We start from the raw sequence: 72,089 nt of genomic DNA on the forward strand, positions 1-72,089 counted from the left end.
ATGACCTTGAGAGTTTCACCGCCGTATGTAGTGTGAAAGGTTGTTCATGGAAGCTTCACGCAAGTGCCATTGGTAGTTCTATTAATATTTTTAAGATAAAGGAGTATGTGGGAAGGCACACCTGTGGCGGTGGTTATATGTTGAAGAATCCAAGAGTTACAAAAAAACTCATGAACAATCTAATTCATGAGATGGTCAGGCACAACCCTCGCATAACACCAGCAAAGATCATAGATTATCTTAAAGTTGATGGTGGCATTGAAATCCAGTATCACCACGCATATCATGCAATTGAGTTGTCGCATAAACAGATTTTTGGTAATGATGTGAAGTCGTACACTGATCTTGCTTGGTGGGTGAATGCTGTTAGGGAAACAAACCCTGGGTCATTTATTGATTTCGATTTCAATGATGCTACAAAAAGATTCAATAGACTTTTTGTTTTCTTTGGAGCTTGTATAGAGGGATATAAACTATGTCGTCCCATGATTTTCTGTGACTGTACATTTCTCAATGGAACTTTTAAAGGAGGTCTCATGGCAGCAACATGTCTTAATGGCAATCAAGGTAACCAGTTCTTTTTTTTTTTTTTCTGATATGTAGTGTCTGGTAGTTAGATCACTCATATGGACCTTACTTCACTATCTGACAATGAGTATTGACCATACTACATATTGACCTTACTGAGTATGAGATAAACCATACTGCATGTGAAAATTTAGTGCCAATCAGTTGCTTAACATGTCATTATGTAGTGTCAGGTTTTCACATATCAACAAAGAGGTAAACCATACTGCATGTCAATATGTAGTGTCAATATTAGTTGCTTAACATAACTAGTAATTCCTTTTTGCAGGATTTTATCCGCTTGCGTTTGCTTTAGTACCCGGTGAAGACAATATCAGCTGGGAATGGTTTTTCAAGAAACTGAAGGAGGCTTTGAATGATGATCGCCCAATAACTTTTATGACTGACCGAGGTGAAGGGTTGGTTAAATATATTCCCAAAGAGTTCCCTGATTCTCATCAAAGATATTGTTACTTCCATTTGGACAAAAACTTACCTATCGCAAAGTCTGACGAAAAGTGTAAGGAAGTGACTGATGCTTTCCGAAAGGCGACATATGCTCTTTCTCCTGCAACATACGAGGAAGGTCTTCAAGAAATGGTTAATTTGGGAAGGCCTTGGGTTGCTGACTACTGCCGCAACATTCCAAAAGAAAAGTGGTCCAGTGCTTTCTTCAAGGGATGTAGTTATGGTTACACTTCATCTAGCGTTGCTGAATCGTTCAATAGCTGGATTAACAAAGAGAAGAAATTACCTGCGTGTGCGTTCGTTGACTCGATCAGATTTGTATCAGTTTCCTTAGTCACAGTACAAGCTTATATTAGTTTTCTTTTTGTAGCAGTATTAGCATATATGTTCTGTTAATCTACGTATATTTTTAGTATAATAGACTTGTTATTCCCTTGTCGTGTAGGACACGTATGATGGAAATGATGTCAGAACGTCGTGAAGAGAGTCTCTTGATGGACCCAGAACTGCCAACCCCTACGTATCAAGCCTTGCTTGAACTACACATCCAAATTGTCCGTCCCTGAAAAGTTAGCCAGTCAGATGCTAATCGTTATGAAGTGCATTCTCCAAGGTTAGCGTTTACCCCTAATCTCTATCATCTGAATGTTATTTACTTCTCTTTCTTTTTTTTAAGTACCATGTTTCTGTGAGAACATATAAATATGTACTGTGTATATTAGGTGTACTGAAAAATAACACATGAATATGTACTGTGCAGATCTCATATGGTAGATCTAGAGAGAAAAACTTGTACTTGCCAACGATGGCGCGTTTATGGTTTTCCATGCTCGCACGCTACTGCAGCTATTACTAGATCTGGAGGAAGGATTCTTGATTACGTTGAAGATTATTTCAAAGTTACCACTTTTCGTAAGCTATATTCAATAGCTATTAGACCCGTTCCTAACCACGACAGGTATGTGTCTTTAATCAGTACATTTTCATATTTTGCATAACAATATGTAATGGTAGATACCACTTACACATGTAATAGCAATTGAAACTGTCAACATAAACCTACTTACATATGGATGTTACATACTGATATGTAATGGTAGATACCACTACATTTTTTGATATTTGTTTTTCAGGAACAATATACCGTGTACATATTCATATGTAGTTGTGGTTCATTCCATTTATATGATACTTTTTTTCTCACAGGCCCGATGAGTATCACGTAGACGATATCGTTCTCCCAGCAGAAGTAATTAGGTCTCCACCAGGCAGGAAAAAGGGGAAACGTATTAAGTCTGCATATGAGACTAGTAGAAAATCTGTCAAGTGTTCAAACTGTAATTTGAAGACTCATCACAACAAGGCAACATGCAATCTTATCCGACAGTATGAACTTTCTGAAGAATGATTTTGTGTCAGGTATGTATTTCAGTCAGATACATATTAATGTCTTAATTAAGTAAGTATGATACAATACAATGTACTTTTAAGCAAGTAGTGTTCTGATTTCTCTTTTTCTTTTATCACAGGCTTGAACGTGCAGCAGAATGTTATATCGATGATGTTGCCAGATTCCTTTTCCACAATTCTTTCCTCTAGCCCTTGTTCTATTCTACCGTTTTTCTTTTTGATTTTGTCAGTACCAACTGAATTTGGTTAATAAGTATTTCATTTACAGTACATACATTACAAGTGTACTGAAAATACTGTTTTTGTTGTTTCTTAGAACATCTTTTGGTTTTTGAAACATTATAAGTCTATCAAAATGTAGTTATTTAGTTTTTCGAATAATGAAATATGTTGTTAAGTCTATCAAAATGTCAGTATCTATCACCAGTAGTGAAGTATTTACATACTGAAATTACATGTCAGTATTGTAGTGTTTAACCATCTTCCACTAAGATTATTTAGAACATATCATAATTACAATTCCACAAAAACTTTTGTGGTTTCAATCAGGTTAGTACATATTAAAGAAAACAATCAGTACTTACTGATATGTAGTGGTTAGTTTAATTATGATATGTGGTTTTCCAGCTGATTCACCATCTTCACGGGGGTCGAGGGGGCAGCGCCCTCGTATCAACAACACAAAATCATGTTTAAGTAACACAATTGAAATATCACTACATTAAAGTTAAACCCAAATTCAAATTAAAAATCACTACATATTAGATATACCCAAAAAAAACATGTTTGGAAAAGCTATATGTTTTTGAACATTCTTGAACTCATGAAATGAAATGTAACCAAGAATAAAAAGAAAAGAAAATAGGTAAATAGTGATATGTACTGTCAGATTACTTTTAGCAAGTAAGACTATTTTTGTGTTATCTGCCAACTGATTTCTGGTGGAGATGCTTTCAGCAATTTGCATGCTAACGGGACCCTTTTGTTACGAATCTTCGCTTGCACTTCTTCATCATCTCCCAAAGGCACTCCCACATATTTTCTTTTTGACTTCATCTTCATAAAATGCATCACAAACAGTAGACAGTCTGGCGATCCCCCTTGTTGAGGTGCTTCACATTCATTCACTATTACATTCTTCATTGTTACTTTGTTCTTCTCCAGCAAGTACACGTTGATAGGTACGTACATGTAATCTGCCATTTTGCAGGCGTGTGGATAACAAATACCTCCCCATTCATCCTTAGAAGAATTGTAGTGGTTGAACACCATTTTTTCGCAGTCATACTCAAGTAGCATCCAATGAAGATTGTGGTGGCACATTGGTACAAGAATCTTCTTGATACTTTCATCCATCGCCAATATTGGTTTGTAAACAGAATCATGTGCTGCTCCTTTGGGGTTATCCGAGAACTCGACATTGTACTGAAACATGGATGTACTTGAAATAGTTTATATCTAATTTTGTTTTATGCAATATCGACATGTAGTGTACCTACCCCTACATACTTTTTAAATTTTTGAATATGTGCTGTAGTAAATATGCAGTGTAAGATAACAACTTACCCAAGCGGACGGATCCAGATGCAACACATGCAAGTATTTCCTGTATACTTCGTGCATCGATTGCTCATTCTGAAATTTGGTGTTAAGCTTGTATTGTGCGTAGTTGAGAAGATCTTGTTCTAATAAATCGTTCTGCACCAAGTCATCAACTGTAGTTCCACTTACACAAAGACCACCTTCTCCCACTCTCCAAACAATTGAGCTAGAAAATAAACGACGTAAAGGTTAGTATTCTTTGTGTATCAGTACATACTGATATGTCTTTCTCAGTATTTTTTATACAAATATGTATGTATATCAAAAGTACATACACAAACTAATAGTACATATCAATATAAAAGTGTCAATTGAGAACTCACCTAAGATTTTTTGCACTATTGATGTATGTGGAAAGAGTACTCTTTTGTTCATCGTTCATGTCATTATAGAATGGTGATTTAATCAGTTTCCGAAAATACTTGCGCAATTTAAGCTTTCTCTTTTTGTTTAGTGGTATTGCTTCTGATGCTGCAGCTTTCGGTCCTTTATATGATGGTGAGAACTTACTTCCACTCTCATATATATCATCTACCTTCTTTGCAGGATGGGAACGAGTAATAGGTGTGGTGGGTGTTGTTACTTGCTGCTTTTCGGGCTTTGTAGCGCGCTTTTTGTTCACTTTTACCATTTTTTGTTTCTGGCTTGGGCTAAACTGTTCCTGCATTTTTAATCAACATAAAAAAATATGTAAATATCTATATTGCATAAAACATAGTTACATCACCTAATCATTTTTGAAAGCATGTAGTGGTATATGATTGTATCGTATTGTGATTTCTAGTGCTACCATACTGATATACATATCAATATGTAGTGATTTGTAGTGTAATATTAACTACACAAAATGAGATTTTTAGTACATATCATTCACCTGTGATGGAACCTCCAAAACATCTTGCGAGGGGACATCCAGAACATCTTGTGATGAAACATCCAAAGGATCTTGTGATGCAACCTCCAAATGACTTTTTGAACTGGTTGTAGGTATGTATTCTTGTTGCTTACCTGTAACTTCACCTGCATCTTTCGGTTCAATGGGTTCTTGTTGCTCAGTTGTTTCTTGTGGAATTTGTAAAGGCCGCAAATCTTTTCCAAACAGATTATCAAATTGTTTTCTTAAGTTAATACCAAAAAGACCATCGTTGTTATCTGGAAGAAGGTCTGCAAACTCTTCGACATAAACACCAATGCCAGAGTTTGCCATTTCTATAAAATCTGGCATAGACAGCTTTTCAATGTGTTCCAAACTCGACATCATAGTAAACAAAGGTACATCCAGCAAATGAAACTCTTCCGCCGCCAATCCGGCGTTATACTCTGGAAATTTCTGCGAATTAACTACAACTGAAGACTTCGTTTCTAGCATAGTTGTAAGCAACTCCTTTGTTGCTTCCTGCCTAACTTCAAGTTGATCAACCTGCAAAAATCAATTGAAACTGTCAACAAAAATCTACTTAGCTTGAGTTTTTGCTATGTCTACCACCACAAGAATGTATTGTTAGTTCCACTACAAGAATGTACTGTTACATATCAATATGTAATGGTAGATACCATTACATATTGATAAGTAACAGATAGATATTGATATGTAACAGATAGATAGTGGTATACAAAAATGTACTGTTACATATCAATATGTAATGGTAGATACCACTACATATTGATATGTAACAGATAGATATTGATATGCTACTTAGACTACGTACTGATATGTTACTTACCTGTGTGTTTTCTTTGCCCTTTTTCTCTTGTATCTCTTTGACTTTTTGCTCCAAATTAGATTTAGCCCAATTTTTAACCTCAGAACGCGGAACTTCAACATCATGGAACTTCAATACTGAAGTTGTTGACAACTCAACCTCAGAGGTGGCATTATCATGAGTTTGATCTTTCGGTGTTGACAAACCAACTTCAGGAATGTTGACATTAGCATCTGTTTGATCTTCCGGAGAACCTTGTATTTCGTTCTCAACTATTTGGTCCACATTCAACTTTTCATTGGGGTTTCTTGGAGTAGGTGTACATCCCAAGCTAACATAATCTTCCTGGCTGGCTTCTCTCTGCAAAGGGAAAGCTTTCCGGTAAATATCATGCAACATGAACTCAAGCTTTGAAGCGTCAACCGGTTCGCCCTCTTGCTGCATTGTGTTGAATTCACTCCATTTGGCAGATATTGTATTCCTCAAATCATCGTATTTAATCTTCCAATCTTCTCCCCCCAATACTGAGTCCTCTTCTTCCTTCTCTTCTTCCTTCTCTTCTTCCTCTTCTTCTTTCTCTTCTTCCGATTCAGAATTGTCATCTAAACAAAAAGCATCATCATTTGCTTCCTGTTGAATCCTTCTTGAAATACGATTAAGGATTTGTCTTTCTTCGTGTGTGATCTCGTCTTTGAAATCAACATGGAACTGGTACAAATCAAATAAATGTAAAAAAGCAACTACATATTAGATATTACCAAAAAAAAAAAACATGTCGTAGTTCTTTCTCTATTAGATACACAGGGAGAACTACATATTGATATGCTAATAACTACATATCAATATGTATCACCACAAATTGATATGCTAATAACTACTACATATTGATATGCTAATATGTAGTAGCATATTGATATGCTAATAACTACTACATATTGATATGCTCATAACTACATATCAATATATCGAACTACATGTACTTATCAATATATATTTTTATTATGACAAAATATGTACGACAAGTTTACCTGATACTCAGAAAGATCAATATCCTTTAGGAACTCAACACATATCTTTGTATGATTCCACCTAGCCACTCTTGGCACATACATTCCTGCAGGTTCTGTCACTATATCCTCGGGCGCCACCAAATGGGTATGCTCCGCAAACCATGGCTGCAAAATATTGATATGCAGTATTAGATATACTATCAAAATGTAGAAAACACATAAAACAAAAACATTTTGAAGTAGAATAAACAAATAAATAGATTCTTACCAACAAATAAATAACAAAACCATTTGTGCGTTCTACGGATTCCACGTTTTCATTCAGCTCTTTCTCTAAATGAGAATGGATGAGGTCAGGCCATGAAATATTCTTAGCCTTCTCAAGATCAAGAATGAAACCAATATATTTTTCAGTCAAAGCGTTTGCATCACTTGTAGCGAAAAAAAAAGAAGTGCACATATACAGGCAGATAAGCCTAACAAGATCTTCGGCATCTTCCTCGTCTTCCTCGTCTTCTTCAAAATCTTCATTTGATTGATCACCCACGCTTTGCAGACACTCTTCATCAGACTTCTTCTTTTTCAGATTAATTGGTGTTCGTTTAAGGATTTTCAAGTCACAATCATTGGCCTAGTCACTTTATCACCAGCTATCATATCAGTAGGAAAAGTCCTTTTGAAAAATTCTGTTTCACGCCATCTACTTTTTTTATTGACTTGTGTAAGCCTATAATCAAGATATTCCCTATTTGGAATTCTCGGCATCCCATAAATAAGTGCCATTTCTTCTGGTGTGGATACTAGCTCATTCGGTTGGCCATGCCTTTTAAAGACAAATCTAAGCTTGTTTGGATCTTGACCCCTATCGTAACAGCGTAACATTTTCGTCATTGCATCTTCAATCTTCAACCAATGTTCCAACTCAAATCTTGTGCACCAGAACATTAGGAACAGGTTACCGAATGATGCTTCAGAAATCATCTTCAGCTGCAACTCACTCAACTCAAGGTTTTCAGTGGACTTCGCAATAGCCTTCTTAGTGGTCCTAATAGTCTTCGCAAGCCCCCACAAGCCCCTGAAACCGCCACGGTATAAACTTCGTGGTTTTCCATCTCCTTTCTTACGCTTATTAGCACCTACACAATAACAATAACCAAAAACTATTACAGTACATATCAATATGGTATATCAAATATGTAGTTACATCATCAATATGTAGTTGTAATATCTACCAAGTCTTGAAACTACATATTATTAACAGTACATACGAGAATATAAGTATCTACCTCTACATATTTATATGTAATATGTTATCAGAGTATAAGTATTTACCTATACATATTGATATGTAATATGTTATGAGAGTATAAGTATTTACCTCTACATATTGGTATATAATAGTAGATACCACTACGTATTATTTTAACTACATATCGATTTGTAATAGTACGTATGGCATATGTATCTGCTTTGATACATTAAAAATGTAAAAACACTTAATACCAAAAACAAGCACAACAATGCATCATTACATACTCATAAACATATGTTATTAAGGATACATATTATTCATACGCTTTGTTCTTATATGTAGTTGTACTATATACCTTCTACATTTGCTTTCCCCCCTTTTGCTTTTGGTGAAGGAGTAGCAGCTCTCAAGGCAAGTGCTTTCTTCCCCTTCTCTTCCCCTACACCATATCAAATATGTAGTTAATGTATCTACTATTAACATGAAACAACTACATATCAAATACCACAACATACTGGTAATTTTATAACTACATACTGATAACTACATATGAACCACAATTTAAGAATTATCTTCACTTTTAACATTACAAACCTTGTTTCAGGAGCGCTTTTGTTTTTCCCCTTTTTGCTTTTCCCTTTCCTTTTGGAGAAGGAGTAGCAGCTCTCAGGACAAGTGCTTTGTTCCCCTTTGCTGGTGGTGAAGGAGTAGCAGCCTTTGTCGTTGTTTTTCCTTTTGCTTTAGTAGTTGCCGCTGCTGTTTTTCTTTTGCTTTTTGCTTCAGGAGAAGCATCTGCTTTCTTTCCTTTGGTTTTTGCTGTTTTTGTAAACCAAAAGTTTTGTACACATTACATATTACAGGCAGATAATAATATGTAACACACATATCAATTTGAGATGCTATCATTACATATCAATAAGTACAAATTGCAGACAACATATTGATATGTAGTACAGATATAAAACATATGAATCACACACTGCATGTCAATATGTTGTGTCAAATTACATACACAACAGATGAAAACCATGTAAAACATATGACTCACAAAGATGTTATGTTTCTATTGAACAAAAAACATATGAATCACACACTGCATGTCAATATGTTGTCTCAAATTACATATACAACATATGAAAACATGTATACAAGACACTACATACAAATATGTAGTTATTCCATTGAGCATAGAAATCAAAAAGAAAAACGACAACAACTTACCTATTTTCTGATCGATATGTTTCTTCCTCTTTGTTGGTGAAGGAGTAACAACTTTACTCCTACTTCTTGTTATTGGTGAAGGAGTAACATCAGGGGGGGTTTCTTCGGGGTTTGTTGTTGGTGAATCATCATCGTTTTTTCTTCTTCTTTTTGCTGGAGAAGGGTTTTCTTCTGTAATTTCTTCTGTAATTGTCCTCTTAATTTTTCGATTCAATACCATTTTCTCTCTTCAATTGAATGAAATGAAAATTAGGTCTGAAAATTAAGTTTTCTGTAACTGTTGTTGATAGATTTTCGATTTCAAATTTCGGTAATTGTTGTTGATGACCTTTATCGATTTCGTTTTCCTGTAACTGATTTCAAATTTCGGTAACTGAATTTGAAAGAAGAGAGAGAACTGAGAGAGAAGAAACTGAAAACTTAGAAGAAGAAAAATGAAAAAGGAACTGACATAATCCCGTGTTATGGGTATAAAGGTAATTGCCGCTGTTTTTAAACATTTTTGGACCAGCGGATAATTTGTTTATCCCGCTGGACTACACAGTAATCACGGGTCGGGTTTTTGGACTAAACATGAAATTTCTCTTTTATAATCCAGATTGAAATTGGCTTAATTTTTAACTCGTGCATGGGTAGTATTGGGAATCTTTGAGTGTTTTTGATTGTGTTTACTATGTGGAAATGTTGGAGTTGGTGTTGGTGAACATAGGAAAATGTTTTTGTGGTTTTGTTGTTGCTTTACATTTTGCAGCATTCTTATTTTGTATATCAGAAACAATCGCATACATAATTTGGAATATCTTCCACAGTTCACTTCACAGTGGTTAGACATAATGTGACTTTTGCAAGTTAAAACACTAACGATTAAGCTCAAGTTTATACTTTTACTAACAAGTAAAGTAGTGATATTGATACAACTAGCCAAAACTTATTTTGACTTTGAGGTCATGGTGTTACTGTTTCATTCTGGAATTTCTTAAATTAATTTTCATGGATATTACGGTTAAACCAGTAATGCATATATAGTGTTTGTGGAAGTGTTGGAACTATGGTTCGGTTGAAGTTGTGTGTATGCGAACTAGCTCTTGGTGACTTGATTATGGTGGAGTTATCAAATGTCATGGAGCTAACAGCGGTATCGGTACGTGATTTCGATAATTTTGTTGCTGGCTAATTTGTATTGGCTTGACATGAAAGGTAAATCTAGGATTAGGACTATTTATACCTTACGTTACTGCAAGTGTTGATATGGTTAATGATAGTGATATACTGTGTGAACGTTTTACAATGGCTGGTACATTAAATATGTCGATGCTAGTAGCGGAAAATAAATGAGCTATGGTATGACGGGACCCTTGGCTAATCATATCTCAAATTATATGTTTACAGTACTTAAGCTATCTAGCACTTGGTATATATTAATGTATAATTCTTTGATCACTCTACTCTTACTACGTGGACGGCTGCGGGATGGTATGTAATTGTTGCATTTCGTCTCAGTTCACTTGTCGAGTAACAAAACTATTCTCATTTCCTTGTAATTTCGTATTGCTTATTATATAAGTTGGAGTTCCGTTGCATAATTCGTCCGGTCGTACCTTTTTAGTATTTTTAGTCGGAAGTACTGTTTGTGCCCATGTGGACTTTCGTACCAGAGCTTGAAAAATAATGAATGAGATGGTAAAAAAGCAACAACCACTTTATCTCATTTTTACTGTGTTTAGTATCCCATCCATTTATTTCGAAGAATTGCTGCATACGGGTACAAATTATGTTGCTAAAGATTGAGACTTGAGTTGTGTTAAACAGTTGATGCTTGTAACTTTATTTTCCATCGCGCGAGATTTTCCTGATTAAGACTGTGTGCTTTCTATTAAGATGTAATAGTTTTCTTCTTTTGGGGGGAATTCGAAATATACATTTTAGAGGAGTCTGGGTGTTGGATGGTTTGGTTCACATAAGCATTTTAGTATGCTATTAATAAATCTCATCTTCATGTAGGATTGGTTTGGTGTAAGTAAGTCTACTTGTTAAGAAACTAGGTGAGATTGATTTGTAAGATGCCGGTCTTTAATAATATTTGTTAAGCTTTTGTATTATTGCTGTGAACATTGCATTGTGAACTGAAACGTTGTGCCTAGTGATAATGATAGGTGTTAGGAATATACCTTAGTCCGCACTCTACAATTTTCGCCACGAAAATAGTGGTCCAGATGCTGACATTTAGTGGTTGTATAAGTCTCATTTCGGATGTGAAATAGCTATTTATTTAGTTTGATGCATTTCCGTTAGAAGGGCAAGTAGTACTGTTATGCAGTCCATCATTTTTATGTAAATTCATTAACATATTTATCATCTCTATCTTTTAGAGCAAGTCTTATGGTGGAATCCAAACTATTCCAAGTGTGGAAAAATCATGGAATGTCAAGTCTAGTGGCTTCCAAGTTGGGGTCTTCCACAGAAAATCCAAGTAAGGTTCCACGATTTCGTGGAATCCATCTGAACGCCAATAAGAATAGCGCTAAAAAAACGTCATTAAGAATTGCGTTTTTTTTTATCCGTAGATTTAAAATGAGTTGTTGAAATCTAACGGCTGAGGAAAAAGCTTCATTCTTAATAGCGTTTTTTTAGCTCCATTCTTAATTGCGTTTTTTTAGCTCCATTAAGAATAGCGTTTCTACTGTTCCACCGTTACACTTGCGCTTCCATCCACAATTCCAAATGCTGAGGTGGCGTGGAAGATGAAAGATGGATGGATTCCACTATAAGACTTGCTCTTAAAACCAGTTAATGTTTAATGATGCTTGAAGCCTGTGATTTTGTTTTCTGGCTTGAATATATCATTTTGGATTTGTACCTCGGGGATCTTTTTCCCATTTATTTTGTGTGTACTAGACTTGGTAACCTTATGCGCCGATAGCACCTTGGTTGGCATAAATTCTACTTGTTAAACAGTAAATGAAAATGGTTGACCTCGACATGGCTGTCTTTTATGGTTAGGGTAGTATTTTGGAAGAAAGGACGAAGGTCCTCTTTTTAGTACAAAGAAGTAGTAATAGTACTGGTACTGATAGATAACAGCTAAGAGCAACTGCAACGTGGAGGTTCTATATTGTCAAATTGTTATCTCATACTCCCTCCGTCTCACCATTAAGTGACCTATTTGGTTTTTAATTTTGTCCCATCATTAAGTGACCTATATCACTAAATAAGGAGATATTTCTAAAATTACCCTTTTAATTGATTATAAGAAATATGCATAATTTGATAGGCATGTTTATATTCGTTACGTAGATGTTTTAAAATGCTTTTCAATGGTATAAAGTTTGCGAACATCCGTGGTGTAGTTTGAGAGAAAATCATTTCAAAATTTCATTAATTATTATCCATAAGGATTTAATTATAAAAAATGATTAAAAATCTCTTTTTCTTTGCTTGCCTTAAAATTTGTGCAAACTTCAACTAGGTCACTTAATAGTGGGACGGAGTAAGTATATGGTATTAGATTTGGAAATTGTGTTGGGTGGCCTACTAGCAAACCCAATTCTCATAAACAACGTAGTTTTAAATCGCGTTTGAAGACAAACGAGATTTAAAAACCCGTCCAAGTTGGGAGAGACCTTTAGTTGGACTCAGTTTATAACTCCTTTCCACTTACAAGGTTTTATAAACTACGTTTCGAAATGTAAACGTAAATTAAAGCTGCGTTTGGTGTTGAACGGTATTTAAGGTTGCGTTTGGTGTTGAACGGACTTTATAACAACGTGGTGCTATATTTGAGAATTGCCAAATACAGTTCTCAAATATGAAAAATTGGTTTGGCAATTTGACAATTTGGCTACGAATATGACTTTTGACAACCAAGAGTACGCTCTGTTTTGTTGCCAAATATAGCTTTTGGCAACAACGCCGCGGTTGCTCTAAGAATTAGAATTTTGAGACTACAATAAGACAGAATTGTGTCTGCCTATAATCTTCCCAATTTTATGTATTGTTTCATTTTCAATGTTTTTTTTCTTAAAATACAGTGATATGGTATGATAGTATTTGCCTTAATTATTTTTGTCGTGGCGTGAGATTTTATTTTTCTCAAGTTAGTTCGATGCGGTGTTATTTCAACTTTAGATACTGTTTTCGATGTAGTAAGTTAGGGACAGTTGTGCAAAGCAATTCATACTATCTGTTGTTAGACATAATTACTGTTGTCATTGGCAGTTCATATTATCAAAACGAAAGTGACGAACTACGGTCGTGCTTGATCCCTTCGAGAAACAGAGAGGGTACGTAGGCAGTCGCTATGCGGTTCAGCACAAATCTACAAGATTGTCCATATCGTCCGAAAGTCTTGGTTACTGCCTTGCAGTTCATACCATCAATTCAGAGATGATTGCAATCTTGGCAAGTATATATCATTGGCAATTGGTCAATGGTGGCTGGTAACCAGAACTACCTTGTCGTTGGCAACTGGTCGTCTGTTAGTGTTTGACAACTGGTCGTCTGCGTATTTTGGTAACTGGCCGTCTGTGAATTTTTGGCAATTGGTCGTCTGTGAATTTTGGCAACTGGTCGTCTGTGAAATTTGGCAATTGGCGGTCTGTTAGTTTTTGGCAACTGGTCGTCTATGAATTTTGGCAACTGGCCATATGTGAATTTTGGCAACCGGGTGTCTGTGAATTTTGGCAACCGACCGTCTGTGAATTTTGTCAACTGGCCGTCTGTGAATTTTGGCAATTGGTCGTCTCTTATTTTGGAAACTGGCCGACTCTTATTACTTTTTTAAAAAATTGGAACTCTTGTGGAATTTTATGAGTATTATGGTATGGGACATATGCTCATAGAATTCTAACCTTGAGACCAATGAGATTTCTGTTCAGCAGGATCTCAAGTTTGTTGTTTGGCAAGAAACGATCCCTACATACTAATGTAAGGATTTTATCAATGAACATTAACTTTTTTTTTACTTGTTGGCGTTTCAGGGAGTCGGACCTTGCAAAGCGGGCTGTAACCCGACCTGTTAGAAACAAAAAATTTCTGATCCGTCACAGTTGGTATTAGAGAAGTTCCGGTTCAACAGGACTGTGCGTTATGGGACTCATCAGTATTTTGCTCGTGTGGTGATTATAGGTAATTCATTTTACTTTTTGCTTTTCATTTTGAATTTCGGGAGGAAGTTCATTTGAAGGGGTTAATGGCGTAACATTCCTTTTCCTTTTTCTCGGGTTTAAGTGAACCTATTTACTAAATTGTGCTTCATAGTGCCTAAAAGTCTAGTTCTCAAGTGCGTTTGTGTAAGCTCCATAAATTTTCACGGGTTTAACCGAACCCATTTCTGCGCCTTTAACATTTTTGGGTGCCTTAAACGGCAGATAACAATTTCTAAATAGGAAGTTAGTTTAAATCTAAGTCCTTGGTGCCTTAATGAACCTACCTGCATGATGCACACATGTCACACTTCTGGAAAATAAATATAAAAACGAAAGGAAGAGGGGACTGAGAGTTTAGCCAGATTTTCTTTTCCTTCACTGCTTTTGTTCGGTCACCCTCTTAGAAAAGAGAAAATTTTAGAATATTAGGGTCTTGCAATCGACGGAGCTAAGTTAGGAAGATTGTGGAGATCGTTATTGTTGCTTGTTGATTTAATGATGGGTTGGAGGAATTTCTCTTTTCCGTTTGAAGAAATTTGATTTGAGGCAAGTGATTTACACTCAATTGATCGGTGTGATTTCTATCGGTACATGGGTTTGTGCTATTGCGATTGACGAGTGTGTTAAACAGGTATTTTGTTATACTTTCATACTCGAATTGAAAATGTTGTAAACAGTGAAAATAGAGGTATGGATTTACCCAAATTTGTTCACAATCTCTGATTTTTGGTTAATTGCTCATGTGGATTTATATGTTTACATCCGAATTATGTATAGAGGTAGTAATGAATCTAATTTATTACTGATTTTATAATCCAGATTGAAATTGGCTTAATTTTTAACTCGTGCATGGGTAGTATTGGGAATCTTTGAGTGTTTTTGATTGTGTTTAGTATGTGGAAATGTTGGAGTTGGTGTTGGTGAACATAGGAAAATGTTTTTGTGATTTTGTTGTTGCTTTAGATTTTGCAGCAGTCTTATTTTGCATATCAGAAACAATTGCATACAAAATTTGGAATATCTTCCATAGTTCACTTCACAGTGGTTAGACGTAACACCATGTTTGTTTACTCCTGACTCATCTGAGTCGTCCGGATCTGAATCATCTGGATCTGAGTGAAATCACCTGACTCATCTGGATCTGAGTCGATATGTTTGTTTTGAGTCAGATCTGACTCATCTGACTCGGAAATAAGTGAGTCAGTGGTTTGGTCTCATGAGTCAGGGGTATTTTGTTACCTGACTCAAATGAGTCCGAGTCAGGGGTTATGTCTGAATCAGAGGTCGAGTCAGATCTGACTCAAAATGGAAAACAAACGGTCTGACTGCTGACTCGGTCCGAGTCAGGGGTCGACTCAGATTCAGACGCCGAGTCAGCTGCAAACAAACAAGGTCTAATTTGCAAGTTAAAACACTAATGATTAAGCTCAAGTTTATGTTTTTACTAACAAGTAAAGTAGTGATATTGATACAACTAGCCAAAACATATTTTGTCGGATTTAACAATTTCCTGTGCTGCTAACTGTGTCGTGAAGCATGGCCTAATCAGCAGTGATATAGTGTAGTCTCTATTTATGACTTTGGGGTCATGGTGTTACTGTTTCATTTTGGAATTTCTTAAATTGATTTTCATGGATATTGGAGTTAAACCAGTAATGCATATATAGTGTTTGTGGAAGTGTCGGAACTATGGTTCGGTTGAAGTTGTGTGTATGCGAACTAGCTCTTGGTGACTTGATTATGGTGGAGTTATCAAGTGTCATGGAACTAACAGCGGTATCGGTACGTGATTTCGATAATTTTGCTGTTGGCTAATTTGTATTGGCTTGACATGAAAGGTAGTATTGGCTTGACATGAAAGGTAAATCTAGGATTAGGACTATTTATACTTTACGTTACCGCAAGTGTTGATATGGTTAATGATAGTGATATACTGTGTGAACGTTTTACATTGGCTGGTACCTTGGCTAATCATATCTCAAATTATATGTTTACAGAACTTAAGCTATCTAGCACTTGGTATATATTAATGTATAATTCTTTGACCAATCTATCTTACTACGTGGACGACTGCGAGATGGTATGTAATTGTTGCATTTCATCTCAGTTCACTTGCTGGGTAACAAAACTATTCTCATTTCCTTGTAATTTCGTATTGCTTATTATATAACTTAATCATATCTCAAATTATATGTTTACAGAACTTAAGCTATCTAGCACTTGGTATATATTAATGTATAATTCTTTGACCAATCTACTCTTACTACGTGGACGGCTGCGAGATGGTATGTAATTGTTGCATTTCATTTCAGTTCACTTGCCGGGTAACAAAACTATTCTCATTTCCTTGTAATTTTGTATTGCTTATTATATAAGTTGGAGTTCCGTTGCATAATTCGTCTGGTTGTACCTTTTTAGTATTTTTAGTCGGAAGTACTGTTTGTGCCCATGTGGACTTTCGTACCAGAGCTTGAGAAATAATGAATGAGATGGTAAAAAACCAACAACCACTTTATCTCATTTTTACTGTGTTTAGTATCCTATCCATTTATTTCGAAGAATTGCTGCATCGCGCGAGATTTGCCTTGAATTGTGTTAGACAGTTGATGCTTGTAACTTTACTTTCCATCGCGCGAGATTTGCCTGATTAGAACTGTGTGCTTTCTATTAAGATGTAATAGTTTTCTTCTTTTGGGGGGAATTCGAAATATACATTTTAGAGGAGTCTGGGTGTTCATGGTTTGGTTCACATAAGCATTTTAGTATGCTATTAATAAATCTCATCTTTATATAGGATTGGTTTGGTGTAAGTAAGTATACTTGTTAAGAAACTAGGTGAGATTGATTTGTAAGATGCCGGTCTTTAATAATATTTGTTAAGCTTTTGTATTATTGCTGTGAACATTGCATTGTGAACTGAAACGTTGTACCTAGTGGTAATGATCGGTGTTAGGAATATACCTTACTCCGCACTCTACAATTTTCGCCACGAAAACAGTGGTCCAGATGCTGATATTTAGTAGTTGTATTAGTCTCACTTCGGATGTGAAATAGCTATTTATTTAGTTTGATGCATTTCCGTTAGAAGGGCAAGTAGTATTGTTATGCAGTCCATCATTTTTATGCAAATTCATTAACATATTTATAGTCTCTATCTTTTAAAGCCAGTTAATGTTTAATGATGCTTGGAGCCTGTGATTTTGTTTTCTGGATTGAATATATCATTTTGGATTTGTACGTAGGAGATCTTTTTCCCATTTATTTTTGTGTGTACTAGTCTTGGTAACCTTATGCGCCGATAGCACCTTGGTTGGCATAAATTCTACTTGTTAAACAGTAAATGAAATGGTTGACCTGGACATGGATGTCTTTTATGGTTAGGGTAGTATTTTGGAAGAAAGGACGAAGGTCCTCCTTTTAGTACAAAGAAGTAGTAATAGTACTGGTACTAATAGATAACAACTAAGGATTAGAATTTTGAGACTACAATAAGACAGAATTGTGTCTGCCAATAATCTTCCCAATTTTATGTATTGTTTCATTTTTCAATGCTTTTTTAAAATACAATGATAAGGTATGATAGTATTCGCCTTAATTATTCTTGTCGTGGCGTGGGATTTGATTTTTCTCAAGTTAGTTCGATGCTGTGTTATTTCAACTTTAGATACTGTTTTCGATGTAGTAAGTTAGGGACAGTTGTGCAACGCAATTCATACTATCTGCTGTTAGACATAGTTGTTAAAGGCAGTTCATATTATCTAAACGAAAGTGAAAAACTACGGTCGTGCTTGATCCCTTCGAGCAACGTAGAGGGTACCTAGGCAGCCGATATGCGGTTCAACACAAATCTACAGGGTTGTTCATATCATCCGAAAGTCTTGGTTACTGCCTTGCAGTTCATACCATCAATTCAGAGATGATTGCAACCTTGGCAAGTATGTATCATTGGCAACTGGCCAATGGTGGCTGGTAACCAGAACTTCCTTGACGTTGGGAACTGGCCGTGTGTTAGTTTTTGGCAACTGGTCGTCTGTGAATTTTTGCAACTGGCCGTCTGTGAATTTTTGGCATTGGCCGTCTGTGAATTTTTGGCAATTTACCGGCTGTGAATTTTGGCAACCGGCCGGCTGCGAATTTTGGCAACCGGCCGGCTGTGAATTTTGGCAACCGGCCGTCTGTGAATTTTGGCAACCGGCCGTCTGTGAATTTTGGCAACCGGCCGTCTGTGAATTTTGGCAACTGGTCGTCTATGATTTTTGGTAATTGGCCGTCTCTTATTTTGGCAACTGGCCGACTCTTGTTACTTTTTTTGAAAATTGGAACTCTCATAAAATTTTATGAGTATTATGGTATGGGACATATGCTCATAGAATTCTAACCTTGAGACCAATGCGATTTCTGTTCAGCAGGATCTCAAGTTTGTTGTTTGGTAAGAAACGATCCCTACCTACTAATGTAAGGATTTTATTAATGAACATAACTTTTTTTACCTGCGATTTCTGGTTTTACAATAGCCAATACAATGATTATCCGACTGATCAAAATGTACATTATTCTTTTTATGACCATAGTGTGAACAGTGGTTGGGAACATCAACCTTTTCAAGGTTATGGATCATACCATGGTGAGCCCAATTACTATCCGCATGCACACGGGTCACACGAGCAAGAAAGTAAGGAATATTATAGTACTAGTTTCCCATTGGATGATTTAATCAAACAGTTGTACCCTGGTGCTATTTATCATCCTTCCATATCTCTAGAAGAGTCTATGAAGCAGTTAACTTTAACTGCGCATACAAATAGGTTTGTGTCGGAAATGAATAAACAAATAGCACCAATGAATAAACCTTCTATATAGGAATCCCTTAAGCAGATAGCCGAGACAAATGAAAGAATTGGTCGAAATAATCTTAATTTTCAATATAGTGTTTCCAATAATATCCTTGAAAATAAAGATAGTTATTTGCATAATCAAGACGACGAGGTTAGAATTGGTAACACTACTTGTTTAGATGAGGTTCAACCATTTTCATATTATTATAATGATGATTATGATGAGGATAGTGTTGATGAACAATTTGAAGTATGTATGCATAGTGATCAGAAATCTGTTACTCCAATTGAGTTTTTTTTTTTTTTTTCTGAATCACATGAATTTTATTAAAAAATTTCAAAATTGAGTTACATCAAGGATTATGAAGAGAAATAAAGCAAATTACAATTTTCAACTCACTGGGCTAAGCCCAGATACAAGCTCAATAACTAATTTTAACACAACCGATAATATTCCACATTTGGCATTTCCACTCTACTTAGGAAAGAAGGCCTTCCTATGCAAATTTTCCTCACCAGATAATAAGGATGCCCCTCTCTTTGCCACACAGTCAGCAGAAAATTTACTTCCCTGTAGCAATGATATTATCTAACTTCTGATAATTTGCTCATTGCAAGTTTCCATCTCCCTCTGACAATTCAAGGAACATGTCCATTCATAAACGGGTTTACTACTGTCTTTGAATCAGAGACAATGATTATGCTCTGCATTTCCCATACCACTGCAAGTTCCAGAGCACAGATCACAACATATATTTCTGCCAAATAATTTGAAGCAATTCCAATACCTCCAGATAAAACACTAAGGACTTCACATAGATGGTTTCTGACTACAACACCAAATCCAGCAGCACCAGGATTTCCTATAGAAGAACCATCACAGCAAAACATTATAAATCCAGGGCTTGGAGGTATCCATTGACAACTTTTTGTTCCCTGAAACTTACAATTCCTGACACCCATATTGAAAATTGCAATGATTTCCAAGTCATAGTTTTGGTTCCATTGATTTCCAGTAATTCTTAAACCATTCTCGTTAATCAACTTAAGAACTCTTATCTTGAAACTCTGTAAGTTTCGTTTTATTTCTTCGAAGTATCTCTTGTTTTTCTGGAACCATAGCTCTTTAAGTATGATACATGCAGCAATAAACCAAATTTGTTTGATTAAGGGACTCGTATCCTTTGCACATTTCCAAACTTCATCAAAACTATGAGGTTGAGAAAAATGGAAGATAACATATATCAAATTCCAAATTTGTGTGCTAAAACTACATTCCCACAGTAAATGATTCATGTTGTCTGAGGCTTCTTCACATATGCAACATCTTGATACTATTTCATATCCTTTACTTATCATAATGTCATCATCAATATACACACCTAGCACTACTTTCCAGATATTACTAGCAACACTTGGATGAATAAATGAATTTCATATGTACTTTGGCCAATGTAAAGTGTTTTCCTTGAATCTTATCTTGTTAATTGCTGCTTGAATAGTGAAGGAACTTTGTAAATCTCCAATCCATATCAGTTCATCTTCCCTTCCATCTGCAGTTGGTAGTGTGATGTTTTGGAGCATGTCTTGAATTTCAGTTGTTAAAGACCATACACCATTTTTAAAAATATCTGAAACTTTCAGGAAAATGTTGTCAGTTATGTAAGAAGTAAAACCAAATATATCAATTAATGGTCCTTCACCTATCCAAGTATCAAACCATACAGATATGGCTTGTCCATCACCAATGTTCCATCTCACATCTTCTTTGAGAGCATTAAAAGCCCATTTGAGTCCAGGCCACACAGAAGAAAGCTGTCATTTATTGGTCCATTGTCCATACTTGTTCTGATATTTTGCTGTGAATTTTTTTAGCCCAGTCATCCTCTGACTTCATAATCTTCCACATCATTTTTATAAGAAATGTTCTATTAATGTACCAATCTCTGAATTCCCAAACCACCTTCACTAAAAGGAGTACAAAGCTTTTTCCAAGAGTAAACAGTATATTTCCTTGTTTCACTGTCACCTGACCAAATGAAGTCTCTTATAATCTTTTGACAAATCTTAATAACCGAAGCTGGCCATTTATAAATTTCCATATTGTACATGGGGATGATGCATAAAACTGATTTTACAAGAACCAGTCTTTCTTGAAAAGATAATAGTTTTCCTTTCCAGCTAGCTAACTTCTTCTGCATCATTTCTACCATTGGCCAAACAGTACTAACTTTCACTCTTCATGCTGTTAAAATGACCCCCAAGTATTTATCAGGAAATGCACTCAGCTCCATTTGCATGATATCTTTGATTAATATTTTCCTCTGATCAGAAGTGCCATCAATAAACAATTTACTTTTATTTTTGTTGATGCATTGACCTGAGCTATTTTGGTAGTTTTTTAGTAGCTTAAGAAGGAAAAGTAAGCTTCTCTTTTCTCCATTACAAAATATAAACACATCATCAACAAACAATAAGTGGGATGGATGTATACCTCTTCTAACCACCATTGGTTTTATGTGACCATCATTAACTGCTTTCGAAATACTTCTACTCAATGCTTCCTCCATTAGCACAAAAAGAATAGGAGACAAATGATCTCCTTGCCTTAAACCCCTTCCAACAGAAAAGAAACCACAAGGACCACCATTCACCATAACTGACAATTTTGCTGATTTGAATAATACATGCAGCCATTCACACCAACTTTCAGAAAATCCAAATTTTTTTAAGAATTTAAAATAGAAAATTCCAACTTATAGAGTCATATGCCTGTGATATGTCAATTTTCAGTCCCACATTTCCACATCTCCTCTTTTTCTTCATCTCATTTACCATTTCAGAGGCTAAAAGAATTTGCTCTTGAATACATCTTCCTTTAACATATGCAACTTGCTGAGGAGAGATTAATTTGTGCATTAAGGTGCCCATCCTTTTAGCAATAATCTTTGTGAAAATCTTAAAGCTAACATTACTTGGACCAATTGGTCTAAACTGATTTGGACTTCTTGCACCATCCACTTTTGGCAGCAACACCAAAAAAATTAGAATTTAATCCTTTAGGAATAAATTTTCTTTTCCAGCAGAATTGGATAGCTTGCACAACTTCTTTATTTATAATATGCCAGCAAGCTCTGCAAAACCAGCAAGATACTCCATCTGGTCCAGGGGCACTATCGAAATCCATACAAAAAATGGTTGTTTTAATTTCCTCTTCATCAAGCATTTTCTCCAACATTTCTTGCTCTTTAGATGTGATGACCTCAGGAATAACATCCAGCATTGAACTTTCAATATTAACTTCTTGAAATTTAAATTTATTTTCAAAATGATTGACCAGGGTATCGGCTATGCCTTCTTGATTTGAGATAATATCTCCATTATTATTCTCCAATTCATTAATATTGTTTCTTGCCTGTCTTATTTTAAGATTTGCATGAAGGAAACTAGTATTGGCAGCACCCTCCTTGATCCATTTATTTCTGTTTTTTTGCTTCATAAAAGTATTGTATTGCACTTCCTTGGAGTTAAATTCATTTTGAGCCTTTACCAGATCATTAAGACATTCTTCATCAAATGGATTAACATCAGATTTAATCATTGCTTCTTTTACTTTATCTTCAACATTCTTAATTTGAGTTTTAATGTTTCCAAAAACTTTCCAATTCCATTCCTTAAGTATAATTTTCAATTTCTTCATTTTGCTTTGAAACACAAAAGCTGGATCTCCTTGAACATTTTCTGACCAAACTTCACTTACTACTTCCAGAAAATTTGGATGTGATAACCACATCTTTTGAAACCTTAATGGAGCATTCTTGGGTTTAGGAATTTGTGCACATCCTCCTAGTAATGGTGCATGATCAGATGTAATTATTAATCCAACCTTGTACCCCCAAGTCTCAAATTTATCCAACCACAATTGATTATACACAACTCTGTCCAAATTACATAGAATCCTTTTGCTTCCATGCTGACAATTTGACCAAGAATGAGATAAACCTGATTTTGGTGCTTGCATAAGTTCACAAGTATCCAAACATGAAGTGAAATCCATCATTGCTATCTTGTTTGGACATTTCCCTCCAATTTTTTCTTCAGCTGGCATTATCACATTAAAATCTCCAATAACAAGCCATGGTAAATTAAGAAGACTAATTTGTTTCATTTCAGACCATAAATACCTTCTTTGAGTAATGCCAACATGTGCATGAACTCCAGAAATAAGCACTCCACAAACATTTATTGTAATCATTTGGCTAGACATTGAAATAACTGAAGGAGTTGATAAACTTTGATTCCAAAAAAGCCATATATTACCTTTTTTATTTGAAACTGAATTGTGAATAACCACACTTTTCATGCCTGGAAAATTGAGTTTATTACAGAAAGAAGAATTACATGTTACCTTTGGTTCGGCAACCCAAACTACAGATGGATTAAACTGATTTATGAGAGACCTTAACTTTTCCTGAGACCTAGCTCTCCTTAGGCCTCTTAGGTTCCAATACAACACCTTCATTGCTTGGATTGGAGGCCTTTGGTGCCTCCTTTCCCTGGATTTTTTCTGAAATTATACTTGCTTGGATTCTGTGTTGTTACTGAAGCTTGAACATTTGCTTGAGAAGGATTGCTACTCAGAACTGAGATCACTTTTTCCTGCACAGAAGAGCTTGAAGCAATTGAGGCAGGATTTGTGATAATTTTAGACCATGTAGTAGCTGGAACCCTTTCTTCTGAAATTGTTCCATCTTTTCCATTTATGTATTTGATAACACTATTTTCCTCCATATTTTCTGTAACCATTTCCATAATCCTAGTTTGATTAATACCATCCATAGAGTCATTTCTTTCAGTACTATTATTACCCTCATTATGTAATGAACCAAACATTCCTGAAGTTACTTTTATGGAGTCTTTTAATTTGGTAGCTGAATGAGCATGTTGAAGTATTTGAGTAACAGGTGTGTTGCAAATATCAAAACCACCAACCCCTTGTGATAAAGCTTGAAAGTTACTCCCATTTGTTGCATTGGTCTTTGTTGCTTTTCCAGTAGGGGTCATTTTAGGATCATTTGTTGGAGCTTGCTGATTTACCTCACCACCTTTTTTAGCTCTACATTCAAGTTGGAGATGACCAACTATCTTGCAACTATCACAAAAATTTGGTGGCTTAATGAGTATTACATTCTGCATAAACCATCCAAATTTTGTTTTAATCCATAGCTTGCTAGGTATTTTCTTTGCAAAATAAATATTGATCAACATTCTAGCACAAAACCATTTTATATTAAGAGTAGCTTCATCAATTTTAACTGGCACACCCAGAGCTCTTCCAATAGTAAACAATGACTTCTCATCCCAATAATTCAAACTTAATCCTGGAAGGTGAACCCAAACCATAGCAGATGATGTTCTAAAGTATTATGGACGAAAGTTTGGAATCCATTTCCTAATCCATAGAACCTGATCAAACACTTCCCATTTTCCAGCTTTAATCATATTCTGATCATTTTCATTATCAAGTTTAATTGTAAAAAAACCTTTCCCCAATGAAATCATTTTACATTTCCCAACTAATTTCCACTGATTTGTAAGATTTAGAACAACATCTGAAAATTTAAGACGAGATAGATCTGATCGACCTATAAGAGAAAATTTCCAAGCAGCACAACGATCTTCAGTTTCAAAAACTAAATCAATCGATGGAGCTTCTTCATAAGTTTTTTTCCAGATCCACAAAAGATGAATCCATTTCTAGATTTTGATCTTTTTCCATAAATAGTTAATAATCTACTAACAAATCAATAAAACTACACTAATTCTAAGAGAAATACCACCAATCATCAGATTCACCTGAAAATTCACCTGAGATTAATGCTAGTTGACGCTGAAAACGAAAAGAAAACGAAGAAAATTTTCCTGAGTTGGTCGCCAATCCTCAGAGCTTGACTCAGACCGATCTCATCAAAAAAATCCTAGATAATTCTTTTTCACTTGTTGAATTGAGCTTTATAATGATAATGTTATTTCTAGTTCAAATCCAAATATTTTTAATAATTATTCATATATACAAAAGGACGAGGATTTGACTAGAGATACCCCTGTTTTAGACGATGCAGAATTTCCTAGTTACGAAGCCGATAATGATTTAGAGGAACGAGTTTATTCTGAGAACATTATTTTAGAGTCTAGTGATTTAAAAACAATAATCTTAGACGGAGAAGATGAACATTTAAAAACAATAACCTTAGAAGAAGAAGATGAACTCGTAGAGCTTTTAAATAATATGAGTGAGGATGCATCACCTGAGTATAACCTACAAGAAGAAATTGACTATTTTCAGGATTCTGACGATCTAGAAATTAGGGAAATTGTAGTTAGGCTATCTAGAGACGCCCAAAACTCTAAGTTTGGGGGTGATATCATTCTCCTTGCACCTTACCTTTAGCTCTTACAGAAATCCCTCACTTGGGACTTGACATATGTACCTCTACCATTGTAAAAGATCATCTTCAGACACGTTTTCCCGAACCTAATGATGTCCAGGAAGAAGTCCAGTTGTTAGAGTTAGAGCATTGCTCGGTCGAACTCGCATGCATTGCTATCTCAAGCATGTTTGTCAATCTTAGTGATCAAAACTGTAAGTCTTGATTTCTAGTCTACTATAGCTAAGGTCTCGGACTAGGATAAAAAGTGTAGTTGAGTTCAAGAACTCCATGGCAATCATCATACAAGACGAAGGACTACTCAAGGAACCAGTGGATCTTCATCGATTAAAAGGTATGTGGAGACTTGAACTTATCTATCACTCAAAAGTCTATTTATCTCCTATCTTGAGACAAAAGTCGTTTTGCTATATAGACTTAGATTATACACATTTGCTATTTCGAGCCGAGTTTATATCGCATATCTATTTCTCGAAATATGTGTTGGTAAGCTTTCTCTTTAACCAAGCTCATTTTTACCTAGTGACGAAAGTCATGAAAAGTTTCAATCACTTTGAAAATTGCTTACTTTGACGAAAAATAGTTTGTGAATAACAACTATAGAATATCAACGTCCTCTAAGAATATTTCAATGATTGAAATGAGAGTTTAGATTATATAACCATTGGAGGATATAAGCATTGTTGTGGAAACACATATATGTATAAGTCCTTATTCCTTGAACCAAAGTTTGTGAACTTTGTTGATCAAGAGAACCGGCATGGTGGCGTGAGCCAAGTCCGCGAACTGGCGGAAGTTCTCGTCCCGAGAATTTCTGCTGGAGTTTGAGGAACTCCGTCCGCGAACTTGAGTAGGTTATATCTAAAAACGATGTTTGTGAACTTATTCTTATATAAACTAAGGAATGCAAATTCCAAACCGCGGCTATATAGTTCATGAACTGATTTGAGTGAATCAAATCGTTTTTGCTTCAATTGTGTCTTGTGTAGTTGCATAAGATTTCCTTGCAATTGAACAACTCTCTAACTAGTTCATTTGAGTCACTTGAACTAGTTATGGTGAAGAAGAATATGGTTTATATGAAAGTGATCATATGGCTAACCATTTGGTTGACTATTGTTGAACCAACAAATGTACAAGTTTGGGTACGGTTACACAAGCCTAGAAACGTGCATTTCATTTGTGTGTAACAAGCTAGTTTTCGATCTAACAATTTAAAGATATTAGCTTGAATCTAAATCAGGTTTTCATCTAACGGTGAATATTGAATGCTTTGTTACCAAGCTAACATTGATTACAAACCCTGATTTGAAAGACTATACAAGGGAGAACTCTAGCAACTGGGAAACCTAATCTCCGCACCTTATGTGTGATACTAGTTGTGCTAATCTAGAGTCGATTCTCCTTTAACCTTTGGTTTCTTCTTCTAAACCAGGTTAACGACTTAAATACTTCAATGGGATTGTGAAGCCAGACCGATACTACTTTCTCGTAGTTGTGTGATTTGATCTTGTTGTTTCTATCGTACGAGTACAATTGTAATAATTGGCTTGAGATTAATATCTCCGATATGCAAGATATAAAAGTAATCACAAACACTTCGTCTCATTGTTTGTCATTCCACAATATCTTTTTTCGTTGCGTCGATTAAGATTATTATGAGGTAATTGATAATACTAGGATGTTCTCCGGGAATATAAGTCCGGTTTATCAATTGGTTCCTGTTCACCTTCATTTATCAAAAGACGGAACAAAACTCGTAGGTATATTCGTGGGAGACGAATTTATCTATTACCGTAGACTTTTTTGTGTGAAACAGATTTGTTTATTAAAGTTTTCGACTTTGGGTCGTAGCAACTCTTAGTTGTGGGTGAGATCAGCTAAGGGAATCAAGTACGTAGTATCCTGCTGCGATTAGAGACGTAGGAGCATAATTGTACTTTGGATCAGTGTGATATTGTTGGGGTTCAACTACAGTCCAGACCGAAGTTAATTTGGTAGGCTAGTGTCTGTAGCGGCTTAATACAGCGTGTGTTCAATCTGGACTAGGTCCCGGGGTTTTTCTGCATTTGCGGTTTCCTCATTAACAAAATTCTGGTGTTTGTGTTATTTCTTTTCCACATTATATTTTGTTATATAATTAAAATATCACAGGTTGTGCGTTGTTCAATCAATTAGAATATCCGACCTTTTGGTTGTTGATTTAAATTGATTGACACTTGGATATTGGTCTTTGGTACCATCCAAGTTATCTCTCTAGTATTTGATAAAGACTCGCAGATTTCTATTTGCTCTAGTATATATCAAATCGAGAGATTTTGATATAAACTCTTTGATATACTTTTTATTTAGATTGAGTCTGACTGTCTAGTTGATTCTCTAGAAAGTATATTGGAGTTTGTCCATACAGATTGCTAAGAAAAATATTGGGTGTGGTTGTTGTACCCCGCTTTTTCAGTTAGAAACCCATCCTCTGGTTGATGTGGTTTACCCAGGCTATGATGCCCAGATTGATTTTGTTTTCCCACCAAATATTTTTTAACCAATTTTGGGAACGTATGAGTTTCAAATGTGTCAGTTATTAAGTTTTGAGACTAAGCCTAATTACTTTAGGAGATTAGAATCGACACATTTGCTTAAGAATGACCGCCACTCTCATTGTGGTCAACCGTGTGAGTCAAATATGATTGACTTAGAAGATCCTCAATTATTCAGGTTATTATTATGTGCTTCTAAGTTTTTAGTTGAGTTTTTCCAGATTCCAAAACCTGATTATTCAGATCTTAGCTATGAGGAAATCCAACCCATGAAAATATTTTATTTAGACCATTTCATAGAGCCTGAACCCGAACAACAACTAGATGTAGTTGTCTTAAACATGAAATTAGATAAGGGCGTGCTTTATTTGTTCATATTCGTGGCATGTTGCAGATTTCTTTTATTTGTGGTAGTTATATTTGATTTTGATGACCCACAGTTGTTGATAGGCATCTAAAACACCTAATTCTAGTATCGATTTTCGTACACTTTTCTTAATAATTTTCTTGTAAATTTGTATATTACGTTTGTTTTCTATGTTTCCAGGAAAATGGCTTGGATTTACATAAAGGAACGAGAAGCTACAAAATTGGTCATATTGGCTATGCACTGGAGTTATAAGAGAATTTTGTTCTCTTCATATTTCTTGTCAGGGATAAGTCTGATCAATTCTCAACAAGACTGATGCTGGGCTTAGTGGAACAGTGGAGCTGAGACCATTTGAGTTGATGGGCCTCGTATCATTTGCTGGAGCCTGGAAGACACACCTAAGTGTTAGCACGTACAGCTGAGAAGAGAAATCAGGCTTCCTTAAGTCGAGAAACCATCATTTCTCAAGCAGAGAAGAAGACCCCAGCCTTTGTTTCCTGAAACCGTAGTCTGCTGGTTAGTTTGCCGGTGTTCAGGCCATGGCTTGTGTAGCAGTTCAATCGAGAAGAAGAAGGAAGATTGGAGTGAGTTTCTGTTGCTGTTGTTTGACAAGAAACTCAGGGAAGAGAAGGGGATCTGAGGCTATTGAGTAAATGGGTTTCGATGGCTGTATTTGAAGAATCAGGAGCTCGAGATGGAACGGGAGTTGGGCTAGTGCCATTGAAGAAGTCTGGGTTATACAGCCAGGAAACAAGGCTTTGTTTCATCCTCTCCTTTCTTTGTCCGTGCAGCTAAGAAGTGCTGCTGCTGTGGTTGATTTGTGACAGTATATGGCGCACGTTAATGAAGATTTGAAATCGTTGATGGAATTGGAGCTATGGGTTTGATTGAATTTGAATTTACAGGGAACTAGAGAAGGAGATTATTGATGCACAGCAACAGCATTGCATTGTGCTCAGTAACTGTTTGACAAAACGTCTGATAGAGCAGAGAGAGTTCTTTGAAGCTAAGAGTCTATAGCTGTTTAGGGGACGAATGGTGGAGAAGTTGAGTGTTTTCAGGGACAAGAAGAAATCAAGATGGACAGAGAATTAGCTGAGTACTGCAGGGAGAAGACAAGTGTTGCTGCAACTGTCTTAGTTCAAGTTGGTGGCCGGAAAGCAGTGAGACTGATGATGTTTCTGTCCATTACAAGAGAGGTGAGTCTGTAGCTGGTTTTGCAGTCGAGATGGAGTGAGAGTATGTGCTGCTATGGGTCTCGGTGGTGTCTGTGCTGGGAGCTTGGCAGAGTTTTGTAAGTTGAGTTTATGGCAGCAAGGAAGTACCAGTTCTGTGCTATGTTCAGTTATGAGCCATGGGACTAATGGGTCGTTTGCCAAGGGCTGTTAGGCAACGGCTAGCTAAGACTTGAGAGTTTGAGATAAGAAAGGGTACAGGCCAAGCAACCTTTAGGAAAGTGAATTTCGCTGACATCATTTTAGGCGATGAACGGCTGTTAATTGAAGTGATATTAGAGTTGAGATGGATCAGGAAATTGGGTTCGCGTGATATGCAAGTTCGCAGCAAGAAAAGAAGATATATGAGAAGAACTAGGGTTACAACACAAAACATCGAACAGCTGTTAATTGAAGTGATATTAGAGTTGAGATGGATCAGGAAATTGGGTTCGCGTGATATGCAAGTTCGCAGCAAGAAAAGAAGATATATAAGAAGAACTAGGGTTACAACACAAAACATCGAATACCCCCTCCTTCACCACTGCCGCAACCCTAGTTTCAGCGAGCAAAGCTCGCTGAACAACCACCACCATCACCATCTGCATATCCACCTGTATCCACCAGCATACATCCATCAGTTTGCATTCCACCTCCTTTGCATCTCCATCTGCAGTCTGCAGAGCACCCACCAAGTCCATCACCTGCAGTTCATACTCCACAGCATCAGTCCATTGCATCTAGACCAGTTTGCAGCTACAGCATCAACACATCATCACCAGTTCCAGTCCACGTACAACAATATTCACTATCACCAGTCGCAAGGCTCCACCAGTCCATACACCATTCACTTCATCTGCTGCTTGTTGGTTTGCGTGGTTTACATTCTGAGTTTTCTATTTGCTTTGTCTCTTTGCCATGAACTCCAGTAGCTAAGCATCTTGATTAGGGACGATTTCGACGTCTGGAACGTGATTCATGATGGATATTTAAAACTGCCTGTTTCTTGCAATTATATTGTTATTGCTCATTCTCTAATATGCTAAAAGTGTTTAAGAATTTATTCCTCAATCATTTAAGTTGCAAATTAAATGGTTGTTTGATGATTCTATTGCTAATTCGAGACTTCTTCGACCGTAATTGTCTAGATGCTCCGAGTACAAGTAGCGATATATGGGTATTGATGATGGGACTTTGTTAAATATCCATGTGTAGAGATTGACACTAGTAGATGAGTCGATCCTATGTATTTGTCACTAGGAATAGCCTATCTCACGGAACTTAAAACATTTGTTTAAGTCACACCTAGAGAGCGTACTTCTAGGAAACTTGGCAAGTAGAATCCGGTAGTCGAGCGCTTCCGTGTCCGGTGAATTTGAGATTGCGGGATATTTGAGCGTACTAAATATTCTAGGGTTATTAGTAATGGGTGATTGCAGAAACATAACTATATTGATAAGATTCCTGTTTCGTGATTGAGAAAGAGTCGTTGATCATCCTCATCCTCATATTTGCATTAATATTCAGAAATTGAATTGACAACTTTAGCTCAACTCTCCTTAGGAACGAACCTACTTGTCATTGTACTACTAGTTAGTGTAAGAGAAGTAAGGAATTTATTTTTGCGAGTTCGACACCTCATCAGTTGTTCCGGATAGTGTTATATGATTCGAGGTGATTAATTCTTTCATATGTCTGGCTGAAGACGTTAAACTTAGCACTTCTTGGGAGGTAACCCATGCTCATGCAACACGGTAATATCTTTCCTTAACTATTTTGCTTCAAATGGTAACAGTTTCTCATTGTTCATGTTTTTAATTTTATCTTTAGAACATTGAGGACAATGTTAGATTTAAGTTTGGGGGTATAGGAGAAACTTTTTAGTTGCATTATTAAACTCCAAAGCCTAGAAATTTATGCCTATTAAAGATAGCACTATCCAATCTAAGTGGATGGAAGCATCTTGGTTGTAGGAGTTGAGGAACCAATCTGAGTGGATGAAAACATCTAAATAGAGTCTATTCATAAAAGCACAGAGCTCAGGTGTTAGAAATAACATGGTAATTTCGTCATATCTCGTTGAGTCCTTTTCACTTCTGTTTTTACTTTGTTTTCATTTTAAAATATGTTTCTCTAAGTGATTTGGTGGGGCACACGATTCAAGTTGTTACCACTGCTAGGGTGAAATAGAGTGATTGAGATAAAATAAAAATAAAAAAAAGACCAGACCAATCAGAATAAATGTTAACACTTGGATAACAATATCTGTGTGTTCTCCCTGTCTCCGTCGCCTAAACAAGCGTGGAACGCAGGATCCACGGGAATTACTATGTAATCTGCTGACAAGAAGCATGCGTTTGGATCAGCAAGATCTAATCATGCTGTTAGTAAAAAGAAGAAAAAAGGAGAAAAAAAATGTTAATGTTCAATAAATCAACCACTGGTTCCCTTGTATATGCCAACTGAGTTGATCTAGAATTAGGATCATCGATCACTAGTTCCCTTGTATATGCCAGTTGCATTGATATTAGTCAGGTCAGTATCTCAATCCATTAGGATAGGTTCGTCTTGGTAGTGGCCTTCAGACAGATATGGGAAACACCGTTCACCTCAGTCAACATCAAAAATCATCTATGTTTTTCTCTATATCCATATTCTTAATCTATCCATGTGATTTGTTGACTCCGGATATTGATGTCCATAGTGCGACTATCTGAGTAGAGCTCTGTCACTTATATATGAATTTTAGTATGCTTGAGTGCAAACTCGTGTACAACAATTGGAATACCGTATTAAGGTACTTCCTCCTGTAGTCAATGAGAGTATGCCAATCAAGGAGGTTCTTTAGTGCTATGCCAAGGTTCTGCGTAGATAGTTAGGGTCTGGAGTAAAGGTTTTGTGGGTATATCTCTTGTAAACCCTCCCGAGACTATAACTCGGCCACTAGGGCCACCTAGGGGTTTGAAGGCTTGTTTCACATGCTAAATGCAATCGCGATGCCTGCGACAGTGAATTAGGATTTTATTTTCTATTTAAGATTTGCTCGAGGACTAGCAAATAATAAGTTTGGGGGTATTTGATAGACACATTTATGTGTCTGATTTGATCTCAATTATGTACATTATTAGTACTCGATTTTATATTTATTATGGATTTTAATGTCTTTGTAGGTGCTCATGGAGAAATATGCTTTTGCGGAGAAATTGGCTCTCAAAGTGGAACTTGCACCTCCGGAAGGGAATTGCTAGAGGCATCCCAAAGAAATGATATTGGCACCCGGACGAAGTGTTAAACACACCCAGGAAAAGTGTTGAAAACACCCCATAGAAATTACTAAAGGAACCCCCATTTTTGATAAGGGGCACATCAGTTGATAAGGGGTACTCAAACTGCTAAACGCACCCCATCGGTAGATAAGGGGCACCATTTTCTTCCCCATTTTGAAGTCTGGTTTTGGTGGGAAAGTTAAGTTTCACCTGCGAAGTTTCTTGGCAGGATTTTGGATGAGATTTGGTTGGTGTTTGACGTGGATTAGGATTGCAACTATACTGTTTTATCATAACAGGATTGGTATATGACTTGAAAACAAGATATGAGTCGAGATTCGATGAAACAGAGCAGGGGATACTCGGGGATTGTTGGTGAGTCTTTTGGCAATATTTTGAAGAGATTTAACCAGGTATTTTTACGGGAATGGATTACTTTGGGCCTTACAGGGCTATCACGGGTGTTTTATTCGATTAAACATGGCCCAATTATCGAGTTAAAGCAATACAGGGAAAGAACTAGGGTTTATCCAAGATATATATGGAAGTTACGTGACTAAAAAGAGAAGATATTCCCTAAGATTTGATCTTATCGAGTTATAGAGGGTTGAGAAGGATATTTGACAACTCAGGATGCGAAAAGAGGAAAGAAAACAAAATTATTCTCGTGACTTGGCCGTGAAGAGGAAGAAAAATATTCCGAGAGATTTGAGGAGTTGTGGTGTATAAGGTGTTCGTTAGAGTACCAGAGAGGTGGTCGAGATTTTGGGGTGAAGGCAGAGTCGAAAGAACGAAGATTCAGAGCTACAGTAATTATAGTTGCTGTTGCTGCAGTTATCAAGAACACGAAGAACATTGGACCAACATAAACAGTCGCAGATTCTTCTACACTATAAATCTGTCGTTCTTCTTTTGTCTTATAAAATTGTAACAATGACTTCTGTAACGACTGTTAAATGTTGCAGAATCTCTGTATTATTATTCCTCTTCAATAAAAACACCTTTTGAGCCATGTTTCTATCTTATGAGTGTGTTTTGAGCATGATGAGCTAAACCCCAACACGGGGACAATGGAAGAATCCTTATTTCACAATCGTTTGGTAACTATAATCGATTCTCTATGACTTTTGCATTGATTTAAGTGATTTATGATTTTTATTAATTATTTGTGATTTCGTTTGATGGTGTATGCTTAGACATAGAGCTTTTGATGCACCATGCTTGTGATTTACAATTAATATTTTACAAAAATCTATTTTTGGAAAAGGAAAGAGTCAACAAAAGAGCTAGAATTGTTATGAATCATATATGAACCAAGTGAATGTGATTAATGGTGAAATCCTAAGTCCTAGTTTCTCCCGATATTTGTGACAACCTTGTGAATATATTTTTAGTATTTTTATTCTTAATTCTTAAATCAAACCTTTACAAGCCCGAGTTGAACGAACATCTTTCTTACCACTATCTAAAATTACATCACATATCATACCAATAGTAACGAATTGTTTGGGTACCATAAATTTGATGGCCAAGAAAAGGTATTGAAGGCTTAACCGTGCAAGTGGAATGACGAAACCCTAGAAATTGGATTACATAGTGTCTCCAGTTCATAAAAAAAAAAACCAATAGACGATGCAGCGAAGAAGGTTCTGGATAGTTAGGGTTTACAAATAAAATTGATTTAAATTGATATCCAAGCAATATTGAAACACTCATGACATTGAATTCGAAGAATAATGCAGTATTGCAGTTTTGACTGAAAACAAATGAGGCTAACGATAATAAAATTAGGGATGGTGTAAGTATGATTGGAGCGTTTCACATGTCGTCCTTTAGAGGTCCAAACTGAAGACATCCGTCCAACGTGGAAAACGCGAGAGAAGAGAGTAAATACATATTAGTAGCTCAATATCGACCATCCCTTATGTCCCAAAATATAAATTTGTAGATAGTTGAATCGTGGCCATCCTTAATCTGATTTGGACACATACTATGGAAGATAATGTGTTGTTTACCCTAAAACACACAAATCTAAACATCAAAGAAAAAAAAACAACTAAGAGAAATTACCATGATATTTATAAGCTTCAGGATATTTCATCGCCTTAATAAAATGACTATCGTGCCCTTCTCAGAAACTTCTGGATTGCATTTCATTGCATTGTATTTCCTCCTTTTGATATGATTTTAGATTTAATGAATTTCACTGATGATTTTCTACAAAAAAAAAAAAAAACCTCAAAAATTAATCAAAATACGTAACCCACATTCAAATCAACAAATCAAAAAAATAATAAAACCCCATAAATAATCAAGATTCAAAGATCAAAATTTTACAATACAAACTAAAAAACACCAACCATGTTCCGGTTTCGTGGTTCCAAATTGGGAAAAAGAAACTCATCTTGCATAAATGGATCTACAGTACAACTTGACACAAATAAAACCATGGAAATTATAAGAACATGAAAGAAACGGCAAAGTTAAAATCCTTCCTTCTGATGGAGGAAAGATTTTGAAGACATAAGAGGATGATTACTCTTCGTACATACCAACAGTAGCGAATTGTTTGTGTACCATAAATTTGATGGCCAAGAAAAGGGATTGAAGGCCTAACCGTGCGAGTGGAATGACTAAATCCTAGAAATTGGATTACGTAGAGTCTCCAAGTTCAGAAAAAAAAAAGAATAGACGATGCAGGGAATAAGGTTATTGGTAGTTAGGGTTTATAAATAAAATTGATTTAAATTGATAGCCAAGCAACATTGAAACGCTCCTGACATTAAATTTGAAGAATAATCCGGTATTGCAGTTTTGACTGAAAATAAATAAGGCGAACGATGATACGATTAGGGCTAGTGTAAGTGTGATTGGAGCATTACACATGTGTTGCGATCTCAACCGTCCTTTATAGGTCCAAACTATAGACCTCCGTCTAACATGTAAAATGCGAGAGAAGAGAGTAAATACGTATTAGTAGCTCAACCTCGACCATCCTTGATGTCCCTAAATATAAATTTATATATAGTTGAATTGTGGCCATCCTTAATCGGATTTGGACACATACTATGGCAGATAATGTGTTGTTTACCGTAAAACACACAAATCTAAATATCAAAAACAAACAAAAAAAAACTAAAAGAAATTACCATGATATTTATAAGCTTCGGGCTACTTCAGTGTCCTTCTCAGAAACTTCTGGATTACATTTCATTGATTTGTATTTCCTCCTTTTGATATGGATTTTAGATCTATTGAATTTCACTGATGATTACATAGAGTCTCCAAGTTCAGACGAAAAAAAAGAACAGACGATACAAGAAAGTAGGTTATGGATTGTTAGGGTTTATAAATACAGTTGATATAAATTGATAGCCAAGCGACATTGAAACACTTCTGACATTGAATTCGAAGAAAATTGCAGTATTGCAGTTTTAACTGAAAATAAATGAAGCGAACGATGATAAGATTAGGGTTGGTGTAAGTGCGATTGGAGCGTTACAAATGTGTTGCGATCTCAACCGTCCTTTATAGGTCCAAACTGTAGAGCTCCGTCCACCATGTAAAACACGAACGAAGAGAGTAAATACATATTAGTAGCTCAATCTCGATTATCCTTTATGTCACAAAATATAAATCTGTACATAGTTGAATCGTGGTCATCCTTTATATATCCAAACTGTAGATCTTCGTCCATATGGAAAACACCATTGTTCCTTATAATATATATTGTCTACAAGTTGATAATACGGGAAGAGCTGAGTCTGTTAATTGGGCCGACCGAGCCCGAAGGGAGGGAGTCCCTTTTATGACCACTTTTTTGTTAAATGTAGAGTAACACAAATGTGCAATTTGATAAAAATATTGGATTTGGTGAAGCTTTTTTTGGTGAAGCCTAGAGATGCACATGGGTCGGTTGGTTCGGGTTTCACCTAAAACCACCTACTAACCCGCTAGTACCTCGGTTTTACAATTTAAAACCAAAACCGCACGACCTATTTTCGTTTCGGGTTTAACCCGCCCACTACGGGTCGGTCGGTTTTGAGTTTAAACCCGCGTTAATCTGGTTCACCTGTAACGTTTATATTTTAGTATTACCTACCAGTTTTTCACCCGTAATATGTCTATGTTTGTACTTGCCATATATGTTTAATAATCATTCATACACCCACCCACATATTTAAAGTCAAACATACTTTATTTAATTTCTAATTACTTAAACAAGCCAAACCACAATCATAAGTCTTCAAAGTTCCATACTAACAACAATACATCGAATAAAAAAAAGGTTAAACAATCAATACTATCAGTTTTTACGTGCGGGTTCGATCAGTTTTAACATCAAACCATAAACCAATCCATTTATATCGGGTTTTTAGATTCATAACCATATACCAATCCACTACGCGCGGGTTCAGTTAAAAAAAACCACGGTGTCATCGGGTGTGGCCGGGTCACTGGAACCTTTTCACATAATTCCTTATGTGTCCTATTTTTTGGGGGGTATAACTGGCAAGCAATCTAGAATATAACATATCTAAAAATTCGTGCCTTGGAATTTTACAAATTTTATCTCGTTGGAAAGATTTTAAAGAGATCTATATAATGAATACAAACAACAATATCAAATTTAGAGTTTTTACGAAAAATACGAAGGTGTTTATCCTTTTAGGCACAATTTTGGAAAATTGAATGCACAACCATTATGCAAACCACCACAAAGGATGCATAAAACATTATGCAGCCATATTTCGATTTATGCATCAAATAATTTTTCGTTGCAACTAATAAAAGGATGTACTCCATCCGTTTTAGGAAAAATGATACTTTTACTTTATGCACACATTTTTTTACAGTCCAATTGCAGCGGTGTTTCATTTTTATTTCGTCGGCCCTTCCCACCGTGGCAACGGTGTTCTAGAATATTGTATACATGCATCTTACCGGAAAAGCAAAACAATTTATTTTATTACAATCTCTTGAGATATGAAAATCTAAGCAACTTTTATTAATTTTATACTGTATTTTAAGCATAAAAAGATTCCATTTAATTTGTATTAATCCTCATCTGCTCAGAATGAAAAATTCAAATGTTAGATGCGTGTTGGATTGGGTGTGTATATCGCTATAACCCAACCAATCCGGTCATCCTCACCCTTCACCATATCAGGAGATATGCTAAGTCTTATAGGCTAGATTTGAGTTCTAGATTAGACAAAAAGCGTTGTGTATTCTTCTCTAAGCGTTCTCTATTCTTCTCTTCTACTTCTCTCTCCGATATATCTCGAATGCCAACTAGTAGTGAGATAGTTTCGTTGAATGGTTACTCGCAGAAAAAAAAATCAACTTTTCGTTGTTTGGTTGAGCGTCGAGTGGAATATTCCACGGTATCTGCGATGTTACATTCAACGGAAAGTAAAAAAAATATTTACGCTGAATGATTCATCGTAGCCTCGCTGCTTTGTTCTACGACTAGTATGCCATAATAGAATTCCGTAAGTCATAGGGGGTTATTCTAGCTGACGTGGAATTCCAATCTAGATGCTAGATTGGAAGGTCATAAGACTAAGTCTTATGGGTTAGATTTGGCTTCTAGATTAGACACAAAGCGTTGCAATTTCTTCTCAAAGCGTTGCCTAGTTTTCAACACTAATTGTCTCTCCAGATATATCTCGAATGCCACCTAGTAGCGAGATAGTTTCGGTATTTCATTCAGCATAACCAAAATTCTACTTTTCGTGAAATGGTTCCTCGAAATTGTTTTATTTTTTGATCCGACGGGTCAGATGGTTGCGCTGTTCCATTCAATGCGATAAAAATCTACTTTTTGCGGAATAGCTCAACACATCCAGATGCCATAAGACGAAGCCTTAGAGCGTCCACAATGGACGATCAAACCTATAACTATGATCCAGAGACGAGACACAGCGGGACGGAGTAAAGACTAAAATCCGGACCAAAACCAAATTCCAGACTATATTTGGTCTGGGACCAAGACCAAAACTATATATAGTCGAGCGAACGTATAATGTTCGTTTGTCACCAGGCGGGTATATAATGTGATCCTGTTGATGAGGCGTGCATATAATGTGATCCTGGTGATGGGGCGGGCATATAATGTGATCCTCATGAGGCGTACATATAAAGTTCGCCTGATGGCTGATGGGGCGTGCATATAATGTGATCCTGTGATGGGGCGGGGATATAATGTGATCCTGGTGATGGGGCGGACATATAATATGATCCTGGTGTATACTTTTTCCTAGCGACCAAATTTACTCTTCCACCCTAGTATAACACCACGGACTAAACTTAAATTTGGTCGTTTTTTTTGGTCTTTAGTCTTTGGTTATGATCGCACCACTGCAGTTGCTCTTAGGACCCCTAAATATGTCACTATGAGTCCACACGGGCCACACCTAATGTGAGCACAGGCTTGGACCCATCGTATATGCATCCTGCCTCTCATGGTTTGCGCCAAAAGGAAATATAAGGCAATCAACTCTCACTGCAAATCCATCTACACGCCAGTCTCAAATCTCTCAGGGAACCATGGAATTTATTCTTGAACAGGGAAAACAGCTACATGCAAACTGCACTACACTGATTCTGGTAATCTCGAATCCATAAACTGCAGTGTATCTATTCCTCCCTCTTTTTTAGGGTTTTAGATGGTACTTAGGGTTTTAATTGGATCAAATTATTACGAAGACTTAGTTTTTTTCTTTTTCTTTCATGTAATGAATTGTGTTTGTTGCTTGATTGTCACAGCCCGCATTGTCAATTGGGAACGTTGGGCAACTCTCCATCGATTTATTGATCTCATCTTTAAAAGCAGAAAAAATTGGTTACCTAGATGAACCTTCGATTCTTCCATGTGTTGGAAATGACGCTTATGGGGTTGGTCCCGAAGGAGTTCTTGCTTTACCACTTGAAGGTAAATTTTTAGCCATTTAGGGGTGATTTAACTTTACATAAAAACATGGATGTTTTTCACATGACTATTACTTGTTTTTGATTGATGATTTTGGTTTTTGTGGGCTTGTAGCATACGATTCTTGTTCTGAATCGTTGAGTCTTATACAGCAAAGATCAGCAGTTGTTCAGGTATTTTCGACTTCGATCAAAAGTTTTTGTATTCATTTGTTTGTAGCACTTAACAACTACTCCCTCCGTTTCAAAACAAAAGGCACAAACCTGCCTATTATTTTGAAACGGAGGTAGTAGATATTGGGAATCAGTAAATACCTGAAGTAATATGCATTTCAAGTATTATGTTCATATAATTACTTGCAAAGGTGTAATGAGAGGTCTCGTTTGAAATACCAGGGAATGATGACCGAGTTTGCAAAGAATTTGGCGAACTTTGCAGTTGCAAGTGGAAAGAAGCACGTTGTTGTTCTCTCCAGCTTAGATTCTGGACGAAGGCAAAAAATTGATTTGTCAAGGTAAGCAGTAGTTTTTGTTGTGATGTTTACGCGTCATGATTTGTCTTTCTAATGGCTCTTATATCTTTATCTTAGTAATATGCAGATATATTACCTTTCAAGTACCAATATAGATGGAACAGATAGTGACTGTGAGAAGTTAGGGTGGAAAAGACTCCAAGAGTATGATCCTGCCCAGAGACGTTGGAAGTATCTCAGTGCTTTAGCTGATGGAGTTTCTATGCAAGAAGAAAGTTCATCTTTTGAGGAGGAGGATGTTCTTGATGAAGATTACTATCCGAGTTTGCCTTTTGCTGCTCTCTTTTCTTGTTGCAAGGTACCCTCTCTGGCCTTGAAATTGAATAATAACATATAGCATTATAATACAACTCGTGATATTGTAGTATGTTGTTCCTATAACTGCATGAAATTTCTTTTGTTTCCATTAGTCCGTTACAGTTTTAAGGCAAGAACAAGTGATCGGTGCCCTGTCGATATAGCATTCGACACTTGAAAATTTTGAATTAACTAGACATGTATCTTTCATTACAGATCTATGCATCACTGTTTGGCATTTCATCTCATTGTTATGTATGCTTGTTCCAGCACTGGCTTTTCCATCTTCCCGATTTCAAATACAAATTTTGTTGAGGCATTTATCTTGATTTCCTTTTTACGGACTCAAAATTGGATCGTTTTAGTCACCTTCCCATATTCCTATCTGTGCCTTGCCTCCACACTAATCTGTACTTTCTGAGACTAATGAGACTGGGTTTTGGCATCAGGCAAAAGGTTTGAAGGTGACTTGCATATTTTTCTACTGCTCAGAAGGAGACAACATACCAGACTCTTTCCTTTTGGCAGAGGCTTCATGTAAGCTCCTGGGGAAGAACCCGTACAAGTCCAACGGTGAGATTTCTTTTTATCTTAATTTTCCAGACCTTACTGTCTTTAGTCTTTTGGTTATTGATTAGGCTACATCTGTCCTGTAAGGGTGACAAATGATACAAAGTCAAAGAAATTAGTAACAATTGATGTCCTTGTAATTCCATTAAAACGTTCGATTTCCTGAATCCTGATATTGATGGTAAATTTTAAATATTCAGGTAATGGTGAAAATGGATGGGTTATTCCGTACTCATGGAGGACAATGTATGGGCCTCCACCAGACATGTCACTCTTTTAATTTGTTGGTCTTGATATTCTAAAAAGGTAAGCTTCCATGCAAATGCAACAAGGATATTTTTTTTCCTTAGTTTCTTTTCCCTACTGTAAGGCGTGGTATTTGTTGCTAAACTCCATGTCAACATCAGGCTTTTGTGTTTAAACAGATAGAAGGCGGACAAATTAGAGAGATATAGAAGGAACCATGAAAAGTAGCTAGTGAGCATTTAAGTGATGTAAAATTGAAATTTCTGAAATGAAAAGTGGACTTAGATAGTCTCTTCTACTTACGTTAAAATCCAATTTATTTTGAAGGTGTGGTGCATGCATATGTAGTTGCAAGTTACTTGTTCACATAAAGCATAAAAATATGGTCTGTGACATTTGTTATGGCGCGTGTTATGTTTGTTTCAGTTTTCTCTGTTAACACCTAGCATCAGTGTATTAATTTCTACTCTCCTTCGTAAATCCTCTGCTACCTAAATGTGGATGTAATGTGATCTCCAGAGTCATTCTGCATGCCAGAGAAATGGGAAAAATTGCTGAAACAAGAAACGTTCTTGCATCAGTTGTCAGTTTATTGGGGAAGATTTTTATAAATTAGTTGTCATCTGTTTTCCTGCATAAATTTTGTTGGGGAAACAGATTCTCATATCTGCGTATAGAGTGTTTAGATCGATTTTGGTTACATATTCAGATACTATGATGGATACATTGGATGCCAGGAAAGGGGTTCAAACTCCACGGTGAAGGAAATTTCTTAATTATGCTCTTTTCCAGAAGTCTTGCAGTCTTTGCAGTGGGTATAATGATGGAAACTAAAAGACAGATTAGGTAAGAGAGGAAGAAAGTGTCTTCATTCCTGGTGTAGGATGTCTTATTGTCTTTGGTCAATGATTGTCACAGGAATAGGCACCTAATAGAAAAATAAAAAATAGATAAAACACAAAACACGGAATTAATTTAGTGACGTCCTTAAGCATTCATATATATATCATGGTCTGTTGTTGTAGTGTTTCCATTTATATCTTAGTCTGTTGTTGTAGTGTTTCCATTTCTTTGGCTTATGTTGTCATTATCAGTGTTGATATTTTGTGGTTCCATATTTTAACTTGGAAGGAATCCATTGAAAACCTGAGGCTGAAGATAGTGAAGTACCTCTGTGAGTCCACCACCCCTGAGATTTGATAAGTCAAAGGTGCATTTGTTCAAAGCACGGGAGAGTTGTTCCCTTGCAGTGTTATGTTAATGGAGTCTGCACTGTATGGAAGCAGGAATGGGATCATTTTGGTAGAGGTGAAAACGTAGATATATCCGATAACTGAAAGAAGGAAAATAATAGTTTGCAACTATTACAAAGAAGTATAGAAAGACAACTAGTTCACCCCAGCCAATAAAACTGACTTTATTGTGGATCCATGTCACCTTTTCAGTGTTGTATTGTATCCCGTTTGGCCTGTAATCATCGACTTGTCTCTATGTGGGCTTTGCTGTATTTTTGTTTTTCATGTGTGGATCCTCTGACCATCCATTTACAAGGAACTATTTTTTGGGGACCATGGTTTTTTTTTGGGACCATGGTTTTATTTTGGGTAAAGACATTAGAAGTAAATCTAGGTCACCCCTTATCTAGATATTTATATTAATACCTAAATTACTCTCCAATTAGTGAGATTAAATTAAAAGATGGGTTTATTATTAGTTGAGTAGAATTATTGAGAGAGTAGAGTTAGAGAAGATGAAGGAGAAAAACATGGAAAATAGATTTTTTTTCCAATTCACTAAGTTTGAGTATTCAAATGATGAAAACTCATCTGATTCTTCATCTCCATCCTCTCCTAGAATATTTGTTAATCTTCAAAATGATCCGGATTTGAAATGGATTTTGAATAGTTCGGTTACTTTATATGAAGAACAAGTAACTGAACTCATCTGAAGCTGTAGCTCGGTTACTTTATATGAAGAACAAGTAACCGAACTCATCTGAAGTTGTAGTTCGGTTGCCCCGTGAGATGAACAATTTTTTATATAACCGAACTCATCTGAAAGTGTAGTTAGGTTACTTGTTCAAAATACGCAGGTTACCGAACTCTATAATAATAGAATTTCTAGGAGTTACAGCGTTATGTTCGGTTGGTTCTCAACTAACCGAACTTTGGTGTACAAAGTTCGGTTGGTTCGCAAACTGCATGCACTTTTGATCCAACCGAACTTTACGTAATATAAGAGTATATAAGTTTACAAAGTTCGGTTCTTTCGCAAACTTGAACCTAACAGCTAACCAACCGAACTTTGAGTTCGGTTTCTGCGATAAAATTGTGAAGTTACCGAACTTAACAAACAAAAAAAATGTGAAGTTCCAGCGTCTATTGGCTAAGTTCGGTTACTTTGTAGTTTTAAAATTTTTTGCGAAAAAACCGAACTCTATTGGCTAAGTTCGGTTATTTTGGAACTCAAGATAGTGGCCACAATAACACAGTTCGATTAGACTGGATTTGTTTTTTTTTTTAGGTTCTAAGGGTGGAGTTCGGTTACTTTGTAGTTTTAAATTTTTTTGCGAAACAATCGAACAGAGAGTTCTTCATTTTCAAGAAGTTCGGTTAGTAAACTAGGGTTTTTTGGAAAATCGGCCTAACCGAACATGGCTCTGTAACTCCTACTAAAACCCTATTTTGATGATTTCTATTCGATTGAAGCAATCAAAATAAAATTAAATTGAAGGGTTTGTTGGAAAATACCTCCGGAGTAGTCCCATGGCAGAATCAGGTTGCGGCTGGCGTCTTTTATACTCGATAAAATTATCATGTAACAAAACTTAATTGTGATTGCATTGATGTTGTTACATTTCTTAAATAGGCGGTGGTGGTGGTGGTGGTAATCGATGGTTGGTGGTGGTGATAATCGATGGTTGGTGGTGGTGGTAATCGGCGGTGGTGGGCGGTGGTGGTGGTAATAGGTGGTTGGTGGTGGTGATAATCGGAGGTGGTGGTGGTGATAATCGACGGTGGTGGTGGGAGGAGGTGGTGGTTATATATATATAGGTGGTTATTAGGTTGGTTTTAAATTAAATTAGGTTAAGGGTAGGTTAATCATTTCAACGTTTTAGAACACCCCTTATCACTATAGAGAAGGTGGCCTAATAAAATCATGGTCCCTTCAAAAAAATCATGGTCCCTAGAGAATCATTCCTTATCACTCGACTTTACAAGAGTCGAGTCAGTGAGATAAGAAAAATTATACCCAAAAAGTGATTTGTGTTCATATTTATCCAATCATGCCCGGTTGTAAACCTGAGCGTTCCCTGTTGTTTTTATGATAACAGGTAAAAGAAGTGGGTAATTATGATCCACATCAGGATAGGATGAAACTGTAATAATTAGGCTTTAAGCTGAGACTGAGTGCTTGATTAACTAAGCCTGATTATGATTAGTGCTTGAAGCTTTCATTGAAAGTCATCTGAGGAAAGTGTTTAACAATGCTTTTAGGAGTTAGGTTTGGTGGGTTTTAGCAAGAAGCATAGGGAAACCTGAATGGTTGACGATTAGCGTTTCCCAAGTTTAGTAAATTTCACAAAGACTCGTGTTGTATACACACATGAGAACTAGCCTCCTCATACACCAAGCACTCAGTTTCAAGTTCGGGTTCCCCTTCATACACCCAAGGAATTCTGATTAGGTGTTGAGTGTATTTGCTTCAGTTTCAAGTTGGAGTTCCCCTTCATACACCCAAGGAATTCTGCTTAGGTGTTTAGGCTTTTGAGTGTCTTTGCTTCGCTTCCCTGCTTCCGTCTCCTTTTTGTCATACTTTTTGGTCGCTACCTTGTGTTGTTGCTGCACGCCCCTTGCATGCCTTCTTCCTCTTCTAAGACGAACTCTCTGCCGATCAAAGAGAAAGGAAACCCTTGTGATTAAAATTTCATTCTTTTCTGCGATCGTGCTTTTGAGAAAGAAATTGGTGAAGAGAGAAATTTTAATTCAAGTCTCGGTCTCTTTTTCTTTCCTTTGCAGGTCGCTGTAAATGCTAATTAGTGTGTTCCCCCTTGCATAAATCTATAGTATTGTATTTTAGTGGGTGAAAAGAAAAGCAGTTATTCCCCTTAATAAAATGAAATGTAAAAACAATTATTAAGAAACATAAAAAGTCATGGAGGATCTTCCATTAGGATGGCTATTTTCTTTGTCTGTGGCTTCATGGCAATGCCAAGAAAAAGAGGATACCCATCATCTATGTATCTTGTCCTGGAATTATATACAAATTAATTAATCAATTATTTGTAAAACTAATCGAATTATATCATCTGATTCAAATTCATGTAACCCAACTCTTCTTTTCATTTTTTATATATATATATATATATTAGATTTTGTCTTTCTTTCGCTGCCCCATATGATACGGTGGTTTGCACGGAATATCAACTGTTGGATTTTTATACATGCCAGCTTGGTTTGTGCTGATTGGTCGACTACTTTTGTCACAGGGTGCTTTATCTGCAGGTCAATGACGATGCCAATGCGTGGTTATTATAATCAGAAAATAGTCCCCCAGTTTGAAAAAAAAAATCACCGGACTCATCAGGGATGTTTGTGACATTTGTGGATAGTTATAGAATGAGAGTAAGCGCGTATGTTAGATAGTTTGAACTGATTTTCCTGTTTTGTCATCTGTTACTGAATTGCCAATTACGGCTCAAGTTGCAGGTAGGGAACTCTGAAAGCGTTGGAAAATACAAATACAAATGAAGTTTTGTTGGATAAGAAAAAAGGAGCTCAAATCCGAGGTAATTGCAAGACGAGCGCTACTACTCTGTAGAGGAGTAACCAATTTCAAGAACTGTAATACACAGAATTGATATTCCGCTTTTCATCTGCCATCATCATTAACACAAGCAAAATGATCAAACAGAATTTTTTTCTTCTGTTAACGCTTTCAGCTACAGCTTTTCTCATTACTCATACTCGATCCTCTGTAGCCGTTTGTGATCAACACTGTCCTGGGTCCTCTCTAAACTTTCGTCTTTCATTTCCGTACGGGTTCTCTGAAGATTGTCCCATCCGTTTAAACTGCTCAAAAGGAGAAGTCTTTGTTGGAGAAGAATTTCGTGTTCAAAATGTGACATAGATGGTTTATTAATCAACATACCACCTAAATGCAATCGCTCAATCGAAACCTTGAAACCTCTGTACAGTTCGAATTACGCTTTAACTTCGCGAAACGGATTACTCTTACAAAATTGTACTACTAAACCACAAGATTGTGTGATACCGGAAAGTTTATTAAGACTACAATTTCGCTCTAAAGATTGTGAACATCCTTTCTGTTATTCTGCTAAGGTTGGAGAAGAACGTGTGAAAAATGGAGATGGTGCAAGTTTCCTGAGTTTCCACAACATTAGTAGTACCGGTTGTAAGTTTCTGTACTCTTCAGTTGCTGTTGTTGTGAACTCGAGTTCAATGGTTTCTTTGGAATTTCGAACACTTCATTTAAGTTACTGGCTAAATGGAGGTTGCAACTGTTCTTCAAATGCTAATTGTACCCGGATTATCTCTCCGGTAAGTCAAACAGCAGGTTACCGGTGCCAATGTGTCGAAGGTTTCGAAGGCGATGGTTATGCTCCGGGTCGTGGTTGCGTGAAAGGTATGATCCGATCCTCGGAATTATTTATCATATTTCAAAAAGAAGAATTATTTACTGTACCAGGTAATAGATGACAGTACATGCTTGTTACACAAATAAGCAAATTTTGTCCAGCTCTGTTCGTAATATCTTGATAGGAAAAAATGAAATCTTTATGCCGCATTCTAAGGGTAAGTTGCCCTTGACTGTAAGAGCAAATATTTTCCCTGGCCATATCAACTGTAAAAGATACCTTCGTCTTTGTCTTCGCATTGGCAAAGGAGTCTTTAGTGTGAATACTTGTTCAATCAAACAGACTTTTTTAACGTCTTCTGTGATCAATGATTATTCAGGACAATATATATCTATCAAATATTAATATCGATAGAATTTGGTCAAAGAAGCTAACGTTTCTTTCAAAGTTTGGGAAGTTTTTTTTTAATTTAATTTGTTGTGTGTACGATCTTCTTGCTAATTTTCTGACCATTAAGATAGGTCAGTAGGTCACCACAACTTTATAATGTTGTCTTATAATTTGACTGTCTGATTGAAGCAACCAAATTATGCATGAAGCATTTTTAGTATACCATCATGCGCCGATAAACCTGACTGACTAACCAACAAAGCCGTGCGGAGATACCTACTGGCCTTGAGGATTATCAATCCTGAGCTTGGGGAGCAAATCCTATTGTCAAACTGCTCTACCAGTCTCTCAGGGTTTAGGTGGCTAAACATATATGACCGGACTGAAAACATTGCTCATATTTTAGTAGTACTAATTTTATGAAATTCTAATAAACCCAAATAAGAACATGATGTTCTAAAGGCATTTAAGTTGTTTTTCAGCTATTTAGAATTGTTGAGCTATATGCTGGCTATTATTTCAGCAAGGAAACGTTGTGTCTGCAGGTGTTCTATGAGCTCACAAATTTGTTAGTTTTCATGATTACGTGTGAACTACTATAAGATGAGGTCTTAATTGTTTTCTGTTCTTTAATACTGTTCAACAGCTTCCAAATGCAATCCTGATAAAAACTGGTCTCGACAATGTAGCGGAGCAACTAAACTTGCTGTTCTGATTACAGGTAATAAAGCTCTTCTTTAAAAGCATGAGAAATTTGTTTTGGAGTTAGTCAATGCTATTAGCAGTGGCATCATTAGTAGCTGTCCTAGGTCTAAATCATAATACCATAAGAAACAAGTTCCAAAAATACATATATCTTCTTCTTATTGTGTTTTGAAATGTGTTCAGGTGTTATCGCGGGAGCTTCTTTAATGGCGGGCATTGCTTTTTTCTGCTATATGTTTAGACGACGATCTACTTCTTTGAAAATTCGGAAGAGCACCAAACAGTTACTGTCCGAAGCTGAAGGCAGTTGTAGTGTCACATTCTATAGATTTAAAGAAATGAAACGTGCAACCTATGGATTCTCCGAGAAACACAGGCTAGGAACTGGGGCTTATGGGACAGTTTATGCAGGAAAGCTTCGTAGCGATGACTGGGTTGCCATTAAAAGAATTAGATACCGAGATGCAGACAGTATAGAGCAAGTTACAAATGAGGTCAAACTTCTCTCATCTGTAACCCACCCGAACTTAGTACGTTTGTTAGGCTTTTGTTTAGAGAGGGATGAACAGATCCTTGTCTATGAATTCATGCCCAACGGAACCTTATCTCAGCATTTACAAAGGGAGAGGGGCACTGGCCTTTCGTGGGTAGTTCGTCTCACTATTGCAACTGAAACAGCTCAAGCCATTGCCCATCTGCATTCAGCACTGGACCCACCGATATATCACAGAGACATCAAATCAAGCAACATACTCTTAGATTTCAATCTCAATTCAAAAGTTGCCGATTTTGGTCTTTCTAGACTTGGTATGACTGAGATGTCCCACATTTCGACAGTCCCACAAGGGACTCCAGGGTATCTTGATCCTCAGTATCATCAGAACTTTCATCTTTCGGATAGAAGCGATGTTTACAGCTTCGGGGTAGTTTTAGTTGAGATACTAAGTGGATTGAAAGTGGTGGATTTCACTCGACAACCCAACAAGGTGAATCTGGCGAATTTTGCAATGGAAAAAATCAGGACGGGTTGCTTGGATGAAATAATTGATCCATTCCTTGAGCAACACAAGAATGCTTGGACATCTTCGTCTATGCATAAAGTTGGCGAGCTAGCATTTAGATGCCTTGCATTTCATAGTGAAACTAGGCCATCAATGATGGAAGTTGCAGCTGAACTAGAGAACATTTTGGTAAGTGGTGGTTTTCCTATGAAGACGAAAGAATTGGAGCTAGAGCAAGAGGAGAAGAATATTTTCATTGGATCTCCTGTGGTTTCATGTTGCTCTTCACTTTCTAATATTGGAGATGAAAAGTCACAAAATTTATCAGATAACAAGGTTGTACTAGTTGATGATGAACCAAAAGGGGCTGCTCAAAAAATGCGCAGTTATGGAATTTCAGGAGAGGAAATAAAAGCTTGTTCATCAATTTCTCTGGAGGCTTTATGGTTGAGTGAAGAAACTTCTTCACCTTCATCTAATAGTTTGTTGTCTAATGTAGTTTAATGGGTATACACAAAAATTGATAAGGTACGTCTTCATTCACTACTCTCTAACTCTGCCTCACACAGATATCTAGCTCAGCAGTCAGCGGGCATTCGTTTGTTTTTTGCAGACTCATCTGAGTTTTGCTTGGCTGCAGCTAAACCATTCGGCTCATCAACCTATGTAGAGTTGACGAATAATCGGTTCTGTGACCCTGGGGTCCTCAACAACAGTAACTAATCCAATTAGAACATGTGTTGAATAGGTGGTAATAAATTTAATCATTGTAGCCATCGTGCCACCGCAGTGGTGGTTGTTGGTGGAATATTTATTTCACTGTCATAAAGTTATCAATTGCAAAAAAGAAACAGGCTTTTTCCAATTTCTTTTTGTTGGGGTCAGAAATGGCAAAGTCATTGTTCTATTTCATCTTCATACAGCTTGTAGTTCTGTAGTCTTTAAAACAGAATAATGTTGTAAGCTAAAATGTGTAAATGATTAAAGTAATTATTAGAAATTTCCTAATTATACACTCCATATAAAATACATAAGAATCGTAGAAATCCTCTCGTTTAACAAGGAATCCTTCAAAATCCGTAAAAAGAAAAAGAAGAAAACACAAATCCGTCGGAAAACGGTTTAGAAACTTGCTGGCTTAACAGATTTTATCGTAACGGAAACACCTAAAGCCGATTTAGCAGACTCACTCTCAAACGTATCGTAACGGAGAAACAACTCCACAAGTAAAAGTCTAGAAGCCAAGACCACAAAATCCTTACCGGCACACTGTTTATTCGCCAAAGCTGGATCATCACTTTCACGTCCGTTAGACCATAAAACGTGTTTCAACAATTTTTCGCCTTCTTCACCCATAAAACGTTCCGGTACAAACTCATCGCCTTTGTCGAAAATTCTCGAATCTCTTGTAGCAAATGGCTGATAACCAAACAATAGTTCACCTTCTTTAACCTCAAATGCCGAATCATGACTTTCGACAACGAAATCACGTCTAGCTCTTCCGTATTGTGCCGGCACCGGTGGTTCTAATCGTAAGGCTTCGTACACGACGCTTTTCATTAACGGCATTTTTTCCATAACACCCATTGTAATTTTACCTCCGTTGGATTTGACGGCGGATCGGATTTCTTCAGCTAGCTTCTTATGTAACTGAGGACCAGATCTACCAATCCATTTAACCATATTTGGAAAGAATAATTTCATACCACCAAATGAATTAAAGCACGTAGTGAAAACTAAATTATGACAAGCTTCATCTCTACTGATACCCATTTTTTCACCTTCATCTAATACCCAACTTGATGCTTCATAGAAGAAATCATAAAGTTTTTGATAATCCTTTTTCACCAAACATGGTGGCAAGCGGAAAGTATGAATCAAAGCATCTTCAAGAAGCCATGGCAAACCCAATGTTAGAAGTGGCCCGAGCTGAAATAAGATCCATTTCGACACTAATTTCGGTCCATGTCGACCCAGTTTTGTGTCCACCGGATTAGCTCCGTATAGCGCTCGACTCAGGAAGTTAAAACAAGCTTGATCAGATGGACCACCGAAATCAGCTTTGCCTTTAGCCGCCAACTCGGTCTCGACCGTCTTGAACAACTCAGTAAAGCTATTTTTGAATTCAGGTATGACTTGATCGCGACGAGAGCTTAGAAGAAAGAAAATGAGCTTTTTGAGTTTAGCATGACTCGGTTCTGATGGATCCATATATGATAAAACTCGGTAACCGCCGGTTAGTTCAGTAGATGGCATGTATGTACCGGTGAAGACATCTTTTTTCTCGATTTTGTCCATATCGAAAAGAACTGGAAATGATTTCCCATCAAGAAGAACTATCACTTTAGGGTCGGAAGCAATGAAATGAGCTGGTGGCATATTAGTTCTAAATACAGTTGATTTGTATTTTTGAACTTTTGATGCGAAATAAAGATCCCTACCTTGAAAATAAAAATAATCAAGTCGATCTTTTGTTGGACTAATGAATGGGATTCCATGATCTCCTGGGATTTTTCGGATCGGCAGTTTAGATAAACTTTCATTTTTGGCAGGTCGTGACGATGATGACCCTTTTTGAGACAACGAATTAGTTGTATTAACGCGACGAAATACTACTGATGATGGCGACGCCGGCAATGGTGTTGATTTGGAACTAGTATTAAGGTTTGACAGGAAACTAAGATTGTTGTTGGAGAAAGAATAAGCCAAGGATGAAGAACCCATGTCTTTTTATCCTCCAGGGTTTACAACTTTGATTTTTAGTTGCAAATGAAGGGAAGAGAAAAGTAAACAATGTTTTATTGCGAAGAGAAGTGAATAATATATTTTTACTTCCTGTATATGTATATATATATATAGGAAGCAAGCAGCCTGTTGAATATTACTCGGAGTATTTGTGTGAGAGACCGGGATTGGGAGAGATAGAGAGGTATGGTCCTGCACTTCTGCTTAAAGAGGAAGGTTCAGTATATTTTAAATACACATCAAATAAGACCAAGACGGTGTGGACGGAAAACTATATGTATTGAAGTTGAACTGCAACCTGTTGAATATTATCTGTGTGAAACACGGGGAGAGCTAGGGGTATGGTTATGGTTAAAGAGGACGGTTCCCTATATTTTAAATACCCATTGTGCACGGGACGGTGGACGCCTGGACGGAAACTTTATGTATCAAAGTGATGATCGAAATATCCAAATGACAATGATGATAATGTTGTCATTGACACTAAACGGGCCCCTATCCTCACCTGCATCATTAAAAGATATTCGCAACTCGTTGTACACGAGGTTATAGAATGTTAGTCTAGCAAACAACTATTGTCGGGGAGGTAATGGCAAATGCATCATCAAAATGCTTCGAATGCACTAAAATTATGTTATCTCTATTTTGGGAAAAATAATATTTTAAAATGATATTTTCGTTTTTTCATGTATATCTAAAAATATGTTAAACTAAAAAATAAAATAAAATATCACCTTTTCTAATATCAAGGTAGTACAATAAAATTTCGTTAAATTAATTCGCGATAACTTAATAACTTCGCTAAAATAATATTTTTTGCCAGTCACAACTTGGCCCAGTGTACTAAATTAATAACTCCTCTAAATTTATAAGTTTCCAGTAGGGCCCAACTAATATATAAATGGGTTTTGTTATCTTGCGCACCCATGCACAAGATAAGAGCCAATCATTAGCATGAGAAATTGAAAAAAATTATAAAATATAAGAGAGAGAATGATTCTTTGCATAGGAAAATGCATTTGTAGAGAGAGAATTTCAAAAATTCATGAATATTTGTATTCCCAAATGCAAAGAAGCATTCTCTCTCTTATATAATTTTTTTTTCAATTGTATGTTTCTTATTAGAATAGGAATTCAAAGTTGTATGTTTCTTGTTCACAATTATATAACTATCAGACTTTATCTCTAATTTTTTGTAGTCCCTTGATTTTGTTATGTTCTTCTTCTTATTGTATGAATTTTTAACATATAAAATGCAATATATAACTAAAAAATAAAAATTTCTAGATATTTGTTATTATACGAAAATGATATCCACATTTATTTTTGAAATTGAAATTTAGTATGTTTCGATATATTAATTTATCCATAAATTAATGCTTCGCTAAACTGATAGAATTCAGCAGTCCCAAAAATATTAATTTATCGAAGTTTTACTGTATATTATTTTTTATTTTTATTTTTTGTGTGATGGATTGGAAGAGTGGTCTTGGGCTATATCCTTAACTCCTTATAAGGAGTTATTTCTGGTAATTACAGGGTTCGAACCCTTACCTCCGCAGGGGAGGGGGCATACCAACCATCAGACCACTTGATGGTTGGCAAGGAAGTATATTACAGTGTTAGGTCATTTCTAATGGGACTCACCAACCCTAGATTTAAAGGGTATGCATAATATTGTAAAACTTGCAACGTTATTGTTGATGGGGAAAAACAATTTGCTGTTTTTTTTAGGAAAGTGAAGAGACGACGGTTCAGGCGAGACTCCTCAACCGAGCAAACTGCTTAACCTCACACAGATGCACTGCACGGTAGTGCTTTGAGTTCGAGAGATCAATCTGTAGGACTCCGGCCTAAACCAAGTCAATGGTCGTTCTAGAGTCAATTCGGTCACAAAGAGGGAGATGGGTTGATCTGTAGGAGGGAAGCTGAGAATTTTGGGATCAATGGTGATCAAGGATTGTGGATGTGCTTAAGGTTTATGCAAATATGTGTAAATAAGTTTGATCGACAAGACTTGTGTGTAGACGATTGTTGTTTTCAGTCATCGATTTTGGACTTATTTATATTGTCAGAATAGTAGACACATAGATCCTGTAAGTGTGACAGTTTGTTGAGTGAAAGAGTGGGAAATTGGAAGATCGTGGTGAAACCAATTCCAGGTCGTGTGGAGACTTGGTTAACCCTCCACCCACTACTTTGCTAACTCCTTCAACCGCTTGCACGACTTATTCACATTTCTCATCGTGGATGAACACACGTGATGTAAGCCGCCAGACCAAACCCTAATTAATATCCCCCATGGGACGTGATTGATGTCTCACGAACGTGGAGTCTGCAAAGCAGACGTGTATTTGATTAGTCAGTCGTTGACTTGATTAGACAGTGGGTCTAGGTTTTGTTGAATTGAGCATGAACGAATGCTCAGTGATTCATGGATTAAACAATGTTGATATTGCTCAGCTGAGCAAATATTGTAATTTTGACGAATTGTTGAATATTGAGTAATATTCAGCGGAATATTGATAGTTAGATCGGTATTCAAGCAACTGAGCAAGTATTGCTCAATTCGACGAATTACTGAATATTGATAGTTGGATCAATATTCGAGCAACTGAGCAAGTATTGCTCAATTCATCGAGTTACTGAATATCGATAGTTGGATCAATATTCGAGCAACTGAGCAAGTATTGCTCAATTCGACGAATTACTGAATATCGATAGTTGGATCAATGTTCGAGCAACTGAGTAAGTATTGCTCAATTCGACGAATTACTGAATATTGATAGTTGGATCAATGTTCGAGCAATTGCTCAATTCGACTAATTACTGAATATTGATAGTTGGATCAATATTCGAGCAACTGAGCAAGTATTGCTCAATTCGATGAATTATTTATTGGTAACATGACCCAATAAAATATTAGTTAAAAATGTTGGTAGACTACCAAATATTATATAATTAATCCAGATGTTGGTTGCTGGATCAGCATAAATTTATTAGTGTTTGAACTTGCTTAGAATGATGATTTGTGGAGCGTTTGTTCGAAACCCTAATTTTTGATCAATTGTTTGTCAATTGATGAATTGTCGAAAATAGGTCACTGAGTGAAGGAGGGACCTACCACATGGGATGATGGACGACCATGTGATACCTAAGTGCTCGAGTGAGCGTGCACCAGAGTCCTTAGTTGACCGGTTGGTGAAAGAATGATCAAATGCTGGTGTTGACCATTTATTAGAATAGTGCTCGTTTGAGCATTTAGGTGATAAAACCTAATTATGGAGAAGTGAGAGACCGTCCAAGGGAGCATAGAGCCGGCCAAGGGAGCATAGAACCGGCCTTAGTGATGTGACGGTCGTTTGAGAAAATTCCAAGTTGGTTGGAAAAAGTTTGAACCCAGTATGAGCAATTGAGCAAATTAGGTCAAAATTATAAGAATGGGTGGGACCGGCTCCTTGCAAGCCTTAGGGTCGGCCTTGGTCGGTCAAGGAAGCATGCCCATGTCACCATTATGTCTGTGTCTCAGTCCTGAGAGTTTTGACACTTTCTGGTGTGCGTTTGAGCAATATCTTGGATTTTCAAAAGAGTTCGATCTTTGACTGAAATTCTTGATTTTTGCTCGAATGAGCAAGTAGGACTTTGCTCGTTTGATCAATATCTTGAGAATAATAATATTTAATTATTTGGCGTGAGTAGCCTAGTCGGTCATGTGACCACTTGACTTTTTGGCTTTTTCATGGTTTGAGCAATATTTGAGAAAATATGAAGAAACCATGGTTTTTGTTCAAACGGAGGAGTTTCATGAAATTAGGGAAATAATAATTATGAAAATAAGGGATTGCAAGGTGTGGGACCGGCTACGGCCAGATCATGGCCGGATGGCTAGGAAGCCCTGTCCGGCAACACCTTTCCCTATTTTCATGAAACCGTGAAAATATGGAGAAACCGTGAGTTTTGCTCAAATAAGGAAAGTTGCTCGAATGAAGGAGTTTTCATGAGTTCATGAAAATAAGAAAAATAAAGGAAGAGGCATGGGGGACCGGCCGGTGGGCCCGGTCCCCTAGGCGCATCTTTTATTATTTTTTTAATATTATTTTCTCACTCCTATTTTATGTAGGATTCCTCGTTTGTCCATATTTCTGAATGCTCGTTTGCGCATTTGGGTGCTCGTTCGTGCTCATTGTTGAGTACAATTGCACCATTTTATTGAGGCTTATTCGGTGATGGTCCAGATGCCCGATTGTTGAGTAATTATTACTAATTCATGAAATTCAGGGAGAATGATTCATGAAATGGAGTGATAATTATAAATTGTGCATCCATTACTAATCCATGAAATCCAGTCGGGGATTCAGGGAACGGAGTAATGAGATAAATTGGTTATCTATTACTAATCCATGGAATCAGACGGGGATCAGCCATGGAACAGAGTAATGAGATAAAATAGATTATTTTCTAGGAATTCAGTGGATGAATATCACGATAGAATTAATCTATTGTAGAATCGGGATACGAGATAGTTGAAGCATCATACTCGTTCTGAAAGGTGCATAGTCAGGGAACAACGTGCAGCGTTGTTGACGTCCTAAAGGCGTTTATCCTCCTCAACAAACAATTATGTAGGAGAGCCGCCTGAATCTATACACAGTCTCTCTGCATAGTTAGGGAACAACGAGTGTCGCCGACGCCCTGAAGGCGTTATGCCCTCTCAACAAACAATTATGTAGGAGGACAACCCAATCGTTTTTCTATGTAGAGGGGGATCTCTCTATTTAGTCAGGGAACAACGAGTATCGCCGACGTCTTGAAGACGTTAAACCCCCTCAACAAACAATTATGTAGGAGGACCGCCCAATCGTGTTATTCTACATAGAGGGCATGATGAAATGCGTAGCATCGAACGCTCAGCTTGTGGGAGGCCTTTCGAGAAACATATTCATCATGGCTCTGAGAGGAACTCGATCAGAGATCCTGAAACGATTCACAGATCGTAAAATATGAATCGTCATATGCGTTCCTGAAGCCGGGTCAGAAACATGCAGTATCATGATTTTACGATTTTGACCTTTGTCGTAAATCCACCATCAACAGTTATCAACAAGGACACATGTTTACTGGTGAAGCTATCGAAACTTATATCTTTTACTATTATAAAGGGAACACCCCTTAGGCACTGTAGATGAACAATGTTTTGAAGCTGTAATTTTCATTTGGACTATTTTGTCCTTAGTCCATGCCAATATAAATGATGAGAAATAAATAACTTAAGAATATATTAGTAATTTAGTTTCTTTGAAAATTATTTTTCTTGAGAATACCCACTCTTTTACTACGGGTTTCTGTAAGGTATTAAAAGGAAAAAGCGGTGGACTCTATCCCGGTTGCACGTGCGTATGCACGTGTAGAATATTAATAAGATAAAATATATTTTTATGTCTTTTATGGATTTTAATACTCATCTCTGAAAATTGGGATCCCATTAGCCGCCATTAGAACTTGGGTGTAAAGCGTAAACTGTTTGAGTTCGGTGTTTAAGAAGCATTTTCGAGATTGTGTTGCTTGCATGCTTTACCTAGTTGCGCTTGCACTGGTAAGTTTGAGATCCGGTTGTGCTTCCCAGATAAATTAATGATGTGCTTAGTATCTATCATCATGCTCTCACCGGTGTCCAGTTAAAAAAGGTAAACATCCCTTATTTACTGAAAAAGTGAAGGCATACATCTTATCCACGTTGTGATTATTTTCGATGCATTATTAAGTGTGGAATTATTTTGAGCTAACACGTAAAAATCTGTTTCTCCCAAATGACAGAATGACATGAATTATGATATATGCATGTGGTTTTTTGGCTCATCGGGCGCACAAAACTTATTCCAATATTCATGTTGAAGTCATAGGCCGGACTTTCTCATTTCAGACATGCGAAGAAAGAAGTTATACTTATCCAAAAGGGGAAAGAAAAAAAAAACGGAGAAGAAGAATGAAACTATAGGCTGACATTTCTTAAGATTTGACTTGTAAAGAAAGAATTGTTGTTAAGGGTTTATTTTCAACAATCCGAAAGATGGACGAAACCCAGACCATAAGAACAAGCTATCTCACCATATGTTTCTAGTCGAAGCGTAATGCTGATAACTCTTTTATAAATCTTCCGAATACATGTTCGTATAATATTATTCTATTTGAAACTATTTGGATACTTCTTCCGTTCCAAAATAATAGGCTGGTTTCAGGAATATAATCTATACACGAAACCAGCTTATTTTTTTTGAAACGAAAATAGTATAGTCTTTTAGGTCTTAATTGGAGAGCGATGATGGCTGCAAATTCTTGTCCAAAAAAACTTAGAATTATTGCTTCTGAATCAACTATTAGTCAGGTAAAAACATACGAACAGGTCACACAAGTGTATCGATAATCCGAAGGTGCTACATACCCCCAAAGATACCCCATATCACTCCCCCACCAGGTGTCACCGTTTTGGACCATTGATTTGAGAAGGGTGGGCCCGGTAAAGAAAAAAGGGAGTGGGTTTTAATGTGTGTTTGTGAGTGTCGGGGAAAAGTGGGGTAACTCTGGGGGCACAAAGCATTTTCGTCGATAATTAGATTCAAAATTTCCAACTAACGAAGATGCAGAGAATCCTACCCCCTGGCCCTGGGTAAGTCTATTAAATTCGAGCCATTGGTACATAAACCGTAAGGGCTGAAATGGGAAACACATGGCGGAAAGTGGACTCAGAAAGATGTGAGGAGGACGGAATTTAAAGTGGAAGTCAGAAAGATGACCAGTATCTATCCAACGGGCTTGGTTGGTGAATAGGATATGTAACTCTGAATACCCCACCTGTACTAAAAGTGGTGCCATGAAGCCCCCGCAAAAAAGTAAAAAATATCGTTTCGTCTTTTTTAGATGGATCCATGTCAGTTTAGTTTTTTGAGAAAACACCTTTACTGTTTGGTCCATAATTATTTAAAAATATTAAATGGACAAAAGTACCCTTCCGTGTTAATTTATACTTAATTTTTGGTAGCAGTTCATTCGTCAAAATGAACTCTTGTTAATTTCTACTTATTTTTTCAGAAATCACCTATATAAACCAGAGTTCATTCCAGAAATGAACTCCATGTAAAAAAAAAAAAAACAGAGTTCATTCCAGAAATGAACTCCATATAAAAACCTAAAAAAACCAGAGTTCATTCCAGAAATGAACTCCATATAAAAACCTAAAATAACCAGAGTTCATTCCAGAAATGAACTCCATATAAAAACCTAAAAAAACAGAGTTCATTGCAGAAATGAACTCCATATAAAAACCTAAAAAAACAGAGTTCATTTATGGAATGAACTGCAAAATCATCATCTTCATCATCTTCGTCGTCTTCAACAGCAGCAGAAAGAAATTCTTCGTCATCTTCAACAACAACAAAACTCTGTTTAACACGAGCAGCAAACACCTATAGCTCATCGTCTTCAACAGTAGCAGCAAACAATAACAAGAGATATTTATCATCAAAATCAGTCATCGTCTTCAACAACAACAGATGGAGACGTCTTCATCGACTTCATCATATTTAAACAACAGATCTCGAAATCTTCAAACAACAACTACAAATCTTTATCGTCTTCATCGTATTTAACAAAAAACAGCTGATGAAAAGTAAAAATTACCGATCTCATCGTCTTCCATTATCAACCTTCATCATCTTCATAAAACCCTAAAAAAAATTCTTCATCTTCTACAAATAACAACAGCAGAAAAGAAAAAAAAAAGAGGAGAGAAAAACTAGATCTGAAACTAAAGAAGAGAGAGAGAGTGAATTTGAAAATAAAAGATTTTCCTCTGATTTTTTATATATATATGGTCCCATATTAAAGGGTATTTCTGCCACTATAAAAGGAAAATTACATCATCCATGACGTCATTCCGCGTGGGTATTGTCCACCCCAGGACCAAACCATTATTTCTAGGACCAAACTATAATTTATATTTTCGAAAAGGACCAAACAGACAGTTGACTGAGTCAACTGGACCAAACTCATCCTAATATATTATTTCTAGGACCTATTGGTATTTACTAACGAAAAAAAATGTTTTTCCTATTTATAAGCCCAAAATATTTTATAGATTTGTGAACCTGGCCAAATTGGGATATACCCAGATTAATTGGAGTATACCTAATGAGATAAAACCTAGGTGATTTTGAAGTAAAACAAGCCACCCCTTAGCCATGTATTTTCTAAATGGTTGAATCACCCCTGCAATGATTAACACTAATTTAATTGATATGATTAGATCGGTCAAATTAGTTAGTTGATTTATACTAGTGGATTTGGAAATAATTGAGAGTAAGAAAAAGTATGAAGTAGTAGAGGAAGTCTTTTTTTTTTTTTTTGGGGGGGGGGGGGGGGAGTAGGGTTTTCGAGAAATTTGTGATATGAGTGATTCTAATCCTGATTTTGAAGTGGGGGAGTCTTCTAATTTTCCTCCTACAAATGAGTACTTGTATGATGATTTACAAAATCATGATCAAATGGATTATATGCATGATCCTCACTTTTATTTTCCTCAAACTCAAGATGGATATGGAAGTGATGAATACCTTAAGCTAAACATAGAATCCAATGACCCAGAAAGAAAGGAAGGGAGCTGCAAGTAATCAGGTAGACAACTTACGTGGTGAAGATTTTGATTTTTCCATGCAAATGATCGAAATTTTTTTCCACTTTTGCTGCCCAGTATCGGCAAGGTCGACGATTATCGACCCTGCCGACTAAAAACGTCGGCAAGATTTTTATTACTAAATGCCACGACTTTTCATGAGCAGTGTTTAGTCGGCAAGGTCGAAAATATGAACCTTTCCGACTATAAGATTTTTGCACCTCAGGAGACGTGATTTGAAACATGCTTAAGCCGGCATTGTTGTGGTTACGTCGACCCTGCCGACTATAGTTTGGTCGACACTGTTTTAGTCTTCGACATTGCCGGCTGTGCTTTGGTCATTGTTGTTTTATATATTGATGGTTTTTCAAATAGTGATTGTAGTTGAAGTGGTAAAACGGATTCGTATCAGACTTGTGAAGAAAACAGTTTTTAGATTTAAATTTAAACAGGCAAAAAAAAAGTTGTTCAAAGTTATAGAGAAAAACACCAAGACTAGGATTCCACCAATGACCATTTTAATAGTAAACTCTAAATAGTTCTTATGCAATTTTATCTTTAAAATCAATTCTAATATTTGCCTCAAATAAGTTTTTGAAGTAATAATTGTAATTAAAAAGTATAAAACATCAAAAGTTACTAAAACCCAGCATGCTTCATCAAGTCAATTCACAATTACTCAATAAAAACTATTAATTCAATTTTAATTCATGCAAATAATCAAATAATAATATTGCAAATAAATGTAAAAATTAGAATTATACCAATAAATTTTGTGCCAATGGCTTCCTCCATCGTCTCGGCTAATGGGTTTAGCTCCTCATCCCAAAAACACACTCACAAGATAAATTCATGGCTAAAATAGGTGTTTTTATTGATGATTATATGATGAAATAGGAATTAGCAACGCTGTAGAAGTGTTACAGCGTCACTGTTACAAATGGTGTAAGTGCTGAGAAGAAACGATAGAACTAAAGTGCTGTAAATAGCGACACAGGGTGTAAGCTGCTGGAAAGAACGATACAAGCCGTGTGCTGTAAACAGCGACAGCGTGTTCTGGTTTTAAGACTGATGAAGAACGACTGCCTTAGCAGGTCTGTTCTTCCTCTTCTTCTTCCTCCTTGAACAGCAGCAGCAGCAGCAACAATCAATGGTATCTTCCTCGTTTCGGCTCTGAACTCTCTCCTATTTGTCTCTAAACTTTTCTAACCTTTCTTTGATGTAAACCAACACTTATATAGCCCAACAGATCCATAAATCTCGACTAAATCCGAGAGTATTTCTCTTTTTTTCTTCTCGAGCAGTTGAGAGAATAATCTCTTTTCTGTTGCTTTGTACGCGTCCTATGGCCAGTTATTACGCTCCAAAATTCTCTTAAGACTTGAACAAGACTAGGTACATCTTTATCCAGCGTAAAACTCTCCCAAAATTCTTCACAAAATCTTTGAAAATAAACCGAAAGAGTACGTATCCTGTTGAACTTTGATTCACTTCTCCCGGCCATTCTAGCCCAATTAAGCCCATGAAATCATCCATACTAGAATTGTATATCCATATCACGTCCAGCCCATGAGAATCAGTGATTGAATCTCATTAAAACTCGTCCGAAAATCCAACCCTAAATCTGTCTGGTGAAAGAAAATTTTCCCGCCAAAATTTTCTTTTGAATTTGAGAAGTTGACCTCCCCTTATCTGTGGCTGGTCTCCCTTTAGCAGATGCCTGGAAATGGGTCACCCCTTAGTAATTAGGTTACCCCTTATCCAAAATCAAGGGTCCGTATAGCAAGTGTCCTCTGGGGCATTTTCCGCACTTTTTTCGGGGTTCCTCCGGGGTATTTCTGGGGTACTTCCGGTACACTTCTGGGGCGCTTCCGGTACTCTATCAACGGAGGTCCAAACGCCGCATTTTCAGCCAATTTCGCCGCAAAACTTTATTCTTCTAAAAACACCTACAAATAAATAAAATATCCAAATAAGTACAATATCGAGCACTAACAATATATATAATTGAGATAAATTAGACACATAAATGCGTCTATCAAATACCCCCAAACTTATTATTTGCTAGTCCCGAGCAAATCAAAACTACAAAATAAAATTCTAACTCACTGTCGCAGGCATCGTCGATTGCATTTAGCGTATGCAATAAGCCTTTAAACCCCTAGGTGGCCCTAGTGGCCGAGTTATAGTCTCGGGAGGGCTTACCAGAGATATACCCACAAAACCTGTACTCCAGACCTTAGCTATCTACGCAGAACCTTGGAAGGCACTAAAGAATCTCCTTGGTTGGCATACTTATTGACTACAGGAAGAAGTACCCTGATGCGAAATTCCAATTGCTGTACACGAGTTTGCACTCAAGCATACTAAAATTCATATAAAGTGACAGAGCTCTACTCAGATAGTTGCACTATGGACATCATATTCGGAGTCAAAACTAATCACATGGATAGATCAAGAAGATGGATATAGAAAACATAGATGGTTTTGATGTTTACTAAGTGAACGACGTTTCCCATATCTGTCTGAAGGCCTCCGCCAAAATGAACCTATCCTAATGGATTGAGATACTAGTCTGACTAATATCAACACACTGACATATACAAGGGTACCAGTGGTCGATAACCTAACTCTAGGTCAACACAACTGGCATATACAAGGGTACCAGTGGTCGACTTTATTGAATTTATTCCTTTTGGTCAAATGGTCTGGTCTCAATTTTTTTTTTTTTTCAACTTTTTTTCAACTTTTTTTTTTTTTTTTTTTTTCTCTTTTTCTTTTTCAACTTTTTTTTTTTTTTTTCATGGTATCTCAATCACTCTAATTCACCCTAGCATTGGTAACAACTTGAATCGTGGGCCCCACGTATCACTTAGAGAAACATAGTTTAAAAACAAAATAAAAAAAAATAGAAGTGAAAAGGACTCAACGAGATATGGTGAAACTATCATGTTATTTCTAACACCTGAGCTCTGTGCTTTTATGAATAGACTCTTTAGATGTTTCCATCTAATCAGATTGGTTCCTCAAACTCCTACAATCAAAATGCTTCCATCCACTTAGATTAGTTAGTGCAATCCTCAATAGGCATAAATTTCTAGGCTCTGGAGTTTATTTATTGCAAAAAGGTGACAAAAAGTGTTTCTTCCCCACCCCCAAACTTAAATCTTACATTGTCCTCAATGTTCTAAAGATGAAATTAAAAGCATGAACAAGGAGAAACTATTACCACTGGAGGGAAAAGAAATAAGGAAGGATATTACCGTATCACATGAACGCGGGAGCCTCCCAGTAAATGCTAAATTTATAGTCATTAGCTAGACATCAAATACCTCAAAAAGAATTTTCACCTTCCAAAGTCGTATACCAATAGTCGAAATAATTGTGGGTCCATAAGACCAAATAGAACTGCCACAAATAGGAGACAAATGCTCAAGATCAGAAAAATGAGCAGATAGAGCACAACCTGATCTAAAGTTTCTCGCAAGACAACTGGATTTATCTGAGGTGCCCACTTGGGCTTCATATGAGTGTCTCGGCAAACAGATTCATCCGAAAAACGGGTCTCTAACATATGGATTTTCTCCTGGACATTATCAGGCGGATCAGGTTGTGGAGTCTGAATACACTCAAGCGATACCTCAGATGCACTAGGCTTGAGTCCCAAGTTAGGGACTTCTATTGGGGATAATTGACAATCTCTACCCCCAAACTTAGAATTTTGGGTGCCTCTACAATGACTAGTCACAATGTTCCTAATTTCTAGACCATCGGGTTCTTGAAAAAGGTCAATTGCTTTCTCTAAGTCATAATCAGGTGGTTCATCCTCAGCTTGCTTCATATCTTCTATGGTCCACTCTAAGGCTTCCTTATTTTCTTGAAGCACGGTCTCTGGACTACTTTCCTGATCACTATCCAAATCGGAGGCTATAATCACAGGGAAAGACTCGGGTGGGCCTAAAAATGTATAATTAGACTCCAACTCAGGAGGCTCTTTTAAATAAGGTGTTAAGATAGACTCAGAGAAGCTAGTAATGGTTCGAACCTATTTTCCATATATCAATATCTAACATAGGAACAGAATCCAACAGAGCATTAACTTGTTCAATGTTACTATTATCGTCGAAATCCAGGCTAAAATGGGATAAACAACTCTCCAATGTATTTTCCGATACGATGTTTGGTAATGACTCCTGAACTAAGGTTCCTATCATGTTCACCTCTTCAATACATGTGCTATCTAGCTCAGAATGTAGCTTGTTTACATTAAAAATATTCAGCTCAATAGTCATATTACCAAACGAAAGATTCATGATACCATTTCGACAGTTTATGATCGCATTAGACGTAGCTAAGAATGGGCGACCTAAAATCACAGGTATTTGGTTCTCTGGGTCGGGGACAGGTTGGGTATCTAGGACCACGAAATCCACTGGATAAATAAACTTGTCGACCTCAATAAGAACATCCTCGATCACACCACGAGGGATTTTAACGGACCTATCAGCTAACTGGAGTGTTATCTGGGTAGGTTTCATCTCACCTAGTCCTAGCTTAAGGTACACATGGTATGGCAGTAAGTTCACACTGGCTCCTAAGTCAAGCAACGCTTTCTCAACACGGTACTTACCTATTGTACAAGCAATGGTAGGGGACCCTGGGTCTTTATACTTAGGAGTAGTGGTATTCTGAATAATAGAACTCACATGACTAGCTATGAAGGCTTTCTTCTGGACACTGAGCTTACGCTTTCGCGTACACAAGTCCTTAAGGAACTTGGCATAAGAGGGAATCTGCCTAATTGCATCTAATAATGGAAGGTTGATATTAACCTGCTTAAAAACTTCCAATATATCATTAAAGTTGGACTCCCTCTTAGTCGGAACTAGCAGCTGGGGAAACGGGGCTCTGGGAACAAAGTGAGGCTCAACAGGACCCTCATTGGTCTCTTTGGAGACTCTATCAGTCTCCTCATTTTCTGGCTCAGCAGGGTGAACTACAGCATGTTCACTATCAGGCATGACGACCTTGTTGTCAACTTTCTTTCCACTTCTTAGGGTTGTGACAGCATTCACATGATTGTACGATTTCTCTCCTTTGGGGTTAGGATCAGTATGACTAGGGAACCTTCCATTTTCTCTTTCACTTATAAACTTAGCTATTTGTCCTACTTGAAGTTCTAATTTGGCAAGACTCTGGGAATTATTCTTCAACTCTTGCCTAGTTTCTTGTTGAAAGCTCATGTGGTTCTTTGATAGCATGTCATGGTTACTTACTAACATAGTGATAGCTTCCTCTAAGGTAGAGATCTTTTTCTCGGAAGTGTTCTGAAACTGGTTTTGACCTGAAGAGTTCTTAAAACCAAAACCTGTGGGAGGCTGAGAATTACTAGACTGGCCTTGACTCTGGCCCTTAGACCAAGAGAAATTAGGATGGTTTCTCCAACCAGGGTTGTAGGTTTCTGAGTATGGGTCAAACTTCTGACGGTTCTCAAACCTAGAGTTGTTATAGACAGCATGGGCTTGTTCTTCACTAACTTGACCTTCCCAAAATGAATTATCGGGCTCTATTCCACAACTAGAGACTTGAGAGGCTCTATTAGGTTCAACAAGGGACCTATTTTTAGACTGACCCATTTCTAAAGCTTCTAACCTTCTGGACAAAGCAGCAAACTTAGCATCTGACGCAAAACTCGTATCTATCATATTGGTGCTACTTCTATTGACCAAGAGTCTTTTAGGGGGTTCAACACAAGATTCCCACTGTTGGGATTTTTCAGCGATAGCTCCTAAGAAGGTAAAAGCATCATCAGCATTTTTTACTAGTGAACTCACCAGCGCACATAGACTCAACCATGGATTTGGTCGAATAGTCTAAACCATCATAAATAATCTGTACGAGTTTCATATTATCAAATTCATGGTGAGGACACTGAGATAGGAGATCATTGAATCGCTCTAAAAACCTATAAAGAGACTCTCCCTCTTGTTGCACACTAGCACTAATTTTCTGCCTAACAGCTGCAGTTTTATGCTTAGGGTAGAACTTCATATAGAAGGCAGCGATAAGTTCCTGCCATGTTTCTATGGATTCAGACGGTAAGTTGTTCAGCCAGGTCTTGGCTTTGTCTCTCAAAGAAAAGGGAAACATCTTAAGTTTCAAGACTTCATCGGTAAGGTCCTTTATCCTAATTGTCCCACAGATTTCCTCAAAGTCCCTAATATGAAAATAAGGGTTCTCATCATCTTTTCCTAAGAATATAGGGATCATTTGAAGAATACTAGGTTTTATCTCAAAATTAGCCGTAGTGGCTGGCAATTTAATGCATGAAGCTCGGTTGGTCCTAGTTGGGAACATGTAATCTTTCAAAGTTGCCATCGCTGGAACAACAGAAGTACTAGGAGTACTTTCCTCACAAAGAGACAGATTCTCAAAACAGAAGTTTCCAAAAATAGGGCTCTCAAAAGAAGAATCTTCGAGCTCCCTGCTTAAATCAGAAGAACTACTAGGTTTTTCGCTAATCAATCGACCTAGAGTATCTCTTTTCCAAGCCCTAACAAAATCGGGCATACACTAAAAAGAATTCAAAAAGAAATAAAAATCCTAACAGGAAGGTTCTAGCAAACACACAGCAGGCTGACTCGACTTTACCACAGCAAACCTAAAGATTTCTAGCAAACAACAAGCATGATGGCTCCACTTAGATTGTTTCTAGACCAGCTTCTAATCCTTCGAAAGGGAATTCGTTACAATTTGAGCAAACCCCTCTGGAATCAATCCGAGTTAAAGCAAGTTGAATCGAGGCGAGGGAAGCTCAGAGGAGCTTTGATACCCAAAACCTCACCGATCCTATGCGGCGCAGTCACGCATTCAACTCGCAGAAACCGTCAAGAACTTCGAGGTGTGCTTAAAAGAGTAACCAATATTTTTCGAATGATTGTCCTGTTAAGCTCGATACCCTATAGGTCTCTTTCTAGTCCAAATTTTAGGCTTAGGTTCGCTTTAGGTTTCGTTTTCCTAAGGCGGGCAAGAAGGGAGCGGTGATGAAATCCGAACCCTTATCTTATATGGTCCAGTCCTTGCCCTTTACTAGGAATTTAAAAACAGTCCATATTCAAGTCCTCAGCATATATTCACCTTAAGGAGTCTAGTAACCCGCTTGCAGGAGATTCGCGGGTGTTTAGAATTTTACCTCCCGTACCAGACGGGCGAAGAACCGCTGAAGTCGACTCGGGCCACGACTCCTATGCCGTGTGCGAACCCGAGGGGCCGAGACGATATTTTAATCGTCGTCCTTCCCTGCAAACAGTTTATATTTAAGGGTACCCTTCCGTAGGGTTTAAAAATAAAAATAAAAATGTCCCAAAATTAATGTCCAAAGTCCATAAAAAAAAATACAAAAGAAAAGAAAGTCTAAAAAAAAATTACAAAAATAAAAATGTCTCTCTTTTTTTTTTTCTCTCTTTTTAACAAAATAAAGAAAATCTTCTTCTTTTCGCTCCTTTAGCTTTGGTTTTCACTCCCAAACTTTAAGTAAATCACCACAAGCTTTGGCAAATTTATCTCTCGCTCCAACTTCAAAAATCTGCAAGGAAACAAAAAAAACCAAAAACGTAAAGAAGAACAAGAATAATAATAATTAAAAAAAAATCTAAAAAAATGCTAACTAAACACAGGTCCGCGTCGGCGGCGCCAAAAATTTGATGGTTTTTCAAATAGTGATTGTAGTTGAAGTGGTAAAACGGATTCGTATCAGACTTGTGAAGAAAACAATTTTTAGATTTAAATTTAAACAGGCAAAAAAAAAGTTGTTCAAAGTTATAGAGAAAAACACCAAGACTAGGATTCCACCAATGACCATTTTAATAGTAAACTCTAAATAGTTCTTATGCAATTTTATCTTTAAAATCAATTCTAATATTTGCCTCAAATAAGTTTTTGAAGTAATAATTGTAATTAAAAAGTATAAAACATCAAAAGTTACTAAAACCCAGCATGCTTCATCAAGTCAATTCACAATTACTCAATAAAAACTATTAATTCAATTTTAATTCATGCAAATAATCAAATAATAATATTGCAAATAAATGTAAAAATTAGAATTATACCAATAAATTTTGTGCCAATGGCTTCCTCCATCGTCCCGGCTAATGGGTTTAGCTCCTCATCCCAAAAACACACTCACAAGATAAATTCATGGCCAAAATAGGTGTTTTTATTGATGATTATATGATGAAATAGGAATTAGCAACGCTGTAGAAGTGTTACAGCGTCACTGTTACAAATGGTGTAAGTGCTGAGAAGAAACGATAGAACTAAAGTGCTGTAAATAGCGACACAGGGTGTAAGCTGCTGGAAAGAACGATACAAGCCGTGTGCTGTAAACAGCGACAGCGTGTTCTGGTTTTAAGACTGATGAAGAACGACTGCCTTAGCAGGTCTGTTCTTCCTCTTCTTCTTCCTCCTTGAACAGCAGCAGCAGCAGCAACAATCAATGGTATCTTCCTCGTTTCGGCTCTGAACTCTCTCCTATTTGTCTCTAAACTTTTCTAACCTTTCTTTGATGTAAACCAACACTTATATAGCCCAACAGATCCATAAATCTCGACTAAATCCGAGAGTATTTCTCTTTTTTTCTTCTCGAGCAGTTGAGAGAATAATCTCTTTTCTGTTGCTTTGTACGCGTCCTATGGCCAGTTATTACGCTCCAAAATTCTCTTAAGACTTGAACAAGACTAGGTACATCTTTATCCAGCGTAAAACTCTCCCAAAATTCTTCACAAAATCTTTGAAAATAAACCGAAAGAGTACGTATCCTGTTGAACTTTGATTCACTTCTCCCGGCCATTCTAGCCCAATTAAGCCCATGAAATCATCCATACTAGAATTGTATATCCATATCACGTCCAGCCCATGAGAATCAGTGATTGAATCTCATTAAAACTCGTCCGAAAATCCAACCCTAAATCTGTTTGGTGAAAGAAAATTTTCCCGCCAAAATTTTCTTTTGAATTTGAGAAGTTGACCTCCCCTTATCTGTGGCTGGTCTCCCTTTAGCAGATGCCTGGAAATGGGTCACCCCTTAGTAATTAGGTTACCCCTTATCCAAAATCAAGGGTCCGTATAGCAAGTGTCCTCTGGGGCATTTTCCGCACTTTTTTTGGGGTTCCTCCGGGGTATTTCTGGGGTACTTCCGGTACACTTCTGGGGCGCTTCCGGTACTCTATCAACGGAGGTCCAAACGCCGCATTTTCAGCCAATTTCGCCGCAAAACTTTATTCTTCTAAAAACACCTACAAATAAATAAAATATCCAAATAAGTACAATATCGAGCACTAACAATATATATAATTGAGATAAATTAGACACATAAATGCGTCTATCATATATCGACCTTGCTGACTATTGTAGTACATATCAACTAACTTGTGATGTTTTGTAGATTGCATTGTTACCGATGACGGATCATCCTCAAGCTCACAGTGTTAGGGGTCCTGATACTTCCACATATTATGCTAATGATTTGGAACGGAAGGAAAAAGACGACGTGGTCAATTGGGTTGTTGAGAAAGCGAAAGAGAAGATGTGCGTTCTAGTGAAAAACACCCAACAAAGAGATGCACGGTTTGAAATAGTTTGCGAGTGTAGTGGGTCGCCGGACGCAAGTCACAAGAGAAAGGGTTGTGTGTATGTGTTTATGGGTGAAAACTGTTTCTGCTGGTTTTGGTAATTTTGGGTGTGTGGATGAGAAACAAATCTAAACCCTAAACAATGCACTGCACGGGAGTACTTTTGATTCGAGAGATCAATCTGTACAATTCTGGCATAAACCAAGAAATGGTCGTTCCAGGCTTGCTTCGGTCACAAGTGAAGGAGAAGGGTTGGTCTTAGGGAGGGAAGCGAAGAGAGTGTTGATACCAGAATGGTTAATTCTGAAGATGTGGATTGTTTTATGACTTGTATCAGAAAATGGAACTGGCTTGCAGAGTGAAAAAGCTATCAGTTCTCGGTGATTTCTGGATACTATGTTGCTGCCGACCAAAAGCCTGTTGTTTGGTGGAAATAGGTGAAGCCTATTTATACAAGTCATATTTAAACGTACCCTGGTCTCGTAGGAAGTGGGAACGATTGGGTGATGGAAGAGTGGAGTAACGTATAACCGTCAGAAACCCATGCTTCCATGATGAAGGAAGTGGATCCGTTTACACCCGTTACTTCTTGCCGCCACTAATTGTCCCGCTTCATGACACTTTCTTATAACAGGCGTATTGCACGCCGCACGCTGTAAACCGCCATACCAATACTATGATGAGTATCCCCCAGTTTGTGGCATGTTTGATATCTCGAGTGTTTTCATGGAAAAGGTGTAGCAGGTTGCTATGTGCGGTAAGTCAAAGTCAAGAGTCTTGGCGCAGGAAAATAGCATGTGATGCTATTAGGCACGTCTTGGATGGTCGCCTAAAACTTGCCACAAGTCCGTCAGTTCGGTGACGAACTTGGATGGCTGAGATTGCATCTCATGAGGAAGGGTAGCCTTTGATTTGGGCTACCTTCTGTTGGCGCCTGGTAATGGCGCAGTGACGCTTTTGCTGTATGCCAGTGGCACTGCGGCATGACTGGTATATCTCGTGCATGCCAGTGGCACGATGGTATAAGTGGCGCCTGGCGTAGCCATGGCCACGAGATTTAAGCGTCTGGTCGCCTAAAACTTGCCATAAGTCTGTCAGTTCGGTGGAGAATTTGGATGGATGAGATTGCATCTCATGAGAAAGGATGGCTATTGATTATGGACATATCTTGTTGTATAGCAAAGTGGCGCCATTGGCAAGGTGGCGTCTGGCGTAGCCATGACATAGCGGTATGCTAGTGGTGTAGCCGTGGCAGCTGTTTTGGTATATTGGTGTTAGACCCAAATATGGCTCTAGCAATATTGGCCCTGTTGCTAAGTTAAACTTAAGGCCTTAGGAGAATCACTTAACCTAGTTGGCATGACGACTTTAGCTAAACTAGGGTTTGGCGTATCGAAACCTTAATTATCACGTGCGTTGCGGCATGGTGGCGTGGCTGACATAGCTGGCGCATGCCAGTGGCACGATGATGCAAATAGCGCCTGGCGTATCCATGGCCGCTAGGTTTTGGCACGTTGGTGTTAGACCCGAAATATGGCGTGGAAACATTGTCCTTGTTGCCACATCAATACCAATGCTCTGAGGAACGTTACTTGGCTCCGTTGGCGTAGCAACTTTGCCTAAATTAGGGTTTGGCATGCGAAACCCTAATTAGTGTTTGTGGCATTCGGACGCGGCATGGCGACACTTTTTGTGCAAGCGGTGCCATAGATGTGCCAAAGGAACTAT

The 72,089-nt window shown here is 37.1% G+C and overlaps 4 protein-coding genes, 1 long non-coding RNA gene and 1 pseudogene across 10 annotated transcripts; 3 read left to right on the top strand and 3 right to left on the bottom strand.

The window, feature by feature from the left end:
* The first annotated feature begins 14,685 nt into the window (after positions 1 to 14,685).
* On the top strand, positions 14,686 to 18,871 carry LOC113357155. Its single transcript, XR_003363521.1, has 2 exons — positions 14,686 to 15,008; positions 16,045 to 18,871. It is a non-coding gene; the product is annotated as an uncharacterized LOC113357155 (long non-coding RNA).
* Positions 18,872 to 19,851: 980 nt separating this feature from the next.
* Positions 19,852 to 22,143, bottom strand: LOC113359894. The gene is made up of 5 exons (XM_026603462.1): positions 21,969 to 22,143; positions 21,707 to 21,883; positions 21,153 to 21,418; positions 20,657 to 21,027; positions 19,852 to 20,422 (listed from the first exon to the last, which is right to left on the bottom strand). Exons 1-5 carry the CDS (start codon positions 22,141 to 22,143, stop codon positions 19,852 to 19,854), a joined length of 1,560 nt encoding a protein of 519 aa, XP_026459247.1.
* Positions 22,144 to 22,201: 58 nt separating this feature from the next.
* LOC113359895 lies at positions 22,202 to 23,734 on the bottom strand. The gene has a single exon (XM_026603463.1). It carries the CDS (start codon positions 23,732 to 23,734, stop codon positions 22,202 to 22,204), a length of 1,533 nt encoding a protein of 510 aa, XP_026459248.1.
* A 15,751-nt stretch (positions 23,735 to 39,485) lies between these two features.
* On the top strand, positions 39,486 to 45,665 carry LOC113357156 (proteasome assembly chaperone 2-like). 6 transcript variants are annotated; one of them, XM_026600455.1, is made up of 8 exons: positions 39,486 to 39,660; positions 39,820 to 39,985; positions 40,097 to 40,155; positions 40,378 to 40,496; positions 40,572 to 40,812; positions 41,261 to 41,384; positions 41,582 to 41,687; positions 45,647 to 45,665. In XM_026600455.1, the coding sequence occupies exons 1-7, from the start codon at positions 39,601 to 39,603 to the stop codon at positions 41,659 to 41,661; spliced, it is 849 nt and encodes a 282-aa protein (XP_026456240.1). In that variant the 5' UTR covers positions 39,486 to 39,600; the 3' UTR covers positions 41,662 to 41,687; positions 45,647 to 45,665. The 6 variants fall into 6 exon arrangements, with proteins under 6 accessions (XP_026456240.1, XP_026456239.1, XP_026456241.1 ...); XM_026600454.1 differs by lacking the exon at positions 45,647 to 45,665 and adding an exon at positions 42,759 to 43,185; XM_026600456.1 differs by lacking the exon at positions 45,647 to 45,665 and adding an exon at positions 42,147 to 42,596.
* A 501-nt stretch (positions 45,666 to 46,166) lies between these two features.
* Positions 46,167 to 50,271, top strand: LOC113357157 (annotated as a pseudogene).
* An 11-nt stretch (positions 50,272 to 50,282) lies between these two features.
* On the bottom strand, positions 50,283 to 52,423 carry LOC113357158 (allene oxide synthase 1, chloroplastic-like). Its single transcript, XM_026600457.1, has one exon. The coding sequence runs from the start codon at positions 52,044 to 52,046 to the stop codon at positions 50,445 to 50,447; it is 1,602 nt and encodes a 533-aa protein (XP_026456242.1). The 5' UTR covers positions 52,047 to 52,423; the 3' UTR covers positions 50,283 to 50,444.
* Positions 52,424 to 72,089: the final 19,666 nt, after the last annotated feature.

The sequence above is a fragment of the Papaver somniferum genome, chromosome 3, assembly GCF_003573695.1.
Source record: "Papaver somniferum cultivar HN1 chromosome 3, ASM357369v1, whole genome shotgun sequence".
Lineage (NCBI taxonomy): Eukaryota > Viridiplantae > Streptophyta > Magnoliopsida > Ranunculales > Papaveraceae > Papaver > Papaver somniferum.

Bases quoted from the DNA above. Each gene is read 5' to 3' on its own strand.
- LOC113359894 (XM_026603462.1), bottom strand. From the start codon at position 22,143: ATGGGCACCTTAATGCACAAATTAATCTCTCCTCAGCAAGTTGCATAT. The intron at 21,884-21,968 runs GTTGGAATTTTC...TATTCAAATCAG, and splicing joins ACAGGCATATGACTCTATAA to CAAAATTGTCAGTTATGGTG. The intron at 21,419-21,706 runs GTATACATCCAT...GGCCAATGGTAG, and splicing joins ACCAATGGTGGTTAGAAGAG to AAATGATGCAGAAGAAGTTA.
- LOC113359895 (XM_026603463.1), bottom strand. From the start codon at position 23,734: ATGAAGGTGTTGTATTGGAACCTAAGAGGCCTAAGGAGAGCTAGGTCT.
- LOC113357156 (XM_026600455.1), top strand. From the start codon at position 39,601: ATGGAATTTATTCTTGAACAGGGAAAACAGCTACATGCAAACTGCACT. The intron at 40,497-40,571 runs GTAAGCAGTAGT...TCTTTATCTTAG, and splicing joins CAAAAAATTGATTTGTCAAG to TAATATGCAGATATATTACC. The intron at 40,813-41,260 runs GTACCCTCTCTG...TTTTGGCATCAG, and splicing joins CTCTCTTTTCTTGTTGCAAG to GCAAAAGGTTTGAAGGTGAC.
- LOC113357158 (XM_026600457.1), bottom strand. From the start codon at position 52,046: ATGGGTTCTTCATCCTTGGCTTATTCTTTCTCCAACAACAATCTTAGT.